The sequence below is a fragment of the Gossypium arboreum genome, chromosome 3 (genome assembly GCF_025698485.1).
Source record: "Gossypium arboreum isolate Shixiya-1 chromosome 3, ASM2569848v2, whole genome shotgun sequence".
Lineage (NCBI taxonomy): Eukaryota > Viridiplantae > Streptophyta > Magnoliopsida > Malvales > Malvaceae > Gossypium > Gossypium arboreum.
Window position 1 is genome coordinate 38,800,896 of NC_069072.1, and position 72,089 is coordinate 38,872,984.

Consider the following 72,089-nt stretch of genomic DNA (forward strand, 5'->3'; position numbering starts at 1 on the left):
CGAGACTAAACCAAGAACTATAGAAAATTTTAGAAAAATTTCTAGGGTTATGACTCACACGCCCGTGTGGAGGTATAGCACACGCCCGTGTGCTTAGGGACACGCCCGTGTCCCTCACCCGTGTTGGATTATTTGGATTTATTTTTTCAATTCAAACCTACAGGGGTTTTCACACGGCCAAGCACACGCACATGTTTTTGTCCCGTGTCCCTCACACGATCTAGACACGCTCGTGTCATTGCCCGTGTCCAAAAACCCGGACATTCTATTTATGATGTCATCATTTATTTCGAGGCACAAGGCCAAGGCACACGCTCGTGTGCTAGGCCGTGCCCTCCACAAGGTTGAGACACACGGCCGTGTCTCTACCCGTGTGTTTACTACCATTAAAACTGACCTAAAATTTTAAGTACAGGCAACACACGACCAGGCAGCACGCCCATAGGGCTAACTCTGTGTCACACATGGCCTAGACACATGCCCGTGTGTCTACCCGTATGGACCTTTTTAGGGTATTTTCCAAGCCTTTGGTCACCCTCTTTCCTCCATACACACTTAGAGACTTCAATGAAATTTTACATGGCCTGATTATACTCTCAAACAACCTTGATATAACTCATTGCATGTTAACCTCATCTCACCGGTTTAGTACATGCTAAATTATCCTTTTTTTATTAGTGATTAACTTAGCACATTTTACATTTTACACTTAGGACATATTATAACCATATACCATTATATGCTATGTCCACTCTCAAATTATTAGGTCCCATTTCAATCATCCATTCATGATAAGCCTCATCATGATATTTGATGAAACATTTAAACATAACACGCATCGTTAGTAGGTTTACAACTTACATCAATATGAGCCATATCTCATGGTCATATACAAAAGAATAAGCATACCATTTAGGCCATTACATTGGTTAGCCAAATGACACATATAACAAAATAGCCAAAAATCCTATACATGCCATTAAACAAAATGGAAGTATCTATATACCAAAGTAGGACAAGTTGATAGTGTGTTGATTCTCCAGCCATCCTCCAACCTTCACAAGTCGACGAACTCTGTAAGACAGGGAAAAGAGAAGGGGGTAAGCATTTATATGCTTAGTAAGTCTGGATAACTAGAAAGTAAACTTACCGGTTAATTAGCATACAACCATATTTAGGCAACAATTCCAACAGGCATGAAATAGTTTCCCTATCACAAACACTCAATCATCAAGTTAGTCTCATAACAATACATCATGTCATTAGTCTTAGATGAGCTCATCAATTCAATATTTCCATTTCTATTTCTCATGTTAATCCCGTTGAATTCCTCAAAAATCTCAATGGATAGCCCAATTACCGTCAAGTCATACAAGTGATCATCTCAAATACGTACTCCCGTGAACCTTATATCTTGCAGTGGGATTAATAGTCAAGCCAAATCCCCCGTTGTAGTAACTCATAGAGCAATTTTGGGGATTACCAGTCCAGGCTAAATCCCTATTAATGACAATTACTCTCATAAGCTTGGATTTGAATTGCCAGTCCAGGCTAAATTCAGTCCTCAATCAGAATACCCGTCCGGGCTAAATCCTTAATGCACCATATTCTTCGGGAGGCTCAATCACTCAAGGAGCACCCGTCTGGGCTAGATCCTTTCTATTTTGAGGTCATCGGATTACCCGTTCGGGCTAAATCCTTTTCTGCAACACATGCAGGATCTAATGTCATGTAAAACATAATTTATCCATCAGATCTCCATTTCTATTTCAATCGGGACATTTATCATCTTTCATTCACACAAGCACATTTCATGAATTATCATGCCATGAATATCTAAATTTTCATACATTCAAGAACATACATGTTTAAGTATATTAAGAGTTTACTTCCGGTTATACGAACTTACTTGGTAATTGCTTCGGTTTCGTATTTTGATTTTTTTGAAACTTTTCATTTTCCACGGTTGACCTCTGGAACTTGTTCCTCGGGGTCTATATCAATAAAATTTGACTATTAATACATCACATTTTTCATTTTTGGATATAAAACTCACCCCCGGGAAAAATGACCAATTTGCCCCTAACTTTTTACACTTTTACAATTTAGTCCTATGGTTCGTATAATGAAATGCATGAAATTTCTAAGTTACCCAAGCCTAACTGAATGTATTATAAGCTCATACTAGCCCACATTTTTCTCTATTTCACATTTCTACCCCACATTTTCTACTTTTTTTTTCTTTTAGGCCCCTTTTTGGTGTTTTCATAAAAAATCACCTACCAAAAAATGTTTATCCAACATCTAACTTTCATAACCCTCCATAAATCATCAAAGAACAACCATTGTAACACCCCTATAACCTGTAACCATTGCTAGAGAGGGTTATGAAGAGTTACCAACCCAAAACACTACATTTGTACATTCACATATACATAATTTCATTAGCAATTATATGCATAGTCAAACACAATCAAAGATCGAAATTCAGACCTATACCAACATTCAAAAGTTGCCATATTCACATGGCTTATACAAAACAACATCTCAAAATATAATTCACTTAATTCTATTCTATACATGCCATACTAGCTCCAAAAAATAGTAAAACCAAAAAGATAGATAGTGTGACGAGTTGCTGACGATACCCTCCCGAGCAGGTGACTGAAATCAACAATCTATAAAATAGAGAAACATAACAAATGGAGTAAGCTTGCATAAGCTTAGTAAGTTTTAAGCAATGTAACAAATAAACTCAATTATCCAATTTCTCAAGAGGTCATTTTCTAAATATTTTACCATTTGGCCGAATATACATAAGCACATAATGCACAATTAGCATTCTAATATCACTTAATCTGAATTCATATGGCATAAATAAATCGAATATTTTCACATACTTTGACACCTTGACCTAATATATATCATGTTCATAAATATAGATATAACATTTATTCACATATGTATCACATTATACACTTATGATTCAATTCAAATCATACTCACATATAAGTACATAATACGTACCTCACCAACTTATCGTATTGAACGTATTCATTTGTCGTTCTAACACGAGGTATCTTAGTTCTAGACTTTTATCAAATCACTGGCATTCAACCTACTAGGTTTTAAACCCGAATTCATTCACCGGCATTTTGCCTGCTAGGCTCGAAGCCCGATATCATTTCACCGACATTATAGCCTGCTAGGCTCGAAGGCCCGAATAGTATCTCACCGGCATTATAGCCTGCTAGGCTCAAAGGCCCGAATAGTATCTCACTGGCATTATAGCCTGCTAGGCTCAAAGGCCTGAATAGTATCTCACCGACATTATAGCCTGCGAAGCTCAAAGGCCCGAATAGTATCTCACCGGCATTATAGCATGCTAGGCTCAAAAGCCCGAATAGTATATCATCGGTATTATAGCCTGCTAGGCTCAAAGGCCCGAATAGTACTGTACGATATTCAATTCAACAAGTTTCATATAACACAATCACACCAAATTAGGTACAAGCATCATTCGAATATATCATCCTACATTTTATTCACTTTTATTTCATTTCATCACTCACATTAATCATTTGATAGTTTACACATAACATCTTACTCATATTCATCTAACATTATCATTTGATCATAAAAGCCTATCACATTTTACTTCCATTATAATTGCCATTTGGCCATATACATATATGACAAGTAATACTTAATTTTCATAATCTGTCATGTCATTATCAAATATTATTTATATTTAACTACTTAAAACTTACCTCGAATATTTTCGAACAGTCTCAGATCGGCTATGCAACTATTTTCTCTTTTCCCCTGTCCAACCTTGGTTCTCTATGCTCTTGAGCTAATTCAAACAAAATTTAATTTATTAAGGTCCCATCAAGCTAGCTTATAGTCGAATATTCATTGTATACTTAGCTCACATACACAAACACAAAACTCATAAGGCTTATCATAATTTCATATATATATCTTTACCATATAGCCGAATATATATATAGCTCATCAATTAGGTATTTATTTACGTTTCCCTTTTAACACATATTGATCAACTAGACCATGCATTAGCCATTGACACATTCGGTCATTAAAGCAATAACCTGTTAACATTTAAGCATTTTATACCAAAATTTCTCCCAAGGCCGAATTCATCTACAACCTTTAGTACATATACAAAGTTTATATTAATTTATATACACAACATTAACCTAGTATCAATTAACTAAGTACTTTAAAATTTTCTTTAACTAAGTAACTTATTCGGAAATAATAAGGGCAAATTTAACCGGAAATATTAAGAGCAAATTTAACCAAAATTATTAAGAACAAATTTAACCGGAATTATTAAGAACAAATTTAACCGGAATTATTAAGAACAAATTTAATCGGAATTATTAAGAGCAAATTTAACCGAAATTATTAAGAACAAATTTAACCGGAATTATTAAGAGCAAGTTAACAAGCTTAACTAAGCAAACATTTGGCAATGACAATGGCAAGTTAACAAACCTTAAATCCAACTTATAATTGTGCATATCACATTCAAAGCATCCACTCCATTCTATCATTTTAAAACACAAACATTACTCAAATATTATCTAAGTTCACATTCGGCAATTTCACAAATACACAAGCCGATTTTCCTATCATCTAAACTACCTATATGAACATTAAACTATCTCAAACATCACCCATTCACAATTATTCATTAAAACATAAAAACAACAACTATTCCCTTCAAAATCTTCCATAGCCAAATACTCAAATCACTACCCAATTCAAAATTTTGACATGGGCTAAGTAAGGGACTTAGTAACTAGCTTAAAATATGCTACAATTTCAAAAACTAACATGAATTTCTTAACTTAATTCCAACTCAAAAGTGACCGAATGTAGCATTAGTTTCTTTTCCTCTCCTAATTTCTGCTATGAAGAACAAAGATGATCAAGCTTTTTTCTTTACCTCATTTTTTTTCTTTTATTTATCTTTATTTTATGATAATAAAGCCATCAAATTTAATAATGCTAATTTAAAAAGCATATTTTATTTATCACCATTATTATGGCCGGCCACTACTCATTAAAGTGGGAAATTTGACATGCAAATCCACCTATTTAACACCATAATTTATTTGGTCACTACAAAATTAACCTATCACATTTTCAAAAATTTTCACACAAGTCCTATTTAATAATTTCACTCACAAATGACAAAATCAAAGCATGAAATTTTCACACATGCACTTTCACATATAATAAGCACAGAATATAACATCTAATTATTTTTATGACTCGATTTTGTGGTCCCGAAACCACTTTTCGACTAGGGTCAAATTAGGGCTATCACAACCATCTCATGCATGGGTCAAATTTCTAACATGAACCCTAGCTTGAAATTTGGGTAGAAATGGATAGAGAATGTTATGAGGGTTTCAAAAATACGAAGAACATTAAAACGGGGCTAGGGAACACTTACTATTGAGCTTGAAATGTTGGAAAACCCTAGCTATGGAGACTCCTTCAAATTCGGTAGCATGGAGAATAAAATGAGTGAATTTTTGCTTGATTTTCCCTTTTTGTTTCATTAATTAACCAAATGACCAAAATGCCCTTCCTTACTAACCTTTCCAAATTTTCCATGCATGCCCATTTTTGTCCAAAAACTTATAAATTGGGAAAATTACTCCTTAAGGACCTCTAATTAATATTCGAAAGCAATTTCATACAAATTGCTTCTAGAATCCAAGTTTTGCAGTTTATTCAATTTGGTCCTTAATTTCCAATTGGACACCTTACACATAGAATTTCTTCATGAAACATTAACACATGCTTATTTTCATATCCTAGACCTCATAATGATCATAAAAATAATTATTTTAACATCAAATTTTTTGTCCCAAAACCACTATTCTGACTAGGCCCTAATTCGGGATGTTACAGGAACAGCTAGGGCAATGAGGAGGAGGATTAAAGGCTGATTATTAGTGAAAAATCAATATTTATACCTAGGTTAACTAGGCTTGGATAGACCACACATTAAAACAATTGGTTTTTGTCAAAACATTAAATTATTTGCATGGGAAAGGAATTGAAGTTAGGACCTCAAAGATAAATTCACTAATGCTTAACCATCAAACCAATAACTCATTCTTGATATAATTTGAAATATTTATTTTTAAAAACAAGGCATGTCATATACTAGGGTTTAAGGCAAAATTTGCAAAATAATAAAAATAACGCGAAAGAATGCATTTGAACTTGGGTTTCAAGAAATTTTACACTAACACTTAACCAAAAAACCAATACCTCATTTATTTCCTAAAAATGCATAGATAGTAAAAAAAATTAAGGCATTATCACTCTCTCTATTCACAAACCCGATTCTACTAAACCCCAAGTTTTGGGATGTTACAAGGATAGCATACAAAACACCTTTAGTGATGTCACCCTATAGGTTGGTCTTTGGGAAAGCATGGCATCTGCCCTTGGAGTCAACTCAACTTGGATCTTAAGCTTGTTAAAGAGAAATAGATGCTCCAACTCAATGAGTTAGAAGAGTTCCAAATGTTCTTATAGGAGAATGTCAAATTACTCAAGGAAAAACTTAAGAGATAGCATGACAAGCACATTCAAGTTCAAGAATTTGAAGTAGGTCAGCAAGTCTTGTTATTCAATTCCATATCAAGGTTCTTTTCAGGTAAGTTAAAATCATGTTGGTTCGATCCATTTACGATTCACCAAGTTTATCCATATGGAGTTGTCAAAGTTTAAAGTAAGAGAGGTAATTTTCGAGTTAATGCTCAGCGCTTAAAACATTACTAGGGATAAATTTGAATGGGATCAAGTCTAGTTCATTTTATTAGATATTTAATTTCTCTTGTTTTTCTTTTCAAATAAATGATTTAGGGTATATTTTCAGGATTAGTATGTTTAAATAAATTATGTCTAAGAGATTGGAACTTAAGTCGGATCACTTGTAAACCCCTCCAATCTTTCCTAGGAATTGATTTTAACATAATCTTTAAAGAAATTATCCTTTAAAAGGCAAAATATATTTTTAATGTTTAAAATAAAAGGGTAAATTTTGATCCAAATTTTAATTGCAACTCGATTTCAAATTTTCTTTAAGTCTAGGTACTTAATTGAACTATTTTCAAAATTTGGTTGCTCTTTTGTAAATATTAAAAATTAGATGTTGTTTTTGTAAATATTTTGAAAGGCATCTAGAATAAATGTTTTTAATTTAATTTAATAAATAAGATTATAATAACTAGTATATAATTATATTTATTATAATAACTATTAATTATTATCAACTTTGCATAGAATTAGGATTAGTTTAAATTTGATCATATTTTAGTTAATAAGTTTTTATTTTAATAAATTAATAGTAAACAATAATTTAATATGCATTATATTATTTATTAATTGATGTTAACTCTATGTAGAATTAGAACTTAGAATATTTTAATTATTAATTTGTTCTAAGAATTCTAATTAAACTCCTACTCCCTTCACTATAAATTTCACCCACCTTTTCCTTTTTGTCACTCATCCCTCCATCAACCCTAGCATCCAAAACCCACCAAGTCCTCAATCACCTATATCGAACTCTCTAGCCGCAACATTGCCCAGCTCCACACATCACCCTCAAGCCTAGCCACAGCCCCAATCGGCTAGAAGCCTGTAACACCCCGTACCTGAGACCGTTGCCGGAGTCGGACACGAGGGGTTCGCAGGCTTAATTTACTTATTTGCACAGTCCATTTTAAATTTCCAGACGAGCTGGCTAACTTCGTCACTGTCACCTTAAAAATCATATCTCGAGTTCCAAAGCTCGAAAACCAGTTCCGTAAATTTTTCCTGAAACTAGACTCATATTTCCATCTACAAATTTTTTTCTAGAATTTTTGGTCAAGCCAATTAGTACAGTTTATTAGTTAAAGTATCCCCTGTTTCAGGGTTCGACTACTCTGACCTTCATGCATTACGACTTGGATATCTCCCTGTACAGGGCTTAAATACTTATGCCGTTTCTTTCTATAGAAACTAGACTGGAAAAGGAATCTATACATATATGGCATGACTTCTAATTATCTCTGGTTAATTTATAATGAATTCCCAAAGTCGGAACAGGGAATCCAGAAACCGTTCTGGCCCTGTCTCACGAAAACTTTAACATCTCATAATATACTGTTCATATGACCGATTCGTTACTTTCCTATGAAAATAGAGTCATCAAGGTTCGATTACATAATTTATTCACTATTTAATTTCATTCCTAATATTTTTAGTGATTTTTCACATCCACATCACTGCTGCTGCCAGCATCTATTTTTAAGGTAAACTTTACCTATTTCATGATCCTCCATGGATCAACTAGAGTTTGTCATACATAACACCAAAAATGATCATGAATAACCATTCCAATGGCTAATCGTCACCAACATTTCCATACCTCTCGATGAACAACATACAAAATGATTATAATGCTATGATCAAAGTATGTTTAAGCCATTTTCGCATGGCCATCCAAATTTATACAAAACCAAAGGGTACATGACCAACAACAAAAAGGGGTAGTCCTATACATGCCATTTCAAAATTCAACCAAAAGTGTACCAAAAGGGGCTTTGATAGTGTGGGCGACTTCGACTTCAATAATCCCGAGTCCGATAGCTGACGAACCAAAATCTATAAAACAGAGATTCAAAGAAACGAAGTAAGCATTAAATGCTTAGTAAGTTTTGAGCCATGAAATTAGACACAACTAAAGCGTATCATTCATATGGCTAAACGGATAATTTCATATGCACAAATTCTCAATATCACACTTACTTCACATTACCAACCCTTATATTCATACACAAAAGATCAACTTAGCCAAAGGCCGGTAGCTCATTTATCGACTGAGCGAATACTAACTGTAAGGGATCAACTAAATCAATGCATGTACGAGACATACCTCATTGCTGGGATTTTACGAGCATATTAATTGAAACTATTACAGCAAGGTTGCTCATTCCCAAGCCAAGTACCTTCGGGATTTAACCGGATATAGCTACTCGCTCAATGCCTTCGGGACATAGCCCGGATATAGTAACTCGCACCAATGCCTTCGGGACTTAGCCCGGATATAGTAGCTCGCACAAATGCCCTCGAGACTTAGCCCGGATGTAATAACTCGCACAAATGCCTTCGGGACTTAGCCCGGATGTAATAACTCACACAAATTCCTTCGGGACTTAGCCCGTATGTAATAACTAGCACAAATGCCTTCGGGACTTAGCCCGGTTATCATCCGAATATTCATGCACATATCAATAAATCATGACACATTTATATCTCATTTTCATAATTAGAGTTCAAACACAAGTCACGTATTAAGCACTCCCATTTTCGACTCACTAGCCACATAGAAACAACATGGTTTAGTTTGCTTTATGACACGATCTCTATACACATACGGCTACCCGTCATACGTATAGACTAATTAACTCATCATATAATTCAAGTAGAATTGTCATATCACCGTATATTTGTTATGCTCATACATCATGACTTAATCAAATCATAAACTAAGTCTCATTGCTCGAAAACTTACCTCGGATGTTGTCGAACGATTTCGATGGCTATTCGACCACTTTTTCCTTCCCTTTATCGGATTTAGTTCCCCTTTGCTCTTGAGCTTAATTTAACAAATAAATTGATTTAATCATTTGAGCATCAAAAGAGGAACTCAAGGTACTTAGCCCATATATATATACATTAGACATTAAAGTCACATACATATGAAATCATAAATCAACTCAACATATTAGCCCACACTCTCTTTTAGCCGATTGTCTAAGCCAAGATAAAAGCATCAATATGCTTGCCTCTAACCGAATACATGCAACACCAATCTTCTTCCTATGGCCGAATATGCATGTCTATGTTGAGGCTGATTATATGCTTAATACTTCCTACAAGTATAGTTACTTGTATTGATTATATATCATTTTGTTTCAAGTTCAAAACTCGGCTAATACGCATATATACACTAGTAATCAAATACTAACATTTTGCACTTCACCTTACTACCATTTCACATCTACTTTCTACCATGGCGAATGCATCAAGACACCATACCATTCAATTTTGGTCATGGGTTACACAAGGAACTTAATGTCTAACTCAAAAATGCCAAAAGAAAATCCAAGAGTCATCAATCACCATCACATGTATCATTACAAAGCTTCACACTTAGCATGCAAATGACATCAACACAAATCCACCTTAGCTGAAACTTGACTCATCTTCATGCCTCATCACCACAACATCAAACATCAACCAAGAAGACAACACTCATGGCGAATATCATCTCCATCTCATAGCAAAGATTTAAACCATGGGCTAGGTAGAACTCAAACTAACAACTAAAACATGCATGAATCTCATGGACAACATCAAACATACCTTAGTCTAGCAACCCACCATAGCCGATTTTCTCAAAGCTCTTCCCCTTCTTCTCTTTCTCCCATTCGCCAAGAACAACATGAGAACTTCTTTCTCTTTTTTTTTTCAATTCACGGCAATGGGGGGGCAACCACACACATTTTTTTTTGTCATCATTTACCTTCCCATTATTATTTTATTGCCCATACTCCTTATTTTATTTTTTTCTAACATAAACCATTATCACAACATGTTTTATGACATGTTTTGCCCATCATCCTTTGTCATGGCCGGTCACTAGTAATTAAATGGGGGAAATTGACATGCAAGTCCACCCCTTTGATTACATGCACTAATAGATCCTTATAGATTAACCTATCACATTTCAAAAGTGTCACACATAAGTCCTATTGACTAATTTCACATGCAATTTACTAAATCGAAGCTTAAAACTTTCACACATTCATAATCACATATTTTAGACAATAAATATCATATTCAAATAGTTTGGTGACTCGGTTTAGCGGTCCCGAAACCGCTTTTCGACTAGGGTCACTTTAGGGCTGTCACATAGCCTACACACGCACCCAGCAGCTCAAGCCACTACTGTCGCTCGCACCAGACCTACTCTCACGCGCCCGCTAGAGTGCACCAACGCACCAATCCTGCTGCTCATCGACAGTGTCGTCTGCTGCCCGCGCATCTACTCGCGCTGCATCTGGATACTCATGCCAACACCATTACCTATCGCACCACACCATCAAGACACCCTACAATCTAAACCAACCTCTTTTGCTTTATATTTATTTTCTTTGAGTTCTTAACTTCTATAAAAAGGTGGTCAGACAATTTTTTCTCCTAAATTTCAAGTTTATTTAATTATTTAATTTTTCAAATTATTGAATTATTAATATTTTACACTTATTCAACTTTTGAGAAAATATTTATTCTATCTTATGATAGGTTAATCATGGATCGCAAAAAACTCGTGCCTCTGCTCAAATTGATGAATCACAAAAAAAATTCCACTATGAAAAAGCCAAAGTGAGATACAAAAGCATTTTCAAGAATCAGGAGATGCACCCAGAAAAAGGCTTTACGCTAAAAGAAAGCAACTATATTGATTTCATGGCGCGCATTCGAAAAATTGCTGAAGCTTTCAATTGAGAGTTATTTTGTGAGAAAAGACCTAGTGCACATGAGGAGTTAGTTCGTGAATTTTACGCAAATTTGACCTCAATTTAATTGACGAAAGCTTCTGTTCACAGAATCAAGGTACCAATAACCTCAAACGCTATTAATGAATCCATTAAATTACCTGATTTTGAAGACAATGAATATTCTTCCTTGATGAGCAATATTGAGTCTAAAAATCTGCAACAAATTCTTGAGGAACTTATAGTTCCAGGTTCCAAGTGGACTGTGTCAAAGAAAGGAATTTACACTTGTCGCAGAGAATATTTGGCACCACTAGCGAAGGTATGGTTCTATTTCATTCGATTCAGCCTTATGCCTATTTCACATGGGACTACAATTTCATTAGAGTGAATGGTCTTATTATACACAACTTTAACTGGAAAGACCATTGGTGTGGGAAAAATCATCCTGAAAGAAATTCAAAATTATGCCGCTAGATGTTCTGGCCCAGCCTACTTTTACTTTACGATAACAATTTTGTGCTTAAAAGCTAAAATTCTTGCAAACATAAAGAAGACAGGTTATAGCCAAGGCACAATCATAGTTTGGGACCTCTACTGAATAGCTAAAGACTCTGTTCTACAGCAATGAGTTGAAGAAAACAAGGATCTTGAAGAAGAAGAAGAATAAGAATAATAATAATAATAATAATAATAATAATAATAATAATAATAATAATAATAATAATAATAATAATAATAATAATAATAAGAAGAAGAAGAAGAAGAAGAAGAAGAAGAAGAAGAAGAAGAAGATCCCAAAGAGATCGAACCAATACAGTCAGCTGAAATCCCTGATAAGCCAAAACCAACAGAACCAGTAATCGAACCTGACTCGCAACTTTAATGTCCAGGACTCAATCTTCGAGATGAGCTATCAAATTTAACAGACATAATGCAACATATGCAATGACAACAACAAGCTTACTGGAGATATTCAAAAAAATGGGATGACTCAATGAGAAGTGCTCTTACCAAAATATACAATGACCCGTTTATTTTTGTGCCTGAGGTTCTAGATTTCATATTTGAACTATGGAGTCCACTATCGAAGAGGGAGCGATGTGATGCATGCAAAAACAAAGACGATGGAGAAAAAGATGAGTCAAATTTGGAGGGATTTGCAAATAAATAAAAAGGGGGGATCTTGACTTTATTTTATTTTCGTTCTTAGGTTATTTAATAGAATAGGTTTTATTAGGAATGTTTATTTTCGCATAATAAAACAAGAGGTGGAAAACATAAATAAAAATCAACAAGTTGCAAAGTACAAAGTGTTGCAATAGAGATATACATATCTAGGATTGGATCTAGAGAGAGCTTGGTATTAAGCAGCCAAATTGACTCACCTCCTCTTTTCTAGAATCTTACCTGGTGTATAGTATCTATCCACTTTTAACAATGAGGACATTGTTCATCTTAAGTAAGGGAACCGAAAAATTGAAATTATTTCCACTCAAAATAAAATTTTCTTTCAATGATGATTAGGTTATATTTTGTTCAAAAATTTGAAATTTTGTTAAGTATGATAAACTTCAATATGAATAAAGTTCAATTATTTCAATAATTGTTATGTTAACTGAAATATGACATAAATGTACCACGCAAATTGTACCATAAAATTTTTAGTTCCTTAAGAATGTTAGGTATGCATGAAAGTTTAACTCCCTAGAATTGACTTAGTAGTTTCTTAAGGCGAAATCCTAAGAAGCATGGAATATTGAAAATGATTTAGGCAGTTTTTGTTTGGACAATTTGAGCCTTTCAAGCCGACCTTGATGAATTTTTATCCCTTGAAACCCATATTTGAGACTATATGGCCTAATTTTATTTGAAACCTTGCAATATTTAGCCATCACTTTTCTCTTAATTATCTTTAAATTGTCCCAAACACTAGACTCGGTACTATTCAGAATGTTCTTTGAAAATAAGTTTGGGGGAGTTGAAAAGAAGTATCAAATGCTCAAAAATTTGTAGTACAGTAAAATGCTAGTGAAAAAAAAAGAAAAGAAAAAGAAGAAAAAAAGAGAGCATATGTACTTGAAGGAAAATAATGTACAAAAGAGCATATGAAAGTAAAGTAAGTTTATTGAAGGTAATTATTCTGAAGGTTCGATTGAAGCTGAGTTTGGGTTTTTTAGCCTAAATTTATCTATCTTTTACCTATCCTTAGCCTAGCCACGTTACAACATTTTTTAAGACCTATTGATTCAAGTTTCTATGCTACCTACCTTAGTGGAGAGAAATTGCTATGTCCGACATATGAAGGCATAAGTTAAACATAATGATTACAACTTAATCTTGAATAAGGGAATAAAATCAAATTGGTAGGAATTTTGCATGTCTTTATTGAGAAAGCATGTAGTCTATTTTTGCTATCATAAGTATAATTGAGATTAATTTGAATGATATGTATACATAAGTAGCATAAATATCAAATTTCTTGTTTTTTAGCATAAGTATACTAAAATCATAATTTTGGGAAGAATATTGTTCTGAAAGAATTTTTCGAAGGTTTTCTAGAGAAATTATTTTCAAATTTGGGCATTACTCGGGACAAGAAATGAATTAAGCTTGGGGGTGAGGAAACACGAAAATATACACACATTTTTATGCATTGTTTTAACTGAAATTAATGTAGTTTTGACAAAATTCTCGTAAAAAAAAATAATAATTATAAGATAATTAAATTGCACTCAAATTATGAACATGTTGAATTTTAATTAATTTTATATCAAATTATGATTAATTTTGATTATGTTTTATAGATTTGCACAAAAAGCGAAAAACGGCTTGGCAGACACTACTAGAAGCGCAGAACTGAGAAGCAATTTTGAAGCACCAAGGCAAATTAATTTTTCAGCCTAAGACGGTTCAAATTATGTTTTTTAATTAACAATATAATTAATTTTAATTTTAATCCAATTTAATTTGGGTTAAATAAATTATTATTAATTAATTATGAAAAGGGGCCTAGTTGACTTGAACCAAGAAAACCGATCCAACCGAGCACTGGGCAGGCTAAAACCATCCCACATGCTCACCTGATCAGCTTGTTCGGCTGATTATTTGGCTTGAAAAATGGCCCTTGAAGACTCCTTTAATTTTCATTCAAGCCCCTCTACTATTCATGTCTTTTAAGATTTGCCTCTACCTAAAAATAGTATGTTTGAAATCTTCAAACATGTCACATGTGTGGCCAGCCATGGGGGTAGTTTTTGGCTGCTGATTTTGCCTATTTTTAGCAGCCTTCTCAACCTATAAATACCCCCTTGGCTTCTCTCTTTAAAGACATCGGATACGTATTCATTTCTTCACTTCTCTCTCACTTTTCTCTCTTCATTCCCTTCCATTGTTCTTTATTTTCTTCCCTTATTCATTTGTTGATTTCACCTATTGGAAAAGAATCTTTTGACCACCATTTGGAGAAGCTTACAATGTTAATGGAAGCCACGATTCAACAAGAACAAGTGAAGAAGGAGGAGTAGAGCAAACTAGTCAAGCCTCGGAGAAATACCAGATTTGATTCTTTTTCCTTATCTTTTTAATTTTATTGTTGTTGTTATGAATATGTTTATGAATATTTGTCAATTTGATATGTTTAACTTAATTAATATGGCTTAAATTTAATTCGTGTTAGTTTGATTGCATTTCGTCTACTTAAATTATTAAAATTATGTTTGTGTTGTTATAGGCCTTGGTAAGATGTTTAATTAAGTAAAAACATGAAAAAGTTATTCTAGCATTACCATTGTAAGGTAACTAATGAATTAATTATTTAAACGGATTGAAATTTTAATTAATTGACACGATACTAAATCAGTACATGTTTAATCATCTAAGGTAGCTGATAGTTAAATTAGCAACGGTATCTAAAGGTACATTAGCCTTGCATAACTTACAAGATTATTGTAATTAAATTGTTTCAAGGTAGAAATACATTGTTACCTCACGTAATCTTTTACTTGCTTATGAAAATTGAATTAATTGTTTGAATTGACATAGAGATATGTACAAGAGATTATTTTGATTTCATAAGTATGTATGTGCATTAGCACATTTGCTTATTAAAAGTTGTTTAATCGGTTGAATTGACATAGAGATATAGTCAAGAGATAAATGTATTTTGGCAGGTGAGTATGTTCATAAGTTAGCAAATTACTGAGTTGCCGTGGATTTATTCATAACAATATGAACATGAGTTTAATAATTCTTAGTTAAGAAATGTATTTAATCTAACACAATTATGTCATTTTGATTAAAATCATCTTTTGAAATCGTGCATTGGAACTTTTATTTTTTATTTATTTATTTAGTTAAAATCCTAGTTTTTAATCACCTCCTCAAATCAAAATATTTTTCTTCACCAAAGTGTTTTAAATTGCATTCATAAATAATTCTTTTCACAGTCCCTGTGGGTACAATAACTCAACATTTACTTTTCACTTTATTACTTGTTGCAATTGTGTACACTTACACATTTTCGTCGTTCCAGTCCTCCAAATTGGATGATGCTTTGTGAGCTTATCGTACGGCATTCAAAACACTGTTGGGGATGTCACCTTTTAAGCTTATTTTTGGGAAGTCGTGTCACTACTTGTTGAGTTGAAGCATAAAACATTTTGGGCTATTAAAAAGCTGAATATGGACTGGAAAGTTGTTGATGATAACATGTTGTTAAAACTGAATAAAATAGAAGAATTCTAGGCGCAGGTATATGAGAATGCTAAATTGTACAAAGAGAAGACCAAGCAATGGCATAGTAAGAGGATTATGCCAAGACAATTTGAACCAGGACAATAGGTGTTGCTGTTCAACACTAGGCTCAAATTGTTCCCTGGCAAACTAAAATCTCGCTGGTCAAGTTCCTTTGAAGTAGCTCAAGTCTACCCTCATGGAGTTGTTGATGTTAAAGATATGAAAACGGGGCCATATATAAAGTTAATGGACAATGCCTGAAGCACTACTAAGGTGCTCATGTAACTCAAGATAAACAGTTCATTGATCTCCGAGATGTTTGAGCTAATAATTATATTTTCTATTTTTTTCTTTTCTTAATTGCTTTACTTTAATTTCATTTTTATTATTAGTTATCTTATAATTATTTCATATTTCTTTTATTTCTTTTGTTTTTTCTTCAAGTAGTTCTTTCCATGATTTCTAGAGATAGAATAAAGAATGTTAACTTATTAGTTGTGCTACTAAAAAGAGTCTATTGCAGCATTGCAAAAGAGAGTTATGCCTTCAGAAACTGGGAAGTGGATGTTAAGGTACGAGGTAATATGGGTTGACCGGATAGAAAAGTCCAAGGGAGAGATTTTGGGACAATTGGGCCCACTACATTACTTGGGTAGCCCATGGTGGAAAGCCAAAATTCTTGTTTTAGAGCTAGGTCACTTCACAGTTCCCCCCAAAAATCCCTTTGTTTTTTTTCCCTCCTCCATGGTACAAAAATTACTTTGAACATTTAAGTTTTTTAAACCGTCAACTCTATCTCATAATGAAAATTGTGAGGTTGGGTCATATGATACACGTTGGCCTATTGGGAATTTGTTTCCCAAATATTTGGGTCTGTAACCTTTCCACTATCCCTCTAAAATTTCATCACACCAAAGTCAGGCCATAATTATTGATCTCCCATCACTCACGTCATACCTCATTTACTCATTCTTTTGTGGTCATTTTATTTTACCCTAACCTCTTCAATTCTTTGACAGTTGCCCTAAATTTTCTTTCTCTTCACGCTTATTTGTGCTTTCTTCTGACTCTACAAATTTTCTTTCTTCTTTTCTACACAAATTTTTACCTTAACTTTCCACAATGGTTAGATGATCTACAGCTCAATCATCTATTATGCACCTCACACTCTCTTTAACACTGTGGCAGAAGAGCGGTACCAGAACATCCACAAACAACCCTTTTGTTTGGAAAAAGGCTTTCTTTTTCCAGATGAGCCTTTCATGGGATACGATGCTTCCATTTCTTCTATCATCAAGCAACATGGATGCTAAATTTTTTGTTTGCATCCAGAGGATGTGCTAACCAAGATTGTTCATGAGTTCTATGCTTACCTTACTTCCCCAAATGATGCTTTTATATATGTGTGAGGAGTCTCGGTCTTATTTCATGAAGACACGATTAATGTTCAGTATGGTCTTTATGATATCCAAGACGAGCATTTTGAGTTTGCTGTAACTGTCATTGTTGATGGATTAACTCAGGTTCTTCAAAACCTATGTGTGACGGAAACTAAATAGACGGTGTCGAGGTAAGATTGTTACACCTTAGAAGTTGAATCTTTGAAGCCCAAGTGCAGGGTTTGGTATCACTTCCTTAAGAGGTGCCTACTCCATTCTACCCATAACTCAACAGTTTCTAAGGTGCGGATATTGGTGCTCTATTCCATCATGCAGGCTAGGAAATTTAATGTGGGTAAGATTATAATCAATGAAGTACACCAGTGCACACAAAATAATACTAGGAGTCTGAACTTTCCTTCTTTAATCACTGTGCTTTGCCAGGATGTTAATGTCTCAATCCAAGAAAATAAGAATGTCGTCCCAAATAATGGGGACATTATAAGATTGATTGTTACAAATATTTCTAGGGAGGAATTGACACAGCAACAATCTCTTGCTCAGCCTCAACAACCTCTATGCCAACATTTGCCATTGCAACATTTTCCATTGGAGAAGTTGCAAAAATAGAATAATCTTGAGACTAAGCAGCTTTAGCTTGATGCAGATTTGGCAAAGGTGCTGGACAAACTGGCTCTTTACTATCCTTATGTCCGGAGAGGAGGGACGCTGTAACACCCCAAACCCGAGACCATCGCCGGTGTCGGACCCGAGCGGTTAACAAGCCAAGTTCACATGTTTTGCCCACCAATTTGACATTTCCAGTCAGGCTGGAAAACTGCGTCACTGTCGCCTTAAAAATCATATCTCGAGTTTCAAAACTCGGAAACTGGTTTCGTAAATTTTTCCTGAATTTAGACTCATATATCCATCCATGGATTTATTTCTAGGATTTTTGGTCGGGCCAATTGGTACAGTTTATTAGTTAAAGTTACCCATGTTACAGGGATCGACTGCTCTGACCTTCGCGCGGTATAACTTGAATATCTCTCTGTACAGGGCTTTAATGCTGGTGTCGTTTGTTTCTAATGAAACTAGACTCAAAATGGAATCTGTACATATAAGGTATGTCTCCTAATTCTTTTTGGATAATTTATAGTGAATTTTTAAAGTTGCTACAGGGAACCCAGAAACCATTCTGGCCCTGTCTCACAATAGCTTTAATATCTCTTAACCTGTAACTCCTATGACCATTTCGTTTCTTCCATATGAAAATAGACTCATCAAGGTTCATTTACATAGCTTATTCACTATTTAATTCCATTCCTATGAATTTTGGTGATTTTTCACATTCACGCTACTGCAGCTGGCAGCATCTGTTTTTAAGGTAGGGCTTACCTATTTGGTAGTCTCCATGAATCAACTAGTCTTGCCATACATAGGTTCATATATGATCATTTTAACCATGCCAATGGCTGATCATATGACCAACATTCCCATTTCAAGCCATAGCCACATCATGACACCAAATATATATATACAAACCACAATTAGTCTAAGTTCATGCTTCCCTTTTCGAGCCATTTTCGCATGGCCGTACATACTTACATTACAACATATTTAACAAACAAGAGGTAGTCCTATACATGCCATCTCAAGTTCAACCAAAAATTTATACCAAAATGGAGGCTTGATAGTGTGGATGACTTTGACTTCAACGATCCCAAATCCGATTGCTTGAGCGAAATCTAGAAAACCGAGAGCCAAAGCAACGGGTAAGCATTTTATGCTTAGTAAGTCTCAAGGAATATAATCAACTCTAATTACAGCAATACATTCACATAACCAAATGCATCATTTCATTAATACACATTCTTACTTCACACTTCATCATTATATAATTTCACAAAGTATCAATCAATTCAATAACTGAAATTCATTAGTCGATTGAGCGAATGTTGCTCAAACATGTCGACTTTCCAATGCACATATAAACGTACCTCATTCTTTGGGCTTTTGAGTGTACTCATTGAATTTATTACAGCAGCCAACACTCACCTCCAGCCCAAGATTCTTCGAACATAACCGGATATAACCATGTGCACAAATGCCTTGGTCTTAGCCCGGATAGAATGTCTCGCACGAATGCCTTCGGTCTTAGCCCGGATGTAGCCACTAGCACAATTGCCTTCGGTCTTAACCGGATAAAATTTCCAGCATAATTGTCTTCGGGATTTAGCCCGGATATCATTCAATTTCCCATGAACACATACATCAATTATCATTGGACATACATAATTCATTTTCGTTACTAAGGCTCAAACGCAATTACAGTCACAAGCATATTCGCCTTGGGACTTAGCCCGGTAGAATTCAAATACTCATGCATACATAATCAATAATCAATACACATCCATACTTTATTTCACATAATTCAAGTAGGGTCACTTCTTGAGGACTTACCTCGGATGTTGTCGAACGGCTTTTTTCGGCTATTCGATCACTTTCTCCTTCCCCTTGTCCAATTGTGGCCCTCTAAGCTCTTGAGCTAATTCAAACAAATTCAATTTATTAAAACCTCATTGTGCTAGCTTTTGGCGAATATGACAAGGAGTTTAAATGGTCATATGGCCACCCTTTAGCTTGAATACACAATGGTCATGCACATTTTATACTACATCAAGCAATTCAATACAATTTATTCGAGCATCAAGGAAATGCTAAGGCCTTCAATAGGCTACCCAAGGCCGAATATTCATGTACATGTTGAGGTCAATTTTGCACTTAATACCTCACAAAAACAGCATGCAATTTACTAATTAATGCTTTGCACATTGTGGCCCAAAACTTATAATATAGCATCAAGCACTTATATGTGTGCTAGGTCAATTGTGCTTGCAATTTCACAAGCATTCTTCCACATCTTCTTCTTTAAACCAATATATTCATCACTTAGTTCATAACCAAACATAATGTGCAATCATATATATGCATGTATGAGCATGGCCGAATTTCAAGGTGTCCATAGCCATCCAAAACACAAATTTTAACTAACATGCAAGAAGCATGAATCATGCTCAAGAATGCATCATGGCGAATATGACAATCATGCTCCTTTTCAACTTCAATCATGATAAAACAAAGAGAAACTCAAAATCTTACTCAAGAGTAGACAATCCATCATTGCATGCATCATCATCAAGCTTCACACTTAGCATGCAATGGCTTTATCACCATAACAACTTTGGCCAAATACCATTTCCATGGCATAACAAAGATTTAAGCCATGGCTAACATGCACATCAAGTTAGCAACCAAAACATGCATGAAACTCCCAACACAACCTCATACATACCTTAATCTTGATGCAAATTTAGCCAAATCTCCTTCTAGATCTCTTCTAAACCAAGCATGAAGCAAAAATCCTCCCCCTTTTTCCTTAGTATTTTCGGCCAAGAAGTGAAAATGGATGAACAAAATTTCCCTCTCTTTTCCTCTACTCACGGCAACAAGGGCATCCAAGCTCATCTTTCTCTTTTTTTTCATTTTTTTATGCTTATTTTTATTATAATACTTCCTACATAACTCACTAGCCAAACATGTTGGAAACATGTTTTCCTTGCCCATCATGCCCACCTTGGCGGCCACTATAGTCAAATTTGGGGAATTTGACATGCAAGGACAACATTTCCTAGTGTGCATCAATAGGCCACTTCCACATTTGCCTATCTCAATTCTAAATTTTCTCACACAAGTCCTTTCTAGTGAAATTCACCTTTATAACACTAAATCAATCATCATAAAATGTCATACATGAGCACACACATATTGTAGGCATCAAAATAAATTTTTAATTATTTTTATGCCTCGGTTTTGTGGTCCCGGAACCACATTCCGACTAGGGTCAATTTTGGGCTGTCACAGACGCTGCTCTGAAAAGGCACTTTCAAAAGAATTTCACTAAGACAATGCCTGTATTTCCTAAATTTCCTAAAGAATTATAGGCAGCTATAGCAGAAGAGGTTGGTGAAGCCCGGCCAGCTAAGACAAACCCTACCACTACCGAGAAAGAAACTAAAGAACTAGAGGAAAAAATAGAGAGAATAAAACCAGTCAGTATTGTAACTGATTGTGAGGAAGAAGAAGAAGCAAATCCCACACCGACACCACCAGTAGACATCATTGCAGTTGTTCCACCTCTTTTTACTGATTGTGAGATCAATCAGATTATTGATGAAAGCAACAAATCCCAATGACGAACAAGAGGACGTGCCACTCCAATCTTTGAAAAGGAAAATGAGCTATAAACACAGTGCAAGTAAATCCACTCATAAGACAAAATGAAGTAACTACACTCTAGTCCAAGCAAGAGAAGTTCTTTTCTCTTTTATACATCATACATTTCATTTATTTTGTCATGACATTTTCTGTTGTATATTCATACATGCATTGAAGACAATGCATCCCTTAGGTTTAAGGGTGCATTGAGCATTTAGTATTGCACACATAATTGCCATGGGTTGCTTTGCCTATGATAAATACAATTTTTACAATGATGTTCAATGATAAGCTTAAATTCTTCAATACACCTAAAACTTGTGACAATGGATTAGGTGAATTTAGCTTAGAAGAGTTGCTTGAAAATTAACTCCTAAACATGAGATGTCCTAACCTCAGTTATTTTTGGACTATGGCGAGTTTCTTTTCATGAACTTATGGACTTTCAAAGCCAAACTCAGTCAAATTACCAAAGCATTACTTAAATAAAGGACAGTAGGAACTCCAAGGCCTAAAATTGTTAAGTAAGTCAGCATTACCTTGTTTGCTCCATCCTATTGTTGACTAGAAAGGTAGAGTGTGTATTAATAAAATAAAAATAAAAATAAAGGGCACTCCACTGTAGTAACAGACTGAGTAGCTAAGAAGGTAGTTGTTTGTTCCATCCATCTTTTAAGTTAAAAGCCTTAGCTTCAAGAGTGATTTTTATTTAAATTGTAACATGATTGAACACTCTGTAATTTTGTGTTTGATCCATTGTGATTATCGAGTCAAAAAATTTTGTGACATGCTAAATCCCCTACATTAATTTGAAAAAAAAAGCAAGAAAAAAATATGAATAATATTTATACATTTTGAGTAGGCTTAGAGCAACTTAAATTTAGGTGAAAAATGAGTAGACTGGGAAACCTCTGACACTTGAACAAACCTCTGACGGTTGAACAAGTTTTTGGAGAAAGAAGATTGTTGAAAATTGATGTATATGGTGTACTTTGAGTAGATTGGCAATTCAATGTAATTATGTGCGATGGCAAATTCTTTCATATATGCATTCATACATATCTTGCTTGAAGACAGATAATAACTCAAGTTTGGGGGTGTAATAACTCTTGAAAAGAGTTATATTTCATGCCTTTAGACTTGGTTTATTATCTGTACTTAGGTAAATTTAGTTGCATTATAGGATTTTCCATTAGTGTTTTTAGCAAATTACATTAAAAGGTTTGGATTGTGCTTAAATGTTATTAAATGTTACTTTTAATTGTTTGCGGGAAGGATTTGTTTATTAAATGGCAGGTGCAGAATGATGAAAAGAAGTGAAGGTTTTCGTGGCAAAAGGTTGGATAGTTTGCCAACACGAATGTCGTGACAATGCCAGGAAGCGACCCAGTCAACACTTAACCGTTATAAGCCCTATTGTGCATGTACCAGAAAATCAGCCTAGAAAGGAGGAAAAAGATCATGGGATTATGGGATCATAGGTCTACCATAAATGAGGAGATAGTAAATGTAACAGCTCGTTTTCGGTAATGTCAGAAACAGTGGTTTTGGGTCCATAATTTTGATGAGAAATTTATTATTTTATTATTTATTTAAGGTCTATAGGGTTATGTAAGGTTGTATTAAAATTTCGTTAAGAAATTTCAACATTTAAATGGTTAACTAGGTAAAAGGACTAAATCGTAAAAAGTGTAAAACTGAAATTCCATTAGTTAAAAGGGCTAAATGAATATGGAAATGAAAGTAAATGAACTTGAATGGTAATTATACTATTCTTAAGGTTAGTGGACAAATATGGACATTAATTAGTTGATTTTAAAGTTAATGTGTAACACCCCAAATTTGGGCCTAGAAGTATTGGGCCTTGAGTACGGGTCCGTAAGGAGGTTGTATATAGGTATTTAATTATGCAATGAAATAACACAATTAAATGTCTGCTTTGGTGGTTAATGGCCCTGAGAAGTGTTAGAGAAATCTTGGGTTCAAACTTGGGCTTTAGCAAAAATTTTGGTATTAAGTGAAAAAAAAAACCTAGATGCTTGGATGAGGGTTTTTAAATTATTGTGTTAAATAAATGACACAAGGAAGCTTGTAGTCTAGTGGTTGTGGTGTCATTAAGGTTGTATGGGAGCCTGGGTTCAAGCCTTGGCTCTTGCAATTTATTTTGGTTTTTTTGTAAGGGAACCTAGACTTTGGCCTTTAGACCTTATAATTAATTGGGGATAAAATATGACACAAAAAGCCTTGTGGCTTAGTGGCAAGTAGTGTGTGGAGCATTTGAGGGGAGGCATGGGTTCGAATCCCATGGCAAGCAAGGAGCATTTATTTTGCTAACAGGGGGCGGTAAGAGTTGGTGTTGAATTTAAACTCTGATGTTAGAGGGATCCCACATCGGGAAACTAACATAAGAGTGGTTGCGAAGCTGGCTTTAAATAGAGGGAACCATGAGGAGAGTAAAGGTACCTTTTCTTGGCTGATCCCTTTCGCTGTATGGCGTGCTCGTTTGGGTTGGGCGTCGGCTAAGAGTGCTCGGAGCCTAGATTAACTCCAATCTCCTATCGGTGTGTATTTTCTCGCTACTCTAGTCAGAGGATGGCTACTTGGTGCGATGGTAGAAAGGGGTCATGTGGGGCCTCACGCCCAATTGGATAAGTTGTTTGATTGTGTAGTAAATATTGGACTAGGCTAGGTGAATCTCAAATTTGTGGCTAGATTTGGGCTAAAAGGGCCACACGAGCGTGTGGGCCCATTTGGGCCGAGAATAGGCTTTAGGCCCATTCGCATTGTTATCCCTGTTTAGAATACTTTAGTTTACCAAATTACTAAAATGCCCTCGATTTGTAGAATTACCATTTTACCCTCGATTTATAGAATTATCGTTTCACCCTCGATTTACAAAATTATCGTTTTACCCTCGATTTATAGAATTACCATTTTACCCTCGATTTATAGAATTACCGTTTCACCCTCGATTTACAAAATTATCGTTTTACCTTCGATTTATAGAATTACCGTTTTACCCTCGATTGTGAAATTACTGAAATACCCCTGTAGGATAGAGTTACCAAAATACCCCTAGTTTGTAACATTACCTAAATACCACTGGTTTGTGAAATTACCGAAATACCCTCAATTTGTAAAATTACCAAAATACCCCTGATTTACAAAATTATAGAAATACCCTTGACTTTCTAAAAATTATAAAAATACCATTGGTTTACAAAATTACTGAAATACCCTTGGTTTTTAGATTTACCAAAACACCCTTGTAGGATGAAATGACTAAAATACTCCTAATAGGTAAAAAGACCGTAAAGCTCCTGTAAGGTAAAATGACCGTAATACCCTTGTATGGTAAAATGAGGAATATGCCCTTATGTTCCGTATGACTGATGTGCTTAGGATTTACATATATTGATATTAGATTAGTTAAGTTTGAGTGACAGGTGGTGGTTATCGTAGGTGATTGATTATGGAAACGTTTCAACTTCAACCCATAACATGTGTGTACTAACCCTCGTAGTAGCTTAGATTAATATCTGCTGAGAAGCTAAAATGCTAAAATGCCGGTATTTTGGGAATTTGTAATGTTGCGTGTGGGTATAGATGCGATAAATACGATAAGATCGGTGTTTGGATCGATGGAACGGGTAAGAACTCAATTTTGTGCACGATGGTAAGTTGGGCCTCAATGGGCAGGAATTGGGCCAAATGGGCTTTTGGGCCCATTTGGGTAAAATTGATAGAAAATGGAATTTGGAAAAGTTGCATGTTAACACGGTTAGTATTGTTGTAAATTTTGGGTTAAGCAGGCTTAGTGGGCTAAATCAGCATTCATAGGGCCCATTAGGGGTTTTGGGCCCAAAAGCCCGAATTTGATAAGTGGGTTAAAGATCATTGTTTGTACACTCGAAAATATTGACAATTGTAATGAACATGGAAAACCCTGATTTTTGGTAAAATTATGAAAATACCTTTATAATATGAAAAATTACTATTTTGCCCTTGTGGGCAAGTGACTGACTTGGACTGTGTGGTTGACGGATTTGATTGTGAATATATGTTGGTGATATGAATGACTTGACTGTGATTGTTTGATTCAAATATGGGCATGACATTCGCATACATGACATATTGCATGGGATATGGGTTATATTGATGGAGGAAGTGCTAAACTGGCTCGCCTCGCCATCTGAAAAGGATTTGCCCGGTTTATCGAAAAGGGCTTTGCCCGATTATTAAAAGAGGCTAGGCCTCCAGTTATATGATAAAGCTATCTATGCCGATGGAGAGTTTGGTTGGGTGGGTTGAGTTATTCCCACATGGAGAGCTTGGTTGGTGCAGTGGAGAGTAGCGGATGGTGGGTCGAGTAGTCTCCCCAAATGGGCTTGCATACATTCATTGACATTACATGTGATATTGAAATGGCCTTGCATACATTCATTGACATTACATGTAATATTGAAATGGGCTTGCATACATCCATTGACATTACATGTGATATTGAAATGGGCCTAAGGGCCATACCAGTTTCTGATAACGGCTTCGGCCCAGTGATATGATTTATGAAAAGGCTTCGGCCCAGTGATATGATTTATGAAAAGGCTTTGGCCCAGTGATATGATTAATGGAAAGGCTTCGGCCCAGTATATGTCAAGACTAAATAGGGCTTTGGCTCAGATTGTACTTGATACTGTGTTATTTATTGTTTGTTTGTTATTGGGGTTACACATCGAGTTTTCGTAAACTCACCCCGCTTCTAACTGCAAGGTAATCCCTAAGCTTAGATGGTTTGGAGCTGCGAGGACTGGGAGATGGCCACACTCTTGTTTCGCTTTCTTTTAATTGCAATAAGTAGCCGATTTATTTCTTTATAAGTTTTATCTTATTAATATTATTATTTGGTTTTGGGTTGTAATAAGGTCATTTTAATTATTTTTGTAGGATTATTTTATCTTATACCCTATATTTTTCTGATAACAATATGAGTTGGACCTAGGGTGCGTTTCCAAAATGATAATTGTTTTCAAAATAACGCAACGATACAATTAATTGGTTTATCAAAAATATCTACTTAAATGAATTCCAACTCGTTTTTTCTCAAAACCTAACCTAGCACCAAAGTGTGGCAATGGTTGTAGGCATGTCCAGGATTGGATCCAATCAAGAGCTTGGTAGTTAAGCAGCCTTCTAGGCTCACCTCCTCTGTTTCAGATACCTACCTGGTGCACAGCTTCCATTCACTTTATTAACTTAGCAAAGACTATCTTTTAAAACACTAAGAAGGACGTTGAAAGAGGCATGGGTTTCTTAAAAACTTCAATGTGACACGTCGGATCCGGCCATAACGTCTGGGCCGAGTTTGGGGTGTTACATAATGACTAAGGTTAAATTAGTAATTGGATAAATAAACTTAAATTAAAATAAGGAAAAGTTGGTATCATCCTCCCCAAGTGTTTTCACCATTGAAATTTGAAGAAAATAGTAGCCATTTTAGGGCTTGAAGTTTTGGCTGGCATAAATACTAGCATGGTATGTGTTTGCAACCCCGTTTTCAATGATTTTTATATTTTTGAGTTTGTTTTAGCTTAATCTAGCTAGCCTAAGGGTTAATTTACAAATTTTTTAAAGGTTGAGTGTTATGCCATGGATGTTTTGAGTAGTTTTTGATGAATTTTATAGTTAAGGACTAATTTGTTAAAGGTATAAATTCTAAGGGATTTATTGTGAAATGATGGTTAATATGTGTTTTTTCAAGGTCCCTTACATGTTTGATTAACATGGATTTAGATTAAAATGGTTAGATTTTAAGTTATAAGCTTAAAGACTAAATTGTGAAATGGTTAAAATGATAGAGGCAAATTGGTAATTTTACATAAATATGAAATGTGGATTAAATTGAATGCTAGAGGTATTTTATTGATTGAAATTGCCTATTTAGATCAAGATAAACCACATTTGGACTTAGATAGAAGAAAATGTAAAGCTTCGGACTAGCTCGATCATATTTCTATGCCTTAACTATTGAAGTAAGTTCGTATGAATTGTATTCGGTGTAAAGTTGTTTAAATTGAATGCTTATTGTATTATTTTCATGTAAATTGCTCAATATATCAACGTAATAATGAAATGATGAATTGAAGTTTATCGATTCCCTGTTCAACCTTAAGAATTCTTAGGATACAAATGATATGTCATTAAGGATTTCATGTTTCGGGTGCTGATCTTTAATGTCCTATCGATAGCTGAGGTCCTACATTTGTGGCGTATTCTCCACAACTCGTGTGCTGCGTGTAGCTTACATTTTGACCCACAACTAGTGTAAGCAGTCCCATTTCATAGCTCGTGTGAGCAATGATGTAAAGAAAACGTTACAGTTATGTAAAGACACACTTCGTGTGAGCTTTCCCGTATATCCGATGTAATTCTAAATTGTTCAACGGGCAAGAAAAAGAAAAGTAAAACATAAGTATATAAATGTAATGAATCATGACATTGTGGTAACATTGATGGTGTAAAAGGCTATGTTTCTACATGGTAAATGTAACACCCCTTACCCGTATTCCGAGCCTGGAATAGGGTACGAGGCATTACCGGACTTAAGACGATCAATCATGTAAAAACCGGCCATAAAATTTCATCTAAATTAAAAACTTTCATACATATGTTTAACGTCCCTTATATGGGCCTACGGTCCCAAAACATACATTCGAGGTGGTTCGGGACCAAACCATAAACATATGAAACTTTTGCAACACTTAGAAAATTTTCACACTTTGGAGAGTCACACGCTAGTGAGAGTTGGCCGTATGGGTTCACACGCCCGTGTCTCCAGCCCGTGTAGCTCTCTGTTTATAACTTCATCACCAAAGCAAGGGCACATGGCCTAGGCACACGCCCGTGTCTCGAGGCTGTGTCCTTCACACGACTGAGAGACACGGCCATGTCTCAGCCCGTATGGCCAATTCGAAGCTAAAATACATGATGCAGGGGACATATGGCTGAATTACATGCCCATGTGGGAAAACCGTGTGTCACACACGGTCTAGACACATTCCCGTGTGTCTACCCGTGCAGACAATTTTGAGGCTATTTTTCAAGCCATTGGTCACCCTCAATTTCATACACACATGCTTATTTTCCTTGGCCATTAACATGGTACATTAGAGCACTTAATCAAACACAAATAAGACATGATCAAGGAAACTTCATATCCACTCATGCAACTCAACACTATGCTTTAACAAGATTAAGCATTTAAGACATCTTTATAATTCATCCACATCAACAACATGATCACATCCCATAAAGCATTTAATCATGCATACACATGCTTAGGCTTACAAGCCAATAACCAATATAAGCCACATCTCATGGCCAAATATAATTAATTCAATAAGGGCCAATACATTTGGCTAATCATATTACCACATATCATAAAATCCTAGCCCTTATCCATGCCACTCAGTTGAACATGCGTAACATATATTCATATTCCAAAGGCGATGGTTTGATAGTGTGATGCGGCCTCTGACGATCTCCAACCCCAACCTAACCTGAAAACACTAAAGGAAAAGAAAGGAAGGGAGTAAGCTTTATATCTTAGTAAGACCGTATGAAAATAATAAGCAATTTATCAACTTGCTTCTCATAGTAATACAACCCTATTTGCATTTTTACTCATGTTCCAGTCAAGCTGTTTTCTTGAGTCACAGTCACTAAATTATTCATATCTGGAGTTACGAAACTCAAAATCTGATAATTTTCCCTAAAACTAGAATCACATATCTTCTTACTATAAAATTTTCATAATTTTTGGTTTAGCCAATTAGAACAGTTTATTCTGTAAAGTCACCCCTGATTCACTGCCCGATAGCTTCGACTAGTCTTTACTAAAAATTAATTATCTCCTCATATAGAACTTGAATGATGTTCCCATTTATTTATCTTAAAAATAGGCTCGTTAAGGAATCTATGCATATAAATTATAACCCATAATTATTTTTGTACAATTTTTGATGATTTTCCCAAATCAGAACAGGGGATTTCAAAATCGTTCTGACTGTGTCTCACACAATTTCAAATATCTCATAATATCAAATTCTTTTCTTACACTGTTTCTTTTATGTGCAACTAGACTCAATAAGCTAATTCACTTTCTGCTATTTTTGGTGTATTTTCAAAGTCGGACTACTACTGCTGCCCGAAACTATTTTATTACTATATTTCACTCTTTCATGATCATTTTTAAATGGCCATTTATGCCAATCCATTTCTCCTTTCATGTTCATTAAGCCACCAAGTAAAGGAATATACATTTCATTTCTCAATTTAATGTGGCCTCAAAGTCTCACACATAATCATCAATCACATTTCAACCATCATAGTAAGAATACATATATGTACATCATAAACATAAAACCATAATCACAAGGTCACCACAATTTCATTTTCATAGGCATAACTTACTTATTTGTATCCTTACCCAAAGTGCATAATTTCATGTTCTCAATAGCATTTAAGCTTCAAATACATACTTGTACCTTTTCTACATGCTCATATATTTACCTTCTCACTTTCATCGCAAGCTTTGAACTATCCGTTGAACCACTTGGAATACCAGAGGATAATCAGGAAATCTTACACATATCGATGTCGATGCCATATCCCAAATATGGTCTTACACTGGCTCTCACTTATCTGTGCCGATGCATGTCCCATACATGTCTTACACTAGCACATCTCGTAGCGGATGCATGTCCTAGACATGTCTTACACTAGCTTACATCTCGAGGCCGATGCATGTCCCAGACATGTCTTACACTAGCTCTCGTCTCAATGTCGATGCATGTCCCAGACATGCCTTACACTAGCTCACGTAACAGCAATGTCTCGATGCCCGTATCTTAGGTATTTCCAAAGGTCCAACCGAGATTTCTCAAGGGTCACATTGTAGCCAAGCTCGTTCGAAGAATTCATCATACAATTCACAAGGTTCGTCATCATAAGAACTTTCAGTTCATTTCATCATTCTATAATTTACTCATCCCAACAAGATATCATATTTCATCAATTTCCAATATTTCATAAATACACAAAGTAAAATCGACATATTAAGCTTTCGATTATTTCATAGGGTATAATATTTTCTCATACACCCTACCACTAACACATAATTCAATACAATAATAATAAGGAGATTTTCAAGTATAACATTAATAACGTACTTATTAAATCACATAGACTTACCTCAAATACGAAAACGGCAATTTTACCATTAGTCCATAACCTTGTATTTTTTCGATTTAAACCCAAATATCGATTTCCTTAATCTATCATTTCAAATATAGCCCATTTGGGACTCACATTATTCAAATTGACCCAAAAATCATAATTTGGAAAATTTACAATTTTGCCCCTAAACTTTACCAAATTTGCGCTTTTTCCCCTAGGCTCATAATATGATTTTTATTAAATTTTATTACTCTTTAAGCCTAGCCGAACCATTTTCATAACTATAGCAACTCAATATTTCAATTATTACACACATTTACTCTCTATTTTACAAACTTTATAAAATGGTACTTTTAGGTGTTTTCATGCTAACACCTTTCACAAAAGTTGTTTATTTCACAACTAAGATTCATTTTCTTCCATAAAAATTCAGAAAAATACATAAATATTCACATTCCAAACCCTAGACTTTCAACCATTTTTCAAAATAATCCCCCCATTAGACAGCTCATGCCACAAGGTTTCCAAAAATACAAAAATTATCAAGAATGACTAAGAAAATCACTTACTTGCAAAGGGTTTAAGTTGCTGAAAATTTGAACTTCAAAACCCCATTTTCTCTTTTTTTTTTCAGTGTAGAAAAGATGGAGAAAAAAGATGATATCTTTTCTCTTTATTTTATTTTATTCTTAGTCAAATAAGTTACCAAACTCACCTAACAATTTTGACTTTTTAATATCCTTGTCTCATGGCCAGCCATCACTTATTTAATGGCCTATTTTCACTTTAAAAACCCCAAATTTTAATTCTCTAAGTATTTAACACATTTGGGTACTAAAACAAAACTTTTACCCTTTATGCGATTTAGTCCTTTTTTGCAATTAAGCATGCAATCGCTAAAATTATTTCACCAAAATTTTCATGCACTCATATAATCATGCCACAACACATAAAATAATAATAAAATAATTCTTCGAATCCAGATTTGTGGCCCCAAAACCACTGTTCTATCTAGGCCCAAAATCGGGATGTTATAGTAAACCAAATATCTTATAGTTGATTTCATATATACATATGAACAAGTGTACTAACTTGTGAATTTGACAGTGTTATATAGGCTTATCCTAAGCTTATGGATTTGGTTGATTTTATACTTATGCTTTATATTATGCAATCAAAATGGTAAGTACTGTTTTGGTTTATACGAGCTTACAAAGCATTCATTGCTTACATAGCTGTTTTCCTCTATTTTGTAGAATATCGGAAGCTCAATTTGGTTGGAAGCTCGTCAGAGATCTATCACACTATCCAGCAGTCAATTCAGTAGTTTTTGAGTATTTTGGCCAAGGATTATAATGGCATGTATAGGGTGTTTGTAAACGGTATTTTTGATGAATGGGTAATAGTGATTTGGATGTTTATGTTTTGAAGTTTATTATGTTTTGTAATTTGCAATGTCCTACCAAAGTATGTCATTTGGACACTTATAAAGTGTATGTATATAAGGTTCTTTTGGTATGATTGTAATGCCTTGATAATGTTCTTTTATGGTATGATTTGAATGGTTTGAAAATGGTTAAATGAGGTTTGTTTTAGTACCTAAATGGACTAGGATTGTATGCATAAACTTAGGAATGTGAACATGTTTAGGTAAGTAATGTTTAGACTTTGAATGGCATATTGATTAGGTGATCTAGGATGCTTGAAATGGTATGTTTATGCAAGCTTTAGATGGTGTTTGAATCTTTTGAATGTGTGCTTAAATGGTTTGAAAGGTTATGCATGAAATGGTTTTGAGATAGCTTGATTTTAGGTCACACGGCCTGAGGCACGAGCGTGTGACTTAGCCATATGAGGCACACAACCGTGTGTCAACTAAGGATTTCAAAGGGTACAAGTCAGCCAGTTACATAGCCTGGCACACAGGCTTGTAACATGGCTATGTGACCGTCTGAGTAGTTACACAGGTGAGGACTCAGGTTGGGACAGGGTCGTGTATCCCTATTTCGAAAGTTCAACGGCCTAGGGCCTTGTCACACGACCGTGTGACCCTTGTTTCACAATTTTTGCATATTTTTCCTGAACTTTCTAATTTGTTTCAAATTAGCCCTGAATTGCTTCTAAGCTATTTTTAGGGCCTCGAAGGCTCGATTTAGGGACAAAGTGCATGTGATTGGATGGATTATTATATGATTAGGCTATTTGAATGATATGATGTTTAAATGTTATAATTGTACGTTGATGCTCTGTAACCCTAATTCGGCAATGGAAACGGGTTAGGGATGTTACATAAAACCCAAAAATAGAAATTGAAAAGGGGGTAGACAGTGAGGGAGTCATTTTTGAAATGATAAATCCCTTAGACGAAAATAGAGGGTAGCGGTTGCGGCAAGGATGGAGACGTAAAGGGGAAGATGAAGGCAGTCCCTCTTGGTCACCAAAATAGATTTCGTAGCCGAAGTTGTGGGCTGGAAAGGCAAAAGCTATCTTCCTGACTTAGACCTTTAATTCTTTATTTTTTATTTCATAATCTAATTTAAGAAAATGATGTTGATTACTATTTTGAATCCGGATTCTATTCACCAACCCATGAGCTAAATCTTATAGGGTTGGGATTACTTGATGAAACTTTTATTTCCATTATTGACCACAACTTAGATTAATTTTAATTTACTATTTCAATTAATGGTATTTATGAATAATGTGTGTGTAATCTCTAGACATAGGTAAATATGCAGCATGATTATAAAATTAATCTAATTTTGAAAAGGTTAGGTTAGTTAGATCAAAATTGAATGATATGAGCGAGTACTCGAAAGAATACTGGTATCAAACTCTAGACATAGAACAACGTTCTGTATGAAAAAGAGAAGAACAGTAGAGCAACATTCTATATGGAAAGGAGATGACAGTAGTAGGAACCAAACTCAAAGCCTATAGACATATAGTGCCCTAGGTGAGGTAACTCAAGGCCTAGCTCTCGAAAGAATCAGACCACAGTAGAACTATTCCGAGCAATAGAAAAAGACTAAACTTGCCGAGGCATTATTTGTTAATGAAGGTAGATTCTTGGTAATCCCAGCCTTACGATTCAACATCGTATATCCTTTAACATTTGCTATAGTATCTCTATTTTCACATCCTTAGTTGTTACTTGTTTACATATTATTCACGTAGTCATTCTCGTAATTGCCATTGCATACTTACTCTTGTCTTGCTATAGCATTAAACACACTCATTTATAATAACTTGACCAATTTATACCTAACTGATCCTTGTGGAGACAATCTCACTTATCACTTTATTACTTGATCTGACGTGTACACTTGAACAATTCGCTTAGCATATTCACACGCAACAATGGCCAACACAAGCCATCTCCCTAATTGGACTTAATAGACGACATATTAGTCTTTTAATCAGTTTGCTCATTTCCAACTAGACTACGGACATTTTTAGTTTCGTCTACTAATACAAGTTGTCTTCCCATACCATGATCCTACCACGTAATACTACTTAGTACTACTTAAACATTTAGACAACCGATAAGCAATATTTGCTTCCATTTTTCTTTGAATGCAAAAACCATATGAGGACAATATATAGATTATTAATGTAATTTATGAATAATTTTATTAACCAATCTGTTCGAAAAAATTACAAGTGTACTTAGATGAAAATACTACACTTAGGCACCAGATTCAACGGTGTGTAGTGGTGAGGTAGGACCTTTTTTTATAAAATCGAAACTGTATGAAAACTATGAAAGCATGTTCATACAAACCTAGAATTTCTGAGATCACACGTATACATATATATTTGGATGAGTAACCTGTGAAATCAATATTCTGAAATTACTATTGTAAGTTTTGTGATATTATGATGGTAAATTTGAAAAACCCATACTTTGAACTGCTATTTGATAGTGATTATTCTGTGTGTTATTATTTAATATGCCTTACCAACTGTTTGCACTAATTTTATTGTTATTGAACTCACATTAAGCGACCTAGCTCACCCCCCCATTTTATTTACATTCTTACAGATAATCCATTAGGTTAGGACGTGAACATGGCATCTAGAGGGTCTCTGCTCCGCTTAATTATTAAAATAGTTCTATTTAGTACTTGGCTTATATATATTATTTAGAGACTGATTTATTAAATTTTCATCTGTGGCATTGGAAACACAAAAATATACACACTTTTCCATGCCTTCTTAACTCAAATTCATGCAGTTTCGGTAAAATTCTTGTCAAAAAATATATAATAATTATAAAATAATTAAATTATACTTAAATTATTAACATGTTTAATTTTAATTAATTTCATAATAAATTTTGATTATTTTTGATTCTTTTCGACAGATTTGCACAAAGGGTGACAAACGGCTCGGCAGACACTACTAGAAGCGCAAAATCGAGAAGCAATTTGAAGCATCAGGGAGAAATAATTTTTTAGCATAAGACTGTCCAAATTATATTTATCAATTTATAATATAATTAATTTAATTTTAATCCAATTTAATTTGAGTTAAATAATTTATTGTTAATTAATTATGAAAAGGGGCCCAGTTGAGCTGAACTGAGAAAATCAATCCAATCGAGCACTGGCCAGCCCAAAATCGTCCCACATGCTGACCCAATCAGCTTGTTTGGCTAATTATTTGGCTTGCTAAATGGCCCTTTAAGACTCCTTCAATTTGCATTCAAACCCCTCCACTATTCATGCCTTTCAAGATTTTCCCTTACCTAAAAATAGCTTGTTTGAAATCTTCAAACATGCCACATGTGTGGCCAGCCATGGGAGGAGTCTTTGGCTACTGATTTTGGCTATTTTTAGCAGCCTTCTCAACCTATAAGTACCCCCCTTGGCTGCTCACTTCAAACACATCTAAAACCCATTAATTTCTTCACTTCTCTCTCACTTTTCTCTCTTCATTCCCTTCTGTTGTTCTTCATTTTCTTTGCCCATTCCCTTGAAGATTTCACATCATGAAAAAGAGTCCTTAAACCATCACTTGGGGAAGCATTCAAGTTTTTGTGGAAGCCTCGGTTCAACAAGAATAAGTAGAGAAGAAGAAGCGGAGCAAACTAGTCAAGCTCGGAGAAAAAACGGATTTGATTCTTGTTCCCTATCCTTTTAATTTTGTTGTTGTTATGATGAACATGTCTATGAATATTTATGATTTTGATATGTTTAATTTAATTAATATGCCTTGAATTTAATTCGTGTTAGGTTGATTGCATTTTGTCTACTTGAGTTATTAAAATTAGGATTGTGTTGTTATAGGTCTCAATAAGATTTTTGATTAGGTAAAACCATGACTAAGTTATTCCTGCATTACAATTATAAGGTAACTAAAGAATTAATTATTTAAACGGATTGAAATTGTAATTAATTGACACAATACTTCATCAGTTCATGTTTAATCATCTCAGGTAGCTGAGGGTTAAATTAGCAATGGTATCTAATGATACATTAGCCTTCCATAACTTGCAAGATTATTGTGATTAAATTGTTTCAAGGTAGAAATACATTGTTACCTCACGTAACCTTTTAGATGCTTATGAGATTGAATTAATTGTTTGAATTGGCATAGAGATATGTACAAGATATTATTTTAATTTTATAAGTATGTATGTGCATTAACACATTTGCTTATTAAAATTTCTTTAATCAGTTGAATTGACATAGAGATATAGTCAAGAGATAAATGGATTTTGGTAGGTGAGTATGTTCATAAGTTAGCAAATTACCGAGTTGTCGTGAATTTATTCGTAACAATATAAACATGAGTTTAATAATTCTATGTTAAGAAATGTAATTAATCTAACACAGTTATGTCATCTTGATTAAAATCATCTTTTAAAATCATGCATTGGAACTTTTATTTTTTTTATTTATTTTACTTGGTTAAAATCCTAGTTTTTAATCACCTCGTCAAATCAAAATATTTTTCTTCACCAAAGTGTTTTTAAAATTGCATTCATAAATAGTTATTTTCACAGTCCCTCTGGGTACAATAACTTAATATTTACTGGTCACTTTATTACTTGTCGATTGTGTACACTTGCACATTTTCGTTGTTGCAAGTTTTTGGCACCATTACTAGGGAACTGTTTAAAAAATTCATTATTTGTGAATTTATTAATTTTGCATTTTGGTTTATTTTTCTCATCAATTTTAACTTAATTAATTTTTCTGTGTTTGTTTCAAGTGTTTATGAGTATTGATTGAATCATCGATTTACGCTCCGTAGACCCTGAGATTGAAAGAACTTTTCAACAGTAGAGAAGACAAGCAAGTCAAAGAAGGACCGAAGAGATGAACTTCGAAAATCTGAATAAAGGAAATGAAGCAAACCCTGCTAAAGATCATATCCTTATTGTTGATGATAGTGTAATACCGCTAACCTGAATCCATTGCCACAGCAGGATTACGGATTATTATCGAAGTTTACAATTTAAACAGACAGAAAAATTCAAATATTCCATAACATATAGCATTCATGTCAAAAACCAGTCATAATCATGCATATTGTTCCTAATACGAGCCCTTGAGGCCCAAAACAAACATTAGAAACTATTCGGGACTAAATTAGAAACATATGAAATTTTTCAGAAAAAATCAAAATTTTTCAAACTACAAGCGTCATACACCCGTGTCGCCAGGCAGTGTAGGCATTCGAAATAGGGACACATAGCCGTGTCCATGCCTATGACTGTACCCGTGTAACTCACTGACTTGGGCCACATAGCTAAGCCACTCGGCCGTGTGCCAGGCCATGTAACCCTTCGAAATAACCCCAGACGCCCGTGTCCCAAGCCGCGTAATAGCCTGACTTGCAACCCTTTTAAAGCTACAGGGGACACACGCCGTGTAGCTTGGCCATGTGTCATACACGGCTGAGACACATGCAAATGTCTCTGCCCTGTGTCTCAGCCCGAGTGGACAAAAAATAGGTCATTTCCAAGTCATTTTTCTCACCCAAACTCACAAATCATGCACAAGCCAATTGTACCTAAAATCAATCATTCAAAACTCACTTTGCATATGCATATACAAGCTTAATCAACCTAAAATTTAACCATTCAACCAATATGCCAAAATGGCACCTCAATTCAACAAAACACTTTTACTTAAACACCTAACCAATTCAATCCACAACTAAACTACTAATTAAATAAATTCACTAACACATTTGTCATAATGATCTTATACCAAAAGTTCATAAACAACCCATGCAAAAATGACCATTTCTCACCTAACATTGCACCATACTAATATAGCCGAAGATGCTTACTCCCAAAATACCAAAACCTAACCATTTTCAACATTATGCCACATTCATTCCACATCAACCCTTAATTGATACTATATCATTCCCATAAACATTTCCTTACCATTATCTTAACCAACACAAAATACCATATAATCATAATAACATACCAACTAATTTATCAACCAAAATAATATATATACAAGCCACACATAATGGCTAAATTCATTAAACAAGATACCTATACATGCCATTATGACCATAATTTAAAATCTTCAAAATATACCGATATAATCGATGGATAGTGTGATGGATCTCCAACAAGCTTCCAAACTGCATGAACCTCCGTTTAACTAGAATCATAAGAGAAAATCACACAAGTAAGCATAAAATTCCTAGTAAGTTCATAAATCATTAACATTACTTACCATTTCATTATAAAAGTTTAAAAGTGAATGGTGAACATATCCAAAATTACTTGCCACAAGCCTAAGCACCAACAACAATTCTCGAGTATCATTAGCATATAAATTAACCAAACTCATTATACAACAAAGAGCTTCATTAAGCTTTCCATGTAAACATTCATTCTATTATAAACATACTAAAATCTTTAATCAATATCTTATTATACCTTTCCCATGCTTTTATGAAACTATAAGTCGATGCTTATACCGATCCTTCACTTTTTGTATACCCGTTGAACCACTAGAATATTATCGGATACACGGGAATTTCACACACTAAGCGTCCACATGTGGTCGAACCACTACTAACTCATATATCATATTAGTGCTCTCTTTCGAGCCACAAATGGGTCTGCTCACACAAGTTGTCAGTCAAGAAGTAGGGACACGGTGCTACTCACACAAGATGTCAAGTAACCGCAACACATGCCGAAAACTCAGCCACCGGTAAGACATATAAGACCAGCACCCAAAACACGGTAACTCCTAATGACATGTTATTTGTATCCTATATATTCCTAAGGTTCAAACGGGATCCAAAAGTCGCCAAAACTTTGTTGGATATTTCTGTAGAGTCATAATATCAAGAATATAACTTAAAAGAATTTAAATCAAATATAATTTAAAGCTAATTAAATATAAGAACTTACCTCAATCACGTACGGAGAAAAATAATCGATTAATCCAATAATTTATCTTTTCCCTGATCAAAATCCATACTTTTCTTTTCTTGATCTATATAATCAAATTTAACTAATTCAAACTTCATTTTATTAAATTTAATCCAAAAATCATGTTTTGGAAAAATTACACTTTTGCCCCAAGAATTTTGAATTCAATACAATTTAGTCCCTAGATCATAAAATTCATGCAATTTAATCCATACACATGCTAGCCAAATATTAATTTAGTCCATAGCAATCCCTACATTTTCTTTATTTCACAATTTAACCATTAATATTTTTCTATTTTTCAATTTAACCCTTAATTGACAAATTCATCAAACTTTCTTTTACAAAAGTTCTTCAACTATCACCAAACTTTCATTTTCATCCATCAAGCATCAAAAACAACTAACTTAAATTCATGGTAAAACCCTAAAATTTTGACAATTTCGCAAATTAGCCCCTGGGCTAGTTAGATTAAGCTACAACGACTCCAAAAACATAAAAATCATTAAAAACGGGATAAAAATACTTACATGCACAAGAACAAAGGTTGGTCGAATGTTGAATGTTCAACAATAGTGGTTTCCTCCTCAAAGTTTCGGCTAGGAGAAGACACACAAGGTAATTTGGTTTTTATTTTATTTGTTTTCTTATTTAATTATTTATTTACTCATATAACCTTACTAAATCTCATTAATGATGTCCAAACTTGTCCACTACTAATTTTAATGGTCTATTTACCACTTAAAGCCTCTCATGGTTCAATTCCATATCAAATTGACACTTTTTTCCTAATAGAACACCAGTTTTTCTCTTTACACGATTCAGTCCTTTTTTATCAAATTAAGCATGCACATGATCAAATTTGTTCACAAAACTTTTATACAACACTACTAACCTACTGCATACCATAAAATAATAATAAAATAAAATTTTCTATGTCAGATTTGTGGTCTCGAAACCACTATTCCAATTTCACTGAAAACAGGCTGTTACAACTCTCCCCTTTAAGAAATTTTTATCCTCGAAAATCTTACCCGAAAATAGATGAGGATATTGTTTTCTCATAGCTTCCTCGGGTTCCCAGGTAGCCTCCTTTATCCCATGACATTGCCAAAAAAACCTTCACTAAAGCTATACTGTTGTTTCTTAACTCCTTAATTTCTCGCGCCAAAATTCTGATTGGTTCTTCGTTATACGACATGTCGAGATGAATCTCAATATCTGCTAGAGAAATTATATGTGAAGCTTCTAATCAGTACCATCGTAGCATGGACACATGAAACACATTATGCATCTTTTCTAACTCTGATGGTAAAGCTAATCGATACGCCACTGGCCCTATTCTCTCGATAATCTTATGCGACCTGATAAATTGCGGACAAAGCTTCACTTTTCGACCGAAACAAAGAATCCTCTTCCAAGGTAGTGCTTTCAAAAACACTCTGTTGCCGATCTAAAATTCAATATCTTTACATTTTAAAATTGCATACGATTTCTATTGATCTGAAGCTGCTTTCAAACTGTCACGAATTACTTTCACTTTTTCTTTAGTCTCTCTGGTGAAATCAACTCCATGAATCTTTTTCTCACTGAGCTCGATCTAATACAAAGGAGTTTAGCATTTACGACCATATAAAGCTTCATACAGTGCCATCTTTATACTTGACTGATAACTGTTATTTTATACAAATTCAACCAATGATAAATATTTCTCGCAGTTACCTTCGAATTCTAGTATGCAACAACAAAGCATATCTTTGAGTATCTGAACTACTCGTTTCGATTGACCATCTTTCTGTGGATGAAATACGGTACTAAAATGTAACCACAAACCTAAAGCTTCCTGAAATTTACTCCAAAATCATGACGTAAACCGAGGATCTCTTTCTGAAATAATTGAAACAGGTACCCCATGCAATCTGATAATCTCAGAGATGTATAACTCAGCTAATTTCTCAAGGGAGTAATCTGCACGTACTGGAATAAAATGTGTTGGCTTCGATAGATGATTAACAACAACCCAAACAACATCTTTCTTTTATGGAGATAAGGATAGGCCCAATACAAAATCCATAGTAACACGCTCCCATTTCCACTTCGGTATCATCACTGGCTGTAACAAACCAGAAGGTACCTGATGTTTGACTTTTACTTGCTGACATACTAAACATCTCGATATGAAATTTAAAATCTCACACTTCATTCCTGGCCACCAATACATTTGTTGCAAATCATTGTACATTTCAGTGCTACCCGGATGAATGGACAATCTATCACAACGAGCTAAGTACAAAATCTTCCGAATGAATCTCTCGGTAGACAAACTCTGCCTCTAAATAGAAAGAAATCATTAAACCCATTATGAAAATTTAAATCAAGAGACATCTCACATAATTTCCATTTAGCTATCAACGTATCATCGCATTTCTGAGCGTGACAAATCTGTTGTAGAAATAATAGTTTACCTTTTAACTCAGCTAAAATCGTACCATCAACGAACAATGACAACTGCGTCTTCACAGCTGGCGAAGCAAACAGAGATTTTGTAACACCTTCACCCGTATTCAACTTCAATATAGGGTTACGGAGCATTACCAGAACTATAACACATTTAAACATATTTTTCATATACATTTTATCAAATCATATAATCATCATTCAATCTCAATCAATTTGTCCCTAATACAAGCCTACAAGGCTCTAAACATGCATTGGGAGTGGTTCAAGACTAAACCGATAACTTAAGGAACTTTCACGAACATTCAAAATTTTTATCAAAACAAGGGACACACACCTGTGTGGCCAGGCCATGTGTCTCACACGGCCACCAGACACGCCTGTGTCACAGGCTGTGTGAACATTCTAAATAGGAGCACATGGCTGTGTCGCAACTCATGTCTGACCCTGTGTAACTCTCTGACTTGGGTCAATGGCCAATACACACGTTTGTGTGGTTAGCCTGTGTGCCTTAAAAACGGCCACACACGCCCGTGTGCCAAGCTGTGTGCTAGGCTGCCTAAACCTATAGGGTATACTAACTTATGCCACACGGCCAAGTCATACACCCGTGTGTGAGGCCGTGCGGAGCATTCTGACTTGATTTTAATTTCAACACCAGGGGACACATGGCCGTGTACTTGACCGTGTGTTACACAGGGCTGAGACACACACCCGTGTCTCTGCCCATGTTGACAAAAATAGGCTATTTACCTAGCCAATTTGCCACCCAAATTTGTACTTACCTACATCAATTCAATTACACCAATATATAGCATCAATAGGCATTTTAAAACATTCAATTCAAGCCTAATTCATGCATGATCTAAACCACTTTTCTCAAAACACAAACTGTCCAAATACACCATATCATTTGTACTAAAATTACATATACAATTCAACTAGCTAAACCTTTTTCAAACATACATAATTTTGCACCAATTCAAAAACACAACTCATCAACCATTAGCTACTTTAAATGTTGCATGCAACAATCTATTCTCAAGCAAACATGAACCACATCACTAGAAGGCATTAATACATATATATACATCACATAATAGCCAAAATAAGCCAACTTATATGGCTAACAGAAAACCAAATACTTATTATTTACAACCCAACACAAATGATCAAAATCATGCTACATATACCAAAATGACTCAAAGTCCCTGTACATGCCATATACTGAAAATACCAAAGTTCATAGCTACCGAATGATAGGTGGATACTGTGAAGCGATCTCTGACGATCCCCAAATCTGAGCTAGGTTGATAACATTATAAAACACAAGACAAATAAACAAAGTAAACTATAAAGCTTAGTAAGCTCATATGACATAAATTCGATATAATCATAAACACATAATTCAACAATTGATCATAAGTATAAGAATTCACATCAACTAACAAACCTCTCAATTACTCATTCACAAAACTATATACTTTCTTCACCATTTCTTTGATTTAAAGCTAATATAGTTTATGCACATACCTTTACTATCTCGTACTAATCTCATACACATTCCTGTCTTCCATTTACCCGTTGAACCATTTAGAATAGAATTTGGATACTCAAGGGTCTCACACGATAAGTACCTATACCATGGCCCGTAGCCGAATCATGGTAACTTATCTCCAAAGTACTGATATCATGGCCCGAAGCCAAATCAACCTATATACATGGCTCGAAGCCAAATCGGTATAACTCGTACCCGAAGTGCTATATCAAAGCCTGAAGCCAACTCAATGTATCCCCTAATAACATGTGACTAACATCCTAAACTATTCCAAAAGTTCAACCGGGATTTCAAATGTTGAATCACTATCATTCATATCCACAATCCCGTATTCACTATTTATGCAATATCAAAGCATATGAAATACATTTGTATTAAAATTTATCAAATACGAACTTACCTCGAATGTGGAAACGATGAAATAAGTCGATTAGTCAATAACTTTAGTTTTCTCCCGATCTTGATTCGAATTCTACTTTTGTTGATCTCAATATATTCAAAATTAACTTATTTAATCATCTATTTATTCAATTCAATCCAAAATATACATTAGGGCTATTTTACATATTTTCCCCTAAACTTTCACATTTTTACTATTTAGTCCTTATTTCATAAAATCACAAATTAGTGCAATTCAATACTAACCCATGCTAGCCGATTTACCAATTAGCCCCTAGTAGCCCATATTTTTCAAATTTTCACACATTTAACCACACATTTTCACATTTTCACAAATAAATCCCTATTTTGCATTTTTACTCAAAATCAATTTACAAAATATGTAAATAAAACAACAAAACTTCATATTACATCATCAAACATCAAAGAACACATATCTTCATCAATGACAAGTTTCAAAATCTTTAACAGTTTTGCAAAATAGTCCCTGGGCTAGCTAGTACTAGATGTAGAAATCATTAAAAACCGAGTCAAAAATCACTTACATGCTCAATATACTATGGCCGAACCTTCCAAAGAATAAAAATGGTTTTTTTCCTCCCTTATTTTTTGCTAGAAGAAGATGAAAGCACCCAAAATTTGTTTTTGTTTTATTTTATTAACTTAATTACATGAATTACTAAATTATCCTTTAATTAAAACATTAAAAATTCACTTATATATGTCCATCTTTGTCCACTTACAAACCAAATGGTCTAATTACAACATAAGGACCTTAACTTTAAGGTTCTATAGCTATTAAAACTCAAGTTTTACGCTTTACACGATTTAGTCCTTTTTATCAAATTGACCAATCAAACGATAAAATTTCTTAACGAAATTTTCACACAATCATCATATCATGTTATAAACATTAAAATAATAATAAAATAAATATTTTGACTTTATATTTGTGGTCTCAAAACCACTATTTTGATTTGACCGAAAACGAGCTATATAGATTTTCTACTCAGAGCATCAGCCACTACATTTGCTTTACCCAGATGATAATCAATAATCAGATCATAATCTTTCAACAACTTAAGCCATCTGTGCTATCTCAGATTCCAGTCTTTCTGCAACATTAAATACTTCAAACTCTTATGATTAGTATAAATATGACATTTTTTTCCATACAAATAATGTTGCCAAATTTTCAATGCAAACACAATTGCTTCCAATTCTAAATGATGTGTCAGATAGTTTTTTTCACGCGGCTTTAACTGTCTAGAAGCATAAACTATCACTTTACTTCCCTGTATCAAAATATAGCCTAAATGATTCAAAGATGCATCACTAAAAATTACAAATTCTTTACCCGACTCAGGCTGAACTAAAACTATTGCCTCGGTCAATAGTGCTTTCAACTGATTGAAACTTTACTGACATTTCTCAGAGCATTCGAACGTCAAATCTTTTTGTAATAAACATGTCATCGAAGTAGCTATCTGTAACACCCCTAACCTGTATCCATCGTCGGAATAGGGTTACGGAGCATTACCGAACTTATCACTTAAATAATCATACATTTCTTAAACATTTCTTATGTCCAAACAAAAGTCATCTAAATTCAATCATATAGCCCCTAACACGAGCCCACGAGGCCCAACACAAACATTAAAAACAATTTGGGACTCAATTGATATCTCATGGAAATTTTGGGAAAATATTGAAAATTTTCGAAGTGTAGGGGTTACACACCCATGTGGCCAGGCCGTGTGAGAAGTGACACACCCGTGTAACAGGCCATATGGACATTCGAAATACTATCACATGGCCATGTCCCAGCCCATGTCTAACCCTATGTAACTCACTCACTTGAGTCACAAAGCTAACCACACGCCCGTGTCACTAGCCCGTGTACCATTTGAAATGGCCTCACACACTCGTGTACCAGGGCATGTGAAAACTGGAGGGTATACTAACTTGTTCCACACGGCCAAGCCATACGCCCGTGTGCTAGGCCGCGTGAAGCTACTAACTTGGTTTCTAATTAAGTACCAAGGGACACACGACCGTATGTGTGACACATGCCCATGTCTCTACCCTTGTGGACAAAAAATAGGTTCTATTCCAAGCCACATTTCTCACCCAATTTTGCATCAACCTAAACACATCAAATAGAATATGACCTATCATCAATAAGCTTTAAACTAACCAAAATTCAAGCCTATATCATGTACTATCCACACAAACAACATGATATACATAAACACATATCAAAGATCACTTTGCAACATAACAACTATGCCTCCAAAGTATACCTAAATGATCAAACTCACTTAATAGACTTTGTACCTAATTCAACATGCATACCACATCTGAAATTCAAACATTTGGTACTCAAAATATGAATTACACAATTAAGGCATTCACCAAGCAGCTATACATCTCATACCAAAAGATCATCTATACATTTTTATGTAACCAAGTATATCAAAATAAGCCAAATCACATGGCTAAACACATATATATACAAAACAACACAGACCAAACCAAGCCATATTAAATGACTAATTACATAACCAAAACATACAGCTGGATAGTGTAATGAGATCTCCGACAACTTCCAATCCAAGCAAGTTTCGAAATCACTATAAAACACAGAAAAGTAAATAGAGTAAGCTATTAAGCTTAGTAAGCTCGTATGGCTAATAAGTACAACTTACCATTCATTCACAATTTAAAGAAGCAAAAGTAAACATAGGAAAGTTTCAATCAATCCAAAGGTTAGCACATAATCATAACCATGTTAGCCATTTATGAGTACATCAACTATAAATTACTTGTCATACTTCTCACAAATAACTGAACTGGTTCGTATCATAGCTTACATCCTCGCACCATCATCTTTGCCCGTTGAACCATTTCGAATACTATCGAATACTTAGGAATCTCACACACTAAGTGCCAATACATGGTCGAAACCATCTCTATCTCATATCTCGTATTAATGCTCACTTTCGAGCTATCACTGGTTCTGCTCACACAAGCTGACGGTCAAGACGTAGCTACACGATACTGCTCACACAAGCTGATGAGTAACCTCAACAAATGCCCAAAAACTCAGCCACCAGTACAACGTACGGGACCAGCACCGAAAACATGGTAACCCCTAATGACATGTCATTTATATCCTATCTATTCCTAAGGTTCAACTGAGATATCACACATCTTTAAATCTTCGTCGATTATTTTCGTGAAGTCATATTCATCAAGAATACAATATTAAAACATTTAACATAAAATTATTTAATGCTTATTAACATACGAACTTACCTCAAATTAATACGGAGAAAATCGAGCGATCGATCCACTACTTTGTTCTTCCCCCGATCTAATTTTGAACGAGCCTTTTCTTGATCTATATAATGAAATTTAACTTATTTAAATATCATTCTATTCAATTTAATCCAAAATTCATATTATGGAAAAATTACTATTTTGCCATTAAACTTATGACTTCTTTACAATTTAGCCCCTAACTCACCAAAATGCAAATTCATGCAATTTAATCCACATCCATGCTAGCCGAATTTCATTAAAGCTTTTATAGCTGCCCACACATTTCATTAATTCAAACATTTCACCACATAATTTTCATATTTTACAAATAAATCCTTATTTGACATTTTCAACCAAAATTACTTTACAAAACTTGTTTATCTATCAACAACCATTCATTTTCTATCATCAAAGATCAAAACACATACACATTCTTCAATGGTAAAACCCTATAATTTTACAAATTTTGCAAATTAATCCCTGGACTAGCTAGATTAAGCTACAACGACTCCAAAAACATAGAAATCATTAAAAAGGGGATGTAAAATGTAACAACCTGGTTTAAACCCTAGTCAAAATAGTGGTTTTAAGACCACAAATCTGTGTCAAAAAAAGTATTTTTAATATTAATTTTCGTGTTTACAACATGATATATGATGTGTGTGAAAATTTTGTATGAAAATTTTACCATTTGTGTGTTCGATTTCATAAAAAGGACCTAATTGCAAAATTTGTAAATGTGGCTTGCTATTTGTTAAAGTGTCAAATTGCTATGTCTTATTAAGTGTGAGGTCCTTATGTTGTTATTAAACCATGTGATTAATGGATGGAAAAAAATGGGCTTATATTAGTGGGTTTTTAATGTTTTAATGATGGTTAATTTGGTAATTGTTAAATATGTGTTAATTAAAGAAAAATAAAAGCCATAATATTCATTATTCTTTTTTCATCAACCGAAAATACAAAGAAAAAGAAAAGAAAAAGAGTTGTTTAGGGTTCGTCAAGCTCAAGCATCAATTAGGTATGTGTTTTTTATCTATTTTCGATAATTTTTACACTTTTGAGATTGTTGCTTAGAATCTGTCAAGCCCATGTCTCAATTTCTAAATTTGATGATGAATTTGAGTTATGATATTGATGAAATTGTAAGCTTTGTGATTTTAGTTGATGGAAAATGAAATATATGTGTTGGGTTAATATGTTTTGTCTTTGAATTTTTGATGAATTTGAGTATTTTGAACTAATTTGTCAAAATGAGAAATTAGAGGGCTAAAATGTGAAATAAATGATATATATGGGCTTATATGAGTTAAAGGAAAATTCGGCTAAGCATGTGTATATGGAAATTTTGTATATTTTGTGATTTTTTGATTAAGGACTAAAGTGTTAAAATGTAAAAATATGAGGGATAATTTGTAAAATGCCCTAAATAATATTATATGGATTGAATTGAATGATTTGGAGAATAAATGAGTTAAATTTGAATTTATATAGATCAAGAACCAAAGAAAACGGAATTAGATCGAGGAAAGTTGAAAGCCATTGATTAGCCGATTTCATCTGTTCGAATAAGTACGAGGTAAGTCGATATACAAATAAATGTGTTTGAATTGAATTATTACTGCTTATATGTTAATAAATAGTGATGAATGGCTATTTGAGTTGAATATGAGAAATCTGAGAAAGTTCTAATAATGTGACGACATCCGAAAAGTCCCAAACGAACCATAGGAATAGTTAGGATACATATGTCATGACATAGGATTCCGATATGTGATTTCGTGTAAGACCACATCTGAGATATTGGCATCAATTTGAGATTTACGTGTAAGACCATGTCTGGGACATTGGCATTCTATTTGAATTCATGTAAGACCCTGTCTGGGACAATGGCATCGATATTTGATTACATGTAAGACCAAATCTAGGACGTTGGCATTGTACGAGCTTTCCGAGCTATCCGCGTATCCTATTTGATTTCATACAGTTCAACAGGCACTCTGAGAAATGAATGAATATATGAAATGTGTATCTAATTTAGGTACGTTTATAATGTGTGTAAAGTTGAGAATGAGAAGTAAGTATATGTTTAATTATGATTAAAAGATGATATGTGATATTCATGAAAGTGAAATATACTATATGTGTAAGTGAAGTGAATTGGGTTTATATGATTTGTATATGAACAAATGAGTATGATGTGCTTCATAAAATGTCTATGTGAAATGGTTATGAATCCTAAATGAATGTATTAAATTATACTTGATTCATGAGTTGTATTTATTTGTATATGGCTTACTAAGCTTTGGAAAGCTTACTCTGTGTGTTTTTCAATTGTTTTCTAGATTATCAGAGCTACTGCGAGCTCGGGGATCATTAAAGATCATCGTCACACTATCAAATGATATTTTGGTACTTTTAAAGTTGTAAATATGAAAGTATGGCATGTATAGGCTAGTGAGTAAATGATATGTTTTGCATTAAGATTATAGCCATGAGATTTGGCTTATTTTCTGTTGGAAATGTTGTTATGTTTTAGCCATTTAAGTTGGCTTATGATATGTGCTTGAAAGGTTAATAATGTGATGTATTTGATGTCTTATGTGTGGCTTGTTTATGTGATGTTGAAATGGTTGTGTTTAGATGGCATGATATATGTATGTTTTGGTGAATTTGGCTGCCTATAAGTGTATTGAAATGATCTTATTTTGGTTGTTTTGTGTGCTTGAGATTAGGGTGGCAAATTGGCTTTGCAAATGGCCTATTTTTGTCCACAAGGGTATGTGTCTCAGCCGTGTGTGACACATGGTCATGTTACACGACCGTGTGTCCCCTGGGGTAGTCCTACAATTAAAAGTCAGTCTCAAGCATGACTTAGACACACGGGCGTGTCTGGTGGCCGTGTGAGGCACACAACCTTGGCATATAGGCGTATGTGGCCATTTCGAAGGGTACATAGGCTAGACACACGGGCGTCTGGTTAGCCGTGTGACCCAAGTTAGTTTCGACCATGGCCGAGGCACACGGGCATGTCTCCGGCCATGTGGTACAAGTCAGTATGTATGCCCTATTTTCACACGGCCTATGACACGGGCATGTTTGGTAACCGTGTAAGTCACACGGCCTGTTCACACGGGCGTGTGACCTGTGATTGCATAATTTTTATAAGTGTTAAGAAGCTTTTATATGTGATTGGTTTAGTCCTGAATCACTCTTAAGCATGTTTTAAGGTTTTGTATAACCTTGTAAGGGATAAAGTGAATGTTTGTGAATAGTTACGATAACGAATGCACAAATGTATGTGAATGACGTGTAACATCCAGTAATTTATCGTAACCCTATTCTGGCAACAGATACGGGTTAAGGGTGTTACATAAAATACTTACATGTAAGTGAATAAAGGTTGGCCAAAAGTTAAGCTTTAAAAATGGCTATTATTCTTCCAACTTTCGATGGTGGAGCTCAAGTGAGAAGATGATACCATCTTTTCATTATTTTGATTTAATATGTATTTATGAAATTACTAAATTAATTTTACTTATAACTTTAAAATTCACCTATTAATTGTCTATTTTTCTCCAGTCAAACAAACAATGGTCTATTTACCTCATAAATGTAACACCCCTTACCCGTATTCGACACCGGAACAGGGTACGAGGCATTATCGGACTTACCACACAAATAATCATACAATTCCGAGTCATAAATTTGCATCCAAATTAAAACCATTCACATTCTCGAGCTATCAACGAGCCTGCTCACACAAGCTGTCAGTCAAGATGTAACTACGCAGTGCTGCTCACACAAGCTGTCAAGTATCCACAATATATGCTAGTACTCAGCCGCCAGTAGGGCGTACAAGACCAGCAACCAGATCACATAATCACATAACACATACTAACCCTAATGACATGTCACTTATATCCTACCCTATTTCTAAGGTTCAACGGGTTTTCTCGCTTGCCGATTCATCTTCGGACTCGTTCAAAAGATTAAGCTCATCCACATTATCAAACATATAATTCATGCAATATTAAAGCAATAAAATACAATCATATTAAACCTTATTTTTAACATACGAACTTACCTCAATACAAAATGACTAATTGTTCGATTTAGTCCACAACTTTGTTCTTTCCCCGGTCTAGGTCAGAACCTCATCTTTCTTGATCTACAATATCAAATTTAACTCATTCAATTATCACATTATTCATTTTAATCCCAAAAACACCTTATGGCAAAATTTACATTTTTGCCCCTAACTTTTCAACTTTTTACATTTTAGTCCCTAGGCTTGTAAAATGCTTTTCATCCAATTTTTTCATTACCCAAGCCTAGCTGAATCTTTTTTGTGCTCATAATAGCCAACAGTTTTCATTTATTCACATTTTAACACACATTTTACAACTTTTACAAAAATCACTTGGTAAATGTTGTTTACCTAACATCAAACATTCATTTTCTACCATTAGACATCAAAAAACACAAATATTATACATGGGTAAAATTTTAGACTTTGATTTTCTTTCAAATTAGTCCTTGAAATAGCTAGATTAGGTTACACTGATCTCAAAAATATAAAAATCATTAAAATAGGGTAAGAACGGACTTATAATCGAGCTTGGAAGTTGGCCAAACCCTAGCTATGGAGACCTTGAAAAATTCAGCTATGGGGGGGACTAATTTGAGAAGATGAACACTTTTATTTTAGTTTTATTTGTCTTTATTTACCAAATGACCAAAATATCCTTAATGCCTAACTTCAAAATTTTACCCATCCATGTCCATTTTTGTCCAACTTAAATTATAATGTTCTAATTTCCATTTAAGGACCTCCAATTTCAAATTTCATTTCAATTAGACACCTCTAGCATCTAAAACACACATTTTGCACTTATTTCAATTTATTCCTATTAGTCAAATTAGACACTCTATCGATAAAATTTCTTAACGAAATTTTTACATAATCACTCAATCATACTGTAGACCATAAAGAAAAAATAAAGTAAATATTTCTACTTTGGATTCGTGGTCCTGAAACCACTTTTCTGACCTAACCCTAAAACAGGTTGTTACAACTCTCCCCCCTTTAGGGATTTTCGTTCCCGAAAATCTTACTAGAAAAGAGGTTTGAGTACTATTTTGTCATAGCTTCCTCGGGTTCCCACGTAGCCTCTTCGACCCCATGTCTTTGCTACAAAACATTCACTAGGGCTATACTTTTATTTTTCAATTGTTTAACCTCCCGAGCTAAAATCTTGATCAGTTCTTCACCATAAGTCATATTGTAACACCCCAAATCCGTGACCATCACAGGAGTTGAACACGAGGTGTTACCAGGCTTACTTCACTTATTTCCCCCTTTATATTTTTTTTTTGTTTTGCTGTTCCAGGCAGGCTAGCAAACTGTGTCACTGTCACCTTAAAAATCATATCTCGAGTTCCAGAACTCGAAAACCAGTTCCGTAAATTTTTCCTGAAACTAGACTCATAACCCCATTTACACAATCTTTTATAGAATTTTTGTTCGAGCCAATTAGTACAGTTTATTAGTTAAAGTCTCCCCTATTTTAGGGTTCGACTACACTGAACTTTGCGCGTTACGACTTGGATATCTTCCTGTACAGGGCTCCAACACTTATACCGTTTTTTTCTAAAGAAACTAGACTCACAATGGAATCTGCACATATAGGGAATTACTTCTAATTCTGTCTGGTTAATTTATAATGGATTTTCAAAGTTGGAACAGGGGATCCAGAAACCATTCTGGCCCTATCTCGCGAAAACTTGAATATCTCCTAAAATACAGCTCATATGGTCGTTTCATTTCATCCATATGAAAATAGACCCATCAAGCTTCAATTACGTAATTTGTATAGCATTTAATTCCACTTCTACTATTTTTAGTGATTTTTCGATCTCACATCACTGCTGCTGTCTGCAACAGTTACTGCAATAAACTATGCCTATTTCATGAATTTTTCCTTGGCCTTACTAATAATCCATCATACATAACACAAATTGTGACCACCTTATCAAAATTAAGATTTCTAGGACTCGCGACTATAAGTTTTAAAACCCCACTCAACCAACCACATAGGCCATATTCGCATGGCTTAAAGTTTACAACCTAAAATTTCACAAAACAAAGAGCTTATACATGCCAAATGTTCTCCTAGATCGACTAAGAAGACAATACCAAAGATTGCTCGCCGGTGTGATGACTTCGTTGACGGTTCCGAGCACACAAAAAGAGACGAGTCCAAGAGACCTAAAATGGGTGACAAGAAAACACCGAGTGAGTTTATAACTCAGTAAGTCATAAGCACTTCACAATTATCCATTAGCAAAATTCATCACAAAGTGAAACAATGAAACGAGGCTAATTGTTCCATCCATATCGAACTATACCATAGTTCCTTAGACCTTTCGGTTCAATCTCATACCAAGTCATACATTCACATTTCATATTCTATTCAATAAGATATTTGAGGCAATTTCCATATATCAACTCATTTTCACCACAATCATGCAAACAAACGAACTTTCATCTATCCCATGATACCTTATTTACGTGACTGCAAGTTTAATCATCACATAGATTTAAAGCTTACCAAGCTCAACCCCGAGCATGAACATAGCGCCTATTCGCCATGAGCTCAAGGTACTTACTCTTTCCGCTGTCCATGATCAACTCGATAAAGTTGCACCCTCCATGTAAGTAACCGATCGAACATATATATTAAATTCGCACACGTAGTGCTTAATAATCGATCACGCACACTTAGTGCCATGTGATTTAAGCTCGCACACATAGTGCCATATAATTTAGTGCCATGTGATTTAAGCTCGCACACATAGTGCCATATAATTTAAGTTCGCACACTTAGTGCCATACTTTTCAAGCTTGCACACTTAGTGCCAATCTTGTGACCGTGCCCGTTTATTACCCGCACACTTAGTGCCGATACCAAACACTCTACGCATTTTACTACCTTTATACATTCAACAATGTCATCATTCCATACACATACATTTTATATACATACCATCTCATTAAACACAATTGCATGGATATTATGACCATTTAAATCAATACCAAATATATGCTTAATGACTTACCTCGGATGTTGTCGAACGTCTTCAACGGCTATTCAGTTACTTTTTCTTTCCCCTTATCCAACCTGGATCCTTTAAGCTCTTGAGCTAAATCAAACAAATTTACTTCTCAATCAGACACATACACACGGCAACCATATACATTTCAAAAGTCAATTCATTCGTATCATTTGTCCATATATTAGCTTTTAACGCATTTGGTCACTAGGGCGACCATATTTAACTTTCAAGCATTCATTTCTAATTTTAGTTAAACAATGCCGAATGCCATTAACTACTAATGCCACACACACACATATGCATAAAATTAACCCATACATGACCTATAGCTCATTCGGTCATTCATCTCTCAAGCCCATCAAGCTTCATATCATGCTTCCTTGGCCGAATACACATATAAGCACATTTAGCATTTGATACATTCGGCCTTAGCGTAGATTTCATTAAAAGTCCCTATTAGCCACTTCACCATCAATTATCTCACCTACTTAATATTTCATACTTATCATGCTAGCCGAATATTACTTGTTTAAGTTCAACACCCTTATATACCACACTAGCATCAAATATGATATCTAATTCTTCTATTTCTCTTTTCATCAAGACAACCTATATGAACATTTAACTAAATCAAACTTCACCATCTTAATGCCCATTATAGCCGAATGTACCAAGCATTTATCATTTTGCAACATGAATTCTATAGCATGGCCGAATACTCATGCACATACACACACAATAATAAGAACTCAATGACCTAAAAATCTCCTTTTTATTAAACATTCAAACTCACTCCTCTTCATGCTTCATTACAACAACATCAAAACACCAACCAAGAAAGACAACATCCATGGCCGAATTTCATCTCCATCAAATAGCAAAAGAAATCTAAACCATGGGCTAGGTAGAACTCGAGCTAACAATTTAAAACATGCATACATCTCATGGAATATCATCAAACCTACCTTAACTTAGCTACAAGCATGGCCGAATCTCTCATTATTTCCTCCCTTCTTTCCTTTGTATTTTGGTCAAGAACAACCAAAAGAATGAACAAAACCTTTTTTTTCTTTTTTTCTTCTCTAGTCACGCAATGGGAGCATGCATGAGACCATTTCTTTCATTTTTTTCATCACTCCTCCCTTTCATTATTTTATTTTTCTTACATAATGCATTAGGCCAACATGTCTAGGACATGTTTTCTTTGCCCATCATCCTTGTCATGGCCGGCCACTAGGCTTAGATTTAGGGAAATTTGACATGCAAATCCCTCATTTTCACAACATGCATTATTAGGCCACTTTGCATTTGCCTAGCACATTTCTAAATTTTCTCATATAAGTCCTACTAACTAAATTCACATGCAATCGACTAAATCGAAGCTTGAAACTTTCACACATTCATATTTACACATTTTAGACAATAAATACCATGTTCAAAAAATCTGGTGACTCGGTTTAGCGGTCCCGAAATCGCTTTCCGACCAGGGTCACTTTAGGGCTGTCACACATATTTGGTCAAATCTCAACCTCCATCGATGAAATCACATGTGATAGATCTGATCGATATCTTCGCAACATAGGCACATGAAACACATTATGGGTCATTTCCAATTCTGACAGCAAAGCTAGTCGATACGCCACTAGTCTTATTCTTTCAATAACCTCATACAAACCAATAAAATGCAGAATCAGTTTACCCTTGCGACCGAATCTAAGAATTTTCTTCCACGGAGACGCTTTCAGAAATACCTTATCCCCGACTTGAAATTCAATCTCCTTTTGTTTCAAATCCGCGTACGATTTCTGTCTATACGAAGCTGCTTTCAGACAATCACGAATCATTTTCACTTTTTCTTCGGTATCTCTAACTAGATCAATCCTGTGAATCTGTCTCTCACTGAGCTCGGTGCAGTACAACGGAGTTCGACACTTGCGACCATACAATGCCTCATACGGTGTCATCTTTATACTCGACTGAAAACTGTTGTTATAAGCAAATTCGACTAAAGGTAGATATTTTTCCCAACTACCTTTGAACTCTAATACACAACAATGAAGCAAATCTTTGTGAACTTGTATTGTTCTTTCTGATTGACTGTCAGTTTGCGAATGAAATGTGGTACTAAAATTCAACTTTGTGCCTAAAGCTTCTTGCAACTTCTTCCAAAACTGTGAAGTAAATCTCAGACCTCTACCCGACATAATAGAAATAGGCACTCTGTGCAATCTAACAATTTCAGCTATGTACAACTCAGCTAGCTTATCAAGTGAATAGTCAGTAGTTACCAGAATAAAGTGAGACGATTTCGTCAATCTATCAACAATGACCCAAACAGCATCTTCCTTCTTCGAAGTCAGAGGTAATCCAATTACAAAATCCATCATAATTTTGTCTCACTTCCACTCTGGAATCATAACAGGTTGAAGTAAACCTAAAGGTACTTAAAGTTCGGCCTTTACTTGCTGGCAAATCGAACATCTCGATACAAATTTAGATATATCTCTTTTCATACCTGACCACCAATACAACTTCTTCAAATCATTGTACATCTTCGTACTTCCCAGATGAATAGATAGACAACCACTGTGTGCCTCATGAAGAATTTTTTGAATAAGCTCAGTATCTCTCGGTACACAAATCCTACATCAGAACCTTACACATCCATCGGTTTCAATTTGATAGTCTAAATCACTAGTCGATTCGCACTTAACTCTTTTAGCTTGGAGTTCTTTGTCACATTTCTGAGCTTCGTAAATTTACTGAAGAAATATCGGTCAAGCCTTCAACTCAGTTTGAATCGAACCATCATCAAATAAAGTCAATCGCGTGTTCATTGCTCTCAAAGCAAACAAATATTTCCTACTCCAAGCATCAGCGACTACATTTGCCTTTCCCAAATGATAATCCATTACTAAATCATAGTCCTTCAACAACTCGAGCCATCTCCGTTGTCACAAATTCAAATCTTTCTGAGTCATCAAATACTTTCAACTCTTGTGGTAGGTAAAGATATGGCACTTCTCACCGAATAAATGATGTTGCCAAATCTTTAACGCAAACATAATGGCAACCAATTCCAAGTCATGCGTCAAATAATTCTTTTCATACGGTTTCAATTGTCCCGAGGCATAAGCTGTCACTTTGCCATCATACATCAACACACATCCAAGACCGTTCAATGATTCGTCACTAAAAATTACAAACTCTTTTCCTAATTCAGGTTGCACTAATACTGGTGCCTCAGTCAACAATGCTTTCAACTGTTCAAAACTCTTTCGGCATTTCTCTGACTACTCAAACTTAACATTTTTCTGTAACAATCTTGTCATAGGTGTTGCAATCATCGAAAATCCTTTCACAAATCGTCGATAATACCTGGCTAAGCCCAAAAAGCTTCTAACCTCGGATACATTCCTCAGCGGTTTCCAATCAGCAATCCAGAATTTTACTCGGATCAACTCTTATACCTTCCGCTGAAACGATATGCGCCAAAAATCTAACTTCACGGAGCCAAAACTCGCTTTTGCTTAATTTAGCAAAAAATTTCTTATCTATCAAAGTCTGCAATACAATTCTTAAATGTTCGACATGCTCAGCCTCATCTCGAGAATAAATCAAAATGTCATCAATGAACACAACCACAAACTTATCTAAATACGGTCAGAAAATCCGATTCATCAAATCCATAAAAACGGTAGGAGCATTAGTTAATCCAAAAGGCATAACAAGAAATTCATAATACCCATACCTTGTTCTGAACGCGGTTTTCGACACATCTGAGTCTTTAACTCTCAGCTGATAGTAACCAGATCTCAAATCTATCTTCGAGACTATTGTTGCCCCTTTCAACTGGTTAAACAAATCATCAATCCTCGGTATAGGATACTTGTTCTTTATCGTAACCTTGTTGAGTTGACGATAATCAATACAAAGTCTCATGGATCTGTCTTTCTTCTTAATGAATAATATCGGTGCACCCTAGGAAGAAAAATTTGTCTCGCAAAACCCTTATTTGTGAACTCGTGCAACTGAGATTTCAATTATTTCAACTCGATTAGAGCCATTCGATATGGAGCTATCGATATTGGTGCAGTCCCCGGTGTTAAATCAATAGCAAAATCCAACTCTCTGACCGGTGGTAACCCTAGTAACTTTTCTGGGAACACATGAAGATATTCACAAACTACCAGCACAGATTCGATCTTCAATTCAGACACCTTAGTATTTAGTACATACGCAAGAAATGCTTCACAACCTTTTATTACATACCTCTGAGCAGACATCGATGTAATCACAATAGGCAATTCACCTGACTTATCCGAATCAACTTGAGAGTTTCATTGTTTTGACATTTCAATTCAATAACCTTTTGTCTACAATTACCTACGCCGTCATGCAAAGTCAACCAATCCATTCCATGTATCACATCAAACTCATCAAATGGTAGAAACATTAAGTCAGCTGAAAAACAGTGACCCTGAATCATTAAAGGATAACTCTTGCAAACTTTATCAACTAAAACATGTTTGCCTAAAGGGTTCAACACCTTAATTACAAACTCAGTAGACTCAACAGACAAACTCTTACTAGATACCAAATTCATGCAAATATAAGAATCAGTCGATCCAGGATCAATTAATGCAACTACATTAGTATCATAATGAGAAAATGTACCAGTGATCACATCAAGAGAGGACGCATCCTCGCGAGTACGAATGGCATAAACTCTCGTAGGTGCTCTGGCTTTCGATCTCACAGTTGAATCTTTGGATACACCTCTGCTACTAGTCCCATTTCCCGTATTTCTCACTGGCCTCCCTCTAGCAGTAGTATTACTCGATATTTCACTCAGAAAATTATCATTTTCGGCTATTTTAGGGTAATCCCGAATAAAGTGATCTTGGGAGCCACATCTAAAAAAAGCCCAGTTACTCATCCTACATTCATCGAGATGTCATCTACTATAATGTTGGCATTCAGGCTTATTAGACCTAGCATTTCCAATGCTCGCTATGGATGTAGTTTGGGCATTCGAACCTGAATATAGCTTCCAACAATCTTGGTTGAGATACCGAGCAGAAGCATTGGAGCGAGCATACAAGACCCTCGATTTCTTTGATGAGGATTGAAACCGCTTATTCATTAGCCTCTTCCTTGAATCTCTAGTCTCAAACTCAACTTTTCTCTTTTCTTTGCTCAACTTTTCTGCTTTGCAAGCTCGTTCAACTAGCACAACAAATTCCTTCAGCTCTAAAATCCAAACTAACAGTCTGATGTCTTCATTCAACCCATCTTCAAATATTTTACACATAATAGCCTCTATCGAGACACATTCCTGAGCATACTTACTGAGCCTAACAAACTCTTGCTCGTATTCAGTCACAATCCTAAGGCCCTGTTTCAGCTCTCAAAACTCTTTACGTTTCTGATCAATGAACTGTTGACTGATGTACTTCTTTCTGAATTCCTCTAGGAAGAAATCCCAAGCGACCCTTTCCCTTAGTACCACAGATATAAGAGTGTTCCACCACTGATATGTCGTATCCCATAAAAGTGACACAGCACATTTCAAGTATTCATCTGGTGTGCAAAAAATCTCGTCAAATACCCAGATAGAATTATCAAGCTAGAATTTTGCTCTTTCAATATCATCATAGACATTTGCTCTAAATTCTTTAGCCCCTTGTTTCCTAAACTTATTGACTAGAGGCTTGTTTAGTATTACCAAATCCACATCTTGGGGAGCTACAGTAATCGATTAAGGGTTAGGTGGGGGTGGAGGATGTCGGGTAGTCGAATTTATTCGAAAAAAATCAGCATACCACTCATTCATCCTTTGGAAGAAGGCTTCCCTAGCCTCTCCTCCCTGACTTATCGTCACAGGTTTACTTTCAGACGGCGTGGTCTCAGCGCATTACTTTCAACGTCATCAGCCACTTCTCGGTTAGGATCCATTTACTATATTAAAACACAATTTTAGTTGTCAAGAGTCGTCACACTATCAAAATTATATATGGCATGTATAGCTAGAATCTTACACATGCTAAGTTAGTCGAGAACCGACTAAACCATAACTCTGATACCACTAAATATAACACTTCTTACCCATATTCGATATCAGAACAGGGTACGAGGCATTACTAGGCTTACCACACAAACAATCATACAATTCCGAGTCATAAATTTGCATCCAAATTAAAACCATTCACATTTAATCATAAAGTCTGTAGCACGGGCCTACGAGGCCCAACACAAGCTTTGGAAGTGGTTCGGGACTAAACCAAGAACTTTAAAAAATTTTACAAAACCTAGAAAATTTATCCACTAAATAGGGGTCACACGCCAGCGAGGATATGGGACAAGCCCGTGTGGGCAGGCCGAGTGGTCACACACGCCCATGTCTCGACCCCGTGAAACTCTCTGCTTATAACCCATGAACAAATTAAGATCACACGCCTGTGTGCTAGGCCGTGTGAAAAATTAATTTTCATAAAATAGGTGCAGACTTTACACAGCCAAGGCACACGCCTGTGTTTGAGGCTGTATCGTCCGCACAGCTAAGACATACGCCCGTGTCTCTGCCGATGTGCTCAATTCTGAGCATTATGTTTCTCAAAATTAAGGCGTAGGGGACACACATCCAGAACACACGCCCATGAGGCAGACCGTGCATCCCACACGACCTAAACACACGCCCGTGTGTCTACTTGTGTGGAAAAAATAGGGGTTATTTACCAAGCCATTTGCCACCCTTATTAGCACAAACACTTATACCAATTCAATAGCATAAATACATGGCACACTTAGGCAACCACACATCCATAATCATGGTTAAAGCATATCAAAACAATACCATCCACTATCATACTCACAACATTTATCATGACCTAAATTAATCATGCTAATTTAACATATACAAATTATCATTAAACTACTTTCATGTCACCTATTTGTGCAAAAGATTATCATCTCACCAATAAATAACATTTCCAATACAACACATTCATGCTATGAATCTCATTCCATTATTCACCAAACATACCATGATCACATTACCAAAGACATTGGCACATATATTAATATACTTAGGCTTACAACCATGTTAGCCAAAATAAGCGAATTACATGACTAAATACCAAATCAACTTAAACAAATATAAGCCAATACATTTGGCCAAATCAAATGACACATATAACAAAATGACCAAGCCCCTATACATGCCATACTTTCAAAATACTAGGATCATCAAATACCCAAAAAAACAATTTTGGTAGTGTGAGGCGATTCTCCGACGATCTTCGATCTGAGCTAGCAATATAGCTTAGTAAGCTCGTGTGGAAGAAATAAGCGACCTTACCACGCATATAACATTCAAATAATATAACATAATTAAATTTCAATTTATCATAGTCTCATGATTATAATTCATTCCAACACCAAAATTACCTCATTATAATCTTTTCAAGCAATTAATACACATGATCTTTACATACGTACTTGAACCATCTCCAAATGAACTTACACATATTCTCGTCTTTGACATACCTGTGAACCACTCGGAATAATAATGTCGGATACTCGGGATTCTTGCACACTAAGTGCCACATATGTAGCCAATGCTACCTCAAATATCATATCACATAGTTGCTCACTCTCGAGCTATCAACGAGCCTGCTCACACAAGCTGTCAGTCAAGACATAGCTACGCGGTGCTGCTCACACAAGCTGTCAAGTATCCGCAACATATGTCAGTATAATCAGCCACCAGTAGGATGTACAAGACCAACACTTGGATCACATAATCACATAACACATACTAACCCTAATGACATCCTACCCTATTCCTAAGGTTTAACGGGATTTCTTGCTTGCCGACTCATCTTCGGACTCGTTCATAAGATTAAGCTCATCCATATTATCAAACATATAATTCATGCAATATTAAAGCAATAAAATACAATCATATTATAGCTTGTTTTTAACATACGAATTTACTATAAACTGAAAAATATATAGGATTTTTCCTATAGAATTTGTCACCTTTTACTTAAATTTGTTTTAAAACCAAATAATTGTTTAATAAGTTAATGAAATATATGAAAATATGAAATTGGGACATCGAAATTATTAAAATGTGATTTTATACTTTATTATATAGTTTTCATATAGAAAATGGCTTCATTTATATTAATTTGAGCATATTATATTTTTAAGCTATAAAGTGGGCCATGCATGATTAACTTAAATAATAAAATGTAAAGTTATATTTAATAATTTATTTTAATATATTTAATTAATAAATTGGGTTTTAATTAATTAAGTAAATTGATTAATTAAAGTGGTTTAATTATGTTCTTTGGTCCTCTAAATTATCTACTATTTTTGGACAGGTTTGAGAACTTTCTGTTGATTATAAAACCATCCAAATGGAGGACCAAGTCAACCCAAAATTAGGCTGCATATGAATGTTCATAAATCAAATTTTGGTTTAATTATACAAGGTCCTTGAAGAGTTGAAGAAATCGGAGATTTACCCGAAGATTTGCAATTGACCGAGTCCTGATCTTGATGATGTTGTGGCACTTAAATCAAGCAAAAATCAGCCACACTCCCACAAATCATGGTCGGCCACTCTTGGATGAAATTTCAAACGATGGACACTCTTATTTTAGCAGACTAGCTCCTTTGCCTCACCTATAAATAAGACCCCATTTCTCACTTATCCATCATCCCTCACTCATTCATCATTCTCTCCTCTCTTAACTCTTTTAGCTTTCTTTCCCCCTCACGCCCATAATCATCTTTGCATAAGGATTTTTAGCAAATTAGCCTTTTAAAGAGCCCTTGGTTGGCCACCTTGGAGAGCCATTACCAAAGGAGCAAAGTGAAGGAACGAAGGAGCCCTAGTCAGTCAAAGTCTTGGGTGACAGCCACTTTGATTTGGGTTTAATCTTTCTTTTCTTTAACTTACTTCAAGAATGTTTGCTATGTGTTTACTGTTCTTGTTTACAACAATGATAGCTTAATTTTATTTAAGTTAGGATGATTGCTTTGATTAAATAATAATTATTTGATTCGAGCTTATAATGTTTGTGCCTCAATCGATCATGTTTTCAATTAAAATCAAGTCTATATTTCGCTCATACGTGATTGAAATGCACCTAAATTAGCTGAGCGATCCTAACCAGATGACGGCTAATGGACACATAATTGAAATGTGCATGCTCAATTTAGATCCTAACCCGATTAAATTGCAGGTTACATAACAACCCTAACCAGGCTCTATTATCTACATAGTTTTTAGATTTGTGTGATTAAACTGTTTCAAGCCTAACATGTCCCTGTTACCTCGCACGAATACTAAGAAACCCTTAGTAAATAATGATCAGTAAAATGCTTATTTACTAAGTAAAGGATTCCGAAAGGACCTAATATGGTTTCCAAACTCATGAAAGATCGAGTTGCCATGGAATGTTTTTACGAATATTGATAAGCATGTTGATAATAATTTGAGTTTAATCAAAGTAATTGTCCTAGATTATTTATGTTATAATTGTTGTTTATTGTGTTAATTCTGCTAAAATCTATTTCATTCATATAGTTTGCATACTTAGGATAAATTGCATTAGGGATCATTGCATTTAGTTTCATATACTTAATTTTTCATCACTTCTCACTTATATTGTTTTTATTTATCAAATTGTTAATATCATTTTACAAATTAAGTGACTTAGCACAAATACAATCCCTGTGGAGACAATAACTCAATACTTACTTATTACTTGATAACAACTGTGTACAATTGCACAAACCCAAGCGTTACACTTACCTTGGTACAAAATGGCTAATTGTTTGATTTAGTCCACAACTTTGTTCTTTCCCCGATCTAGGTCAGAACCTCGTCTTTCTTGATCTATAAGATCAAATTTAACTCATTCAATTATCACATTATTCATTTTAATCCCAAAAACAACTTATAGCAAAAATTACATTTTTGCCCCTAAATTTTCAACTTTGTACATTTTAGACCTTAGGCTCATAAAATGATTTTCATCCAATTTCTTCATTACCCAACCCTAGCTGAATCTTTTTCGTGCTCATAACAGCCCATATTTTTCAATTATTCACATTTTAACACACATTTTACAACTTTTACAAATAAGTCCCTATTTGACATTTTTATCAAAAATCACTTGGTAAATGTTGTTTGCCTAACATCAAACATACATTTTCTACTATTAGACATCAAAACACACAAATATTCTACATGGGTAAAATTTTATACTTTGATTTTCTTTTAAATTAGTCCTTGAAATAGCTAGATTATGCTACATCTAACTCAAAAATATAAAAATCATTAAAAACAGGACAAGAACGGACTTACAATCAAGCTTGGAAGTTGGCCAAACCCTAGCTATGGTGACCTTGAAATTTTTGGCTATGGGGGGAACTAATTTTAGAAGATGAACACTTTTATTTTAGTTTTATTTGTCTTTGTTTACCAAATGAGTAAAATGCCCTTAATGCCTAACTTCAAAATTTTACCCATCTATGTCCATTTTTGTCCAACTTAAAGTATAATGGTCTAATTACCATTTAAGGACCTCTAATTTAACATTTCATTTCAATTAGACACCTCTAGCATCTAGGACACACATTTTTCAATTATTGCAATTTAGTCCTACTAGTCAAATTGGACACTCTATTGATAAAATTTCTTAACAAAATTTCCACACAATCATTCAATCAAATTGTAGACCTTAAAAAAATAATAAAATAAATATTTCTACTTAGGATTCGTGGTCCCGAAACCACTGTTCTGACCTGACCCTAAACCAAGTTGTTACAATAAACCCCTTATTAATTAATTTCATAGTCATTTGATACTTTTAACTAACAGAACACAAGTTTTGCACCATATGCGATTTAATCCTTTTTTATCAAATTAAGCCTGCAAACCATAAAATTTATTAACGAAATTTTCATATGACTCTACTATCATGCTGTAGATATTAAAATAATAATAAAATAAATATTTTGACCTCAGATTTCTGGTGTAATATCCTGATTTTGGGCCTAGTCGGAATAGTGGTTTCGTGACCACAAAATCCGAGATAGAAATAATTATTTTATGATTATTTTAAGGTCTATGATATGATTGCATGATTGTGTGAAAATTTCGTGAAGAAATTTTATGCATAAAGTGCTTAAATTGAAATTAGGGACTAAATCAAATAATTTGCAAAACTTGCATTCTAGAAGTTTCTAGTATGAAATTGTTTTGAAATATTAATTAGGAGGTCTTAAGTAGAAATTTTACCAATTTCTAAGTCTATGGACAAAAATTGGACATGGATGGAATTTTGGAAAGTTTAGTAGTAAGGGCATTTTGGTCATTTAGGGTAAAATGAATTAAAATACAAAATTAAAAGCCAATTTTGCTCATCTTCAACCCCATGGCCGAATATAGCAAGTAGAAACCATGGCTAGGGTTTTCAAGCTTCCAAGCTCGATTGTAAGTCCGTTCTAGCCTCGTTTTTAATGATTTTACGTTTTTGGAGTCCCTGTAGCTCGATTTAGCTTATGCTAGCAATAATTTAACCTAGGGTTTATATTTGGAAAAATACCCATAGATGAAATTTGTGTATTTTGGTGTTTTATGATAGAATATGAGGTTTTAAATTATGTTAGACAACTTGTGCTACTCGGTTTTAAGTGAAAACGAGCAAAAGGGCTTAATCGGTAAAAATACCTAATAGTCATAAGTACATGTTAGAGTGAGAATTTGATTTTGCCATAGAAGGGAAAAATGATCAGCATGTCAAAAAACATAAGAAAATAGGCTGAAGTTTAATTTACGAGCTTTGGGACAAAAGTGTAAATTTGCAAAAGTTTAGGGGCAAAACTGTAATTTTGTCAAAATATGATTTTGGGTCAATTTGAATAATGTGAGTCCTAATTAGACTATATTTTAAATGATAGAGCAAGGAAAACTGAAATTCGGGCTAAAATGGAAAAATACCAAGTTGTGGACGAAATGGTAAAAGTAGCCATTTTCGCATACGAGGTAAGTTCATGTGTAAATAATGTAGCATAATTGTTATTTTTAAGTTATTGATGTTAATTATATGATATGCTGATTTTTTTTATCGTGAAATATTATGCTTTGTGGTTAATGTTGAGTAATATGCAAATTATGTTTACTACTTGATAAATATGAATTGCTACCGAGTATCGGTTCCGATATTCAATGGAAGACGGCAATGTGAGATCGAGGAAAAAAGTCCGTTTGAACCTTGGGAATAGATTATGATACAAGTGACATGTCACTAGGATGGTTGAGCATCCGAACTCGTTGAGTTGAGTCCGAGTTCATGAAATGTAACTAGGCATCCGAACTCATTGAGTTGAGTCCGAGTTCACTTATGGATGCGAATGCCCGAGCTCGTTGAGTTGAGTCCAAGTTCACTTAGGGGCGAGTTACATGATTTCTTGATTACATATGAGGCACTTATGTGCAAATTATCCGTGTATCCGAGTTGTAATCCGATGTGTTCAACGGGTGAAATTTCTAGTGAAATGAAAGAACACTTAAGATGCAAGCGACGTTTTGGTAAGTGTTGTGAAATGGAAACTTTGGACAGGTATGTTCTTAACCCTCGGGTTGATAATAGATACAACAACGATAAGGTAGTAAGATGATGAATGATGTTTAGAAATATGATATATGTTTTAGTGATACCATGCTAAAGTTTTTTGGTATATTTGTATTGTTATGTTACTTGTTATTTACATATGAACTTACTAACCATTTATGCTTACTCCCTCCTCTTTATTTACTGTAGTTTTAAACAAGCCAGCTTCGGAATCGGGACGAGTCGAAGGTTCGATCACACTATCCAAAGGACTTTCATCTGGGTAAATGGCTTGTAAAACTTAAGTATGGCATGTATAGCAATATATTTATTTTGTGTAAATAATTTTATGATATGGCCATGATTGGTTGAGAAAATGTTTGATATTGATAAGTCATGGTGATGGTTAAATTTAGATCATGTTTGATATCATGGAAGTTTAATAGGTTATCTAGTTCATAACAACTCATGAAAAGATGAAATTTGCCTTAAAATGTAATATTGTTGCAGCAATGACATGAATTTGAAAAATCACTAAAATGGTATAAATGGAATTAAATGATGAGAAAGTTATGAAATTTAAGCTTAATGAGTCTATTTTCATATGGATAAAAAAAAACAGGCATATAAATTATACTTTATGATATATTTGAAACCTTGTGAAACAGGGCCAGAGTGATTTCTGGATCCTCTGTTCTGACTTTAAAAATTCATAATAAATTGTACAAAACTAATTAGAAGTTATTATTTATATTTAAAGATTCCTTATTGAGTATAGTTTTAATAGAAACAAACCTCGTAGTCATTTAAATTCTGTATAGAGAGATATCTGATTCTTAATACACATATGTTAGAGCAGTTGAACCCTGAAATAGGGGAGACTTTAACTAATAAACTGTACTAATTGGCCTAACCAAAAATTCTAGAAAACAATTATTAAATAGATATATGAGTCTAGATTTAGAGAAAATTTATGAATCTTTATTTCGAGTTTCGTAACTCGAGATATGATTTTTCTTGTAACTATGACGCTAGTAGCTAGAAAGCTGTGAATGTAGAAACAAAAGATTTGAAGTTCTTAATTTGATAAATTATGTTCGGTAACTCCTCAAGCTCAACTCCGACGACGGTTTCGGGCGTGGGGGCATTACATCTGGTCTCAAAATCACTGTTCCACTTTCACTGAAATCAGGCTGTTACACTATCATCAAGAATCCTTTGACAACTCCTCTGTAATAACCAGCTAATCCCAAAAAACTTCTAACCTCCAATACGTTTTTCAAAGGTTTCCAATCAAAAACTACTACAATTTTACTCGGATCCACTATGATTCCTTCAGTTGATACTATATGTCCTAGAAAACTGACTTCCTAAAGCCAAAATACGCATTTACTAAATTTGGCAAACAAATGCTTCTCACACAGAGTCTCCAATGCAATTTTCAAATGCTAAGCATGCTGAGGCTCATCTTGAAAATAAATCAGAATATCATCAATAAAAACCACGACAAATCGGTCTAAATACGGTCTTAAAATTTTGTTCATTAAATCCATAAATACTACAAGTGTGCTAGTTAACCCAAATGGCATCACAAGAAACTCATAGTGTCCGTACCTGGTGCTGAAAGTAGTTTTTGGCACATTCGAATCTTTAATTCGTAGCTAATAATAGCCAAAATGAAGATCAATCTTTTGAGAACTTTGTAGCACCTTTCAAATGGTCAAACAAATTTTCAATGTGAGTGGATATTTGTTCTTGATTGTAACTTTGTTGAGCTGACGATAGTCAATGCATAATCTCATCTATCCGTCATTTTTCTTAACAAACAGAACTGATGCACCCCAAGGTGAAAAACTAGGTCGAGCAAAACCCCTATCAGTCAACTCTTGCAACTGTGCTTTCAACTCTTTTAACTTTGTAGGCGCCATTCTATAAGGTTCTATTGATATCGATGTTGTTCCCAGTACAAGTTTTATAGCAAATTTGACTTCTCTAACCAGCGGTAATCCAAATAACTCCTTTGGAAACACATTAGAATATTCGTAAACCACTGGCACTAATTCAAACTTCGATTTAGACACTTTGGTATCCAATACATAAGAAAAGTAAGCATTGCAACCTTGTCTCATATATTTCTGCACTGACATAGCTAATATAACAATAGGCAACCCACTCGAATTATCTGATTCAATACGAAGCTTCTCACCATTCTGACATTTTAATATAATAAGCTTTCATCTACAATTTACCACAACACTGCATAAAGTTAGCTAATCCATACCCAAAATCACATCAAATTCATTAAACGGTAATAACATCAAATCAGCTAAAAAATTGTAACCCCGAGTCATCAACAGAGAGTTCTTGCAAACCATATCAACTAGCACATACTGGCATAGGGGGTTCGATACTTTAACCACGAATTAAAAGGACTCAACAGGTAAATTCTTACTTGACACTAAATCCGTACAAACATATCAATTGGTCAATCCGGGATCAATCAAAGTAATTACATCAGTATCATAGAGAGAGAAAGCACCAGTAACAACATCTGGCACAGAAGCATTTTAACGTGCACGAATAGCATAAGCCCTAGCTGGTGCTCGTGCCTCAGATTTCACAACAAAGTCTTTCGTTACACGATAGCTACCACTCACACTTCCAGGATTACGAGGGTTATAGAATATTATCAAAGTTTACAATTTAAAAAGACAGAAAAATTCAAACATTTCCTAACATATAGCATTCCTGTCAGAAACCAATCATAATCATGCATATTGTTCCGAATACGAGTGCTCGAGGCTCAAAATAGACATTGAAAACTATTCAGGACTAAATTAGAAATATATGAAATTTTTCTGAAAAAGTTCAAATTTTTCAAACTACAAGGGTCACACGGCCGTATGGCCAGTCACACAGCCAAAATACATGCCCGTGTCTTAAGTCGTGTGGGCTTTCGAAATAAGGATTGTAACATCCTAATTTTCGGATTTATTCGCGGTTTTCAATATTTTGTATAGATTTTAAAAATTTTGTATTTGGATGTGAAATTAATATTTTGAGTAGGTAAATGGGCTTATAGAAGGCCCATGTGTTGGCCAAAACCCTGTTGAATTTTTGAATTTTGGACTTAGGAGTTAGGGGTTCTGGCTAGGTGGTCCTTGTATCGAGTTATGGGCAAATTGCATCACAAAAGAGCCTTGGTAAAGTGGCGGGGTGGCGCCACTAGGCTCCTAAAAGGTGGCGTGTGGAGCTTTGAGGGAGGCATGGGATCGATTCCTGTGTTGACAAATAGATGCATTTATTTTTAAGTGCGGGAGGGTAGTATTGGAGTCGGTGGATTCGCTAAAGGAGAGTTTGGATCACCAAGCGCTTGGATTAAAGAGTGATAAGGGAGAGATTTAAGGATTTGGAGAGAGGCTAAGAGTTGGCGAATTTTGGCAATTGAAGAGGGAAAAAATCGGCAGGGGGTTTTGAGGTTAGTATTTCGGCACCTAGGGTATTGAGTGGTGTCGTTCTCTTACCTTTCGAGACATCACAAGGTTTTCTTTTCTCTCTTCTTCCTCTCTAGCCAAAACTACCACCTCCCTATTCTTCTTTTTCTATTTTCTTCTTCAAAACCATTCATCAATTCTCTTGTTCATCGATACTTTTCTTTGAATCCATAAAAGCGAAATCTTGAACACATATTACAGTCTGATTTCTTCAAAGCCAAACCATTTAACATTGTGTTTCCATTAATCAACGATTATTCTTTCTAAACTCTAGAGACCTATCGGCAATTCTACATCCAGGTTCTAGTTCCACATTGTCATCTCCTTCATCACCCAAAAGCCGAAAAACCATAGATTTGGGGGCTTATAGCCGAAACTTCAAAACTCCGGGAGTCGAGTTCTACCATCGTTTGGAAGAAAAATCTGCATCAGATTGCATAGAGATCAAAAAGGAGTAAGGGGTAAGTGTTCATCATCTCAGATCTGGTCATATTTTACAAAGTTAGGAAAAGCCGAAGTCCCTAAAATCTAGGGAGGTCATCGATTTGGGCATGTGGCTCTAAGGGTTTTAATCGACATTTTCTATCAATGATTAGTGTCTTCTTAAGTGTTGGATTGAAGGCGTGGGTTGTTGGAGCAATCGGATTTGGAGCTAGCTATCAATTTTGGCAAAAAGGTAAGGTTTCAAAGGCTTTTAGGGACATGGTTCGATCATGGATAAGTAGGTTGTGGGTTTAGTGATTATGGTTTGTAAATAAGAACTGTGCTAATCAATTGTAGGACATCGGAGGAGATATCAGTAGCAGTCGTCACGAATCAGGTGTGTACCGAACACCCTTTCTTAGTTCAATTCGGCAAAAGCCGAAATGCCGAAATTCCGGCATTTCATGGGCTTGTGAGTATGCGAATGCTCTCAAGACGTGGAGTAATTGTTAGATCTAGCACCGCAAGGTGGTAAGTAAGTTTGTGTAACGTCTTAACGTACTTCGAAAAAAGAGGGCCTCGATGGGCCAAAACTAGGCCCAATGAGCTTACGGACCAATATGGGTAAGAAATGGGCAAAGTAGCCTGTTAGTTAGATGGTGGAACCAAATTCCATAAAACTGCTAAAAATTACTGAATTGGCTTGTGTAGTTGCGTAAGTTACGAAATTACCCCTAAAGAGCATAATTACCAAAATACCCCTAGGGTTTAAATTGGCTAAATTGCATGATTGATTAATACTGTATGTTACATGATATGCTTTTATTAATATCTGTTGCATGGGATTGGGGTATTGATGGAGGAAGTATTGAAAGTGGTTCATCCACGTAGTGGAGGCTTTGCCTCAACTTCTCGATATTTGAGCGGCGTTCTTTAAATCTGTGGAGTGTAAAATTTGGGTGGGTTGAGATATTTCCCACATAGAGTGTAGAAATGGTGATGCAGGGCGATGTAGCGGTTGGTG